The sequence below is a fragment of the Vipera berus genome (assembly GCF_964194415.1).
Source record: "Vipera berus genome assembly, chromosome: 3".
NCBI lineage: Eukaryota > Metazoa > Chordata > Lepidosauria > Squamata > Viperidae > Vipera > Vipera berus.
In genome coordinates, this window is record NC_138204.1 from 85,797,552 (window position 1) to 85,869,640 (window position 72,089).

A 72,089-nucleotide genomic window follows, 5' to 3' on the forward strand; every position below is an offset into this window, starting at 1 on the left:
TCCCTATAACGTATATGAAGTGCAATAAAATTACCTTTCCCTTAAAGGTAAAGGTAAAGGTTCCCCCGCACATGCGTGCTAGTCGTTTCCGACTCTAGGGGTTGGTGCTCATCTCCATTTCAAAGCCGAAGAGCAAGCACTTGTCCGAGGACGTCTCCGTGATCATGTGGCCGGCATGACTAGACGCCAAAGGCGCACGGAACGCTGTTACCTTCCCACCGTAGTGGTCCCTATTTTTCTACTTGCATTTTTACGTGCTTTCGAACTGCTAGGTTGGCAGAAGCTGGGACGAGTAACAGGCGCTCACTCTGCTACACGGCACCCGGGATTCGACCCGCCAAACTGCCGACCTTCTGATCGACAAGCTCAGCGTCCTAACCCACTGAGCCACCGTGTCCCTTTCACCTTTCCCTTACTATATTGTAAAAAGAGCAACACAGAGAAACACATTCAGACAAAGAGGAGAGACAGAGAGAACACAAGATAAGAACCCACTATCACAACACAAGGACTATCAAATGAATACATTCTACGTGATCTTCATGTTATGAATAAAATATTTTGGGGTACACAAACTTGAGTTTCTAGAGCCACAGGAAGACCCCAAAAACTTTGGCACAGCCTGGAATGCCACAAAAGTGCTGCCAATTATAATTTATAATGAGCTAGTAAGGGCCAGAGATTAGATATACATGTTAATTTTAATTAAGTTAATTGTAATTTTAATTAGATTTACATTCAATCAAATTCCGTTTTTGTCCTATCACTATCTCTTTGTTCTGACCCCATAGATTTTTTTTCTGTGTCTCTCCAGAATACTACTCAAAAGTGAAGAATTGTTTTTAGGACCTTTCCTCATTATTGAGTAGCGCTGTTGTTTTCTGCCAATCCTTGAATTAGCGGGAAAGGACCATACAATAATAGAATATAAGAGATGGAAAAAATCTTGAAAATTATGTAATCATCTTCCTACCCAGGCAGGAATCCACTTCTTTATTATTCCCATCGATGGTCATATAGACTCTGTTTAAGCCTTCCTGAAGAGTCTGTACCTAATGATGTAATCTCTTTCATTGTTGAACTCCTCTAATTATTAAGAAATTCACCCAAAGAAATCTATTTCCTTTTAGTTTGAAACCTATGTCAAATTTCCTGGATCTTAGAATAGAATAGAGCTGGAAGGGACCTTGTAGGACTTCTAGTCCAGCTTCCTGCTCAAGCAGGAAAACCTATGCTATTTCAGACAAGTGATTGTCTACTCTAGTCTCTTCTTAAAAGCCTTCACTGATGGAGCACCCACGATTTCTGAAGGCAAGCTTTTCCACTGGTTAATTGTCTTCACTGTTAGGAAGTTTCTCCTTAATTCCAGGTTGCTTTGATTAGTTTCCAACCATTGTTTCTTGTCCTGCCGTCTGGTGCTTTCGAGAATAATTTGACCCCCTCTTCTTTGTGGCAGCCCCTCAAATACTGGAATACCTATTTCTTCTTTTCTTTAGACTAAAGGTAAAGGTAAAGGTTCCCCCGCACATGCATGCTAGTCGTTTCCGACTCTAGGGGCCAGTGCTCATCTCCGTTTCAAAGCCGAAGTGCCAGCGCTTGTCCGAGGACGTCTCTGTGGTCATGTGGCTGGCATGACTAGACACCAAAGGCGCACGGAACGCTGTTACCTTCCCACCTTAGTGGTCCCTATTTTTCTACTTGCATTTTTTACGTGCTTTCGAACTGCTAGGTTGGCAGAAGCTGGGACGAGTAACAGGCGCTCACTCTGTTACGCGGCACTCGGGATTCGACCCGCCAAACTGCCGACCTTCTGATCGACAAGCTCAGCCAAACCCAAGTCCTGCAGCCGTTCTTCATCTGTTTTAGTCTCCAGGCCTTTGATTATCTTAGTTGCTCTTCTCTTAACTTTTTCCAAAGTCTCAACATCTTTTTTGTAGTATGGTGACCAAAATTGGTTGCAGTATTCCAGGTGCGGTCTTACTAGGGTTTTATAAAACAGTATTAATACTTCACATGATCTGGATCAACAATAAATAAATCTAATCCATATTTTATTATTCCTCCCTACAGTCTTCTCATCTCCATGGTAAAAATACCCACTATGTCCAACCACTCCTCATAATATTTTTCCTCAGTCTTGGATGCCCTCCTTTGGACATGGTCATTCATCTTGCAAAAATATGATTGGTAACCATATTTTCTAACCCATCATACAAATCATTTATAAACAGAATGATTTATATGACTTTGAATGGATTTCTGCTATGTTCCACTTGATTTTTCCTGATGAACCTGTAGCTATTCATACACATTCGTTGGGCATAATTGTTCAGCCAGCTTCACATCCAATTAATTGTAACAAAACCTTACATTCTTCCATCTTGTCTACTAGGTTTCCTTGATTTGCACAACGGTACTGATCCCATTGCTAATCCTTATCCTGCATCAATCGCTTTGTTTTAAGTGAGCACAGTCCTTCCATGTTAAAGAAGACAAAGCCTAAGAGATTTTGTATACAGCTAGACTTTGTTTAAAGACTGTCCTACTTAGTGACCATTCAAAGTTATGATGGGGTTGAAAAAGGAACTTTATGATAGGTCCTCACATTGACGACTATTGTAGCATCTCCATGGTCACGTGATCACCATTTATGTGCTTCCGACAAGCAGAGTCAATGGAAAAGCTGGCAGTAAAATCACAAGTCACAGCCCTGTGATGTTGTGTCACGGTTATGTAATATTTTGCTTATTTGATTGTGTTGCTTTGTGATGGAGTTCCATGTCCTGATTGTGGTCATTAAGTGAGGACTGATACCTTGAAACTCTCATTGGATGGTGCCAGAGCAAAGGTAGAAATATGGTTTTAAACTCAATACCATTAAGGACAACTCAAGATTGTCTGACTCATGAATTTGGGAAGAGATAAAGGCACTTTCGTGGGAATATGGGAGGGTGGGGGAAGCAGTTAGGTAGAGGTGGGGAAGAGTTCTGCACTAATCTGTGTAGCTCTACACCAGTCCATATCTCAAGAACTTCCTTCTTTTGTTGGCATCTCCCTAGAAACTGCAGCATTGCTTAGTGCTTGAAAGACAATAACAGTACCCATTGGAGAGCCTTTTAAATGCTCTCCTCCCAAAGTGATATCCACATTTCTGTGAGCACAACTCAAAACCAGACTAAGGATCTCAATGTCTAAATAACCTAACTGCACAGAAACACCTAATTTTGGGTCTTTCCCTTTGACTGTTCTGTGTTCTGACGGCATGAGAATAGAATCCTCACAAAGTTCCATGCTACAGATACATGCATAATATGGGCTTAAAAAGTAAAGGTTCCCCCGCACATGCGTGCTAGTCGTTTCCAACTCTAGCGGCCAGTGCTCATCTCCGTTTCAAAGCAGAAGAGCCAGCACTTGTCCGAGAATGTCTCCGTGGTCATGTGGCCGGGGTGACTAGACGCCAAAGGCGCACGGAACAGTGTTACCTTCCCACCGTAGTGGTCCCTATTTTTCTACTTACATTTTTCCGTGGTTTTGAACTGCTAGGCTGGCAGAAGCTGGGACGAGTAACAGGCGCTCACTCTTTTACGCGGCACTTGGGATTTGACCCGCCAAACTGCCGACCTTCTGATCGACAAGGTCAGTGTCCTAACCCACTGAGCCACCGCGTCCCTAATATGGGCTTACAAGTATGCAATTCTTTTTAAAAAAACACACACACACCACTAAATCAAAAAGAACTTAGCCTCAACTCTGTGTGTCTCTCCAGTCTTCTCTGAACAGGATCCTCCAGATATAAATGGAAGCTGCAGCCCCAACATCTGGAGGACTAGATTGAGGCACACCGGGTTAAGCTATCAAAGTCTCCCTAATTTCTCCCTGCTGTGTGGAGAACGGTAAAATGAAAACTGATCTGGAAAAGGAGGAGGGGGGAAAAAAGCAAAGTACACTAAAAAAAAACTGCAAATGCAAATATGGAGTGAAACTCAATTTGTCATTTTCTGAAACCTAGCATATGTTGCTCAACAGATTGGAGAGTATTTATTGCACATATATTTTAATCAACCAGTGTGGATGATGACCCTTTTCATTAATCTTTTCTTCCCACTTTCTCTTTCTCTTCCTGGTATAAAGTACTTGGGATTTCCGCTTAATCTGATCATTTTACTTTTAACTTTTCAAAAAATGTGTCTTTGAGTTCAGTGTTTATAATGCACGGTGTGTTGCCTGCTATTTGTCTGAACGAGAGCTGGTCCCCAGCCCTTCAGATCTCATACTGATGGTAAAATAATCACAAAGAATTCTGGAAATCAGGCTTTCTAGCATTGTACAATTAAAATGTCTGCCAGAGCTGCAAGATTCTTACGCATTTTCATTTGGGCAAACTGCCCAATGCCTTATTAGTGTCATACGTTAACTGACCAGATAGCACAAAGATAGTTGTAAGAGATGCTTTCCATTGTGACATCCAGGGCTTTTTTTCTCACAGAACGCTCAGAACGGAGTTCTGGCACCTTTTTTGGATAGAACCTTGTAGGGTAGGCAAGGTGGGTTGTATGACATGTGTGAGTTCTGGCACCTTTTTCTTTTACAAAAAAAGCACTGGTGACATTAGACGGTCTGTGAAGGGGGAGAGAGGGAGAGGGAGCAGGAGAGGAGAGAGAGGAAGAGAGAAAGAGAGAGGGGGGGAGAGAGGGAGAGGAGAGAGAGAGAGAAAAGATCCCAGAGAGGGAGGGGAGAGAGAAAAGATCCTTCTCTGAAAGCCATTTATTTTATGCTTTTTTTAAAAAAGCTTTGCTATCTCTGGTGTATATTGATCCTACAGATGTTGTGGCTTGTAGTGTTGCATTTAGAATTTAGTTCTGCTTTAAGGATGGGATTCAACAGATGAAGCTGATCCGACAGGCTTCTGGGGGGTGGGTTTAGAAGGATGGGGGAGAGGCAGAGGCAGAGGAAAGCTTTCTCATACAAAGCAAAGCAGCTGGTTCCAGGAAGAAAGAACTATTATCATACATTAGCACAAGGTTCCCTTATGCCCAGCAGCTAAGATTAGCAAGAATGCAGCTGCCAGACCACCAGCAATGGGGAAAGGGGGTGGGAGGTGGGAGGAAGTCACCTTTTCATCTAGGCAAGAACCAGAGAAGCTGGGCTTCCATTTCAAAATTTACATATATTTTTTCCCCTAGTCTAATTAATGTAGAATAAACACCAGTTGGCCCCGCAAGCTAGGAAAGTTGGAGGTTGTAATATAACACATCTGGAGGGCATAAAGCCAGGAAAGACCGCATTTATGTTGGCTCTCCAGATATTACTGTCTGTATCTTCCCTTGGCTTCCCCCTCCCCCCCCCGTGTGGCCATTTGCCAGGAGTGATGGATGTTGTAGTCCAACAATGCCCCACCTCATTCATTGAACGAACAGAAAGTTCCAATCCAGAAAAAAAAGTACTTTTACCTTTGGGTAATACTGCTCAGTGAAATTACAGCCACTTTGTCATCTACAGTGCTTGTTTCCAGACATTGCTTCTCTTCCACTTTTGCTCTGCTTGCTGAAGGAAAGAATAGGAATAGTAGGAATACTTTCCCCCACAAGAGCAGTGGAGGTGTGGGTAGGAAAGAAGAAACAGCAGCATCTGGAAAGAAACAAGGTGCTAGTGTGCTATCTCCGTTCCAAACATTGAAAATCTCTATTACTTCTTCTTTTTCAGACCACAGAAAGGACCTACAAGATAAGCCTTTAAAGTGCAACTGTGTTAATTAACCCTTTTTGCAGAATTCAGCAAAAAAAACAACCCACCACAAACCAATCTTTTAATACTGATTACAGGCTATCCCACTGGGGCTTCAAAAATCCAGACAGCCAACAGATGGCAGTAAAGATGCTTGCATCTCCTGGTCTTCATCTCCTGGTCCCTGGATTTTTGCAGACCAGATATACCTTTATACCTTTCACGGCTACCAGCCTGGGAATGCTGAGAAAATTACAAGGCAATCGTGAACCAATCAGTGCTATCCAAATAATGCAAATTAGCGTAGAATGAGTGTGGTGCCTTTTCCCCTATTTGTTGGTTTTTTTTTTAAATTAAGTCACCTGTCTTCCTCATGGAGGGACTCTGGATGATGCACAGATAAAATGTCAAACCACAAAAGAAGTATAAGGTAAAGGTAAAGGTTCCCCCGCACATGTGTGCTAGTCGTTTCCGACTCTAGGGGCCGGTGCTCATCTCCGTTTCAAAGCCGAAGAGCCAGCGCTTGTCCAAGGACATCTCCGTGGTCATGTGGCCGGCATGACTAGACACCAAAGGCGCACGGAACGCTGTTACCTTCCCACCGTAGTGGTCCCTATTTTTCTACTTGCATTTTTACGTGCTTTCGAACTGCTAGGTTGGCAGAAGCTGGGACGAGTAACAGGCGCTCACTCTGTTACGCGGCACCCGGGATTCGACCCGCCAAACTGCCGACCTTCTGATCGACAAGCTCAGCATCCTAACCCACTGAGCCACCGTGTCAAACCACAAAAGAAGTATATAAAATGTAAAAGGCAAGAGTGAATTAAAAACCCATTTTTTAAAAAAAAAAAGTCGCTGTGAACATTAATTAAAAGGTGAGAGGAGGCTTTCAGGGCACTGACCAGTCCCATGGCTGCATGCTGCTATTCGAGCCCCCAAGCAAGGCTGCAAAATCATGTCCAAGAGAGTGGGGGCCTGCCTTACTTTGGAAGTTGGGGGTGGAGAGTGTTCCACAAGGCAGGGGCAAAGGCAGAAAAGATTCTGGACCCTTGGAAGGTTCTGGATTCCAATTGGAATTCTGATGAGATCTGCAACATATTTTTTCCCTTTCTTGATTGGGTGGCATAGGCTAATGTAAAACTTCCACACTGCATGAATTCCACCCCCCACCCCCACCCCTCACCCAGCAAATCCAAGGAGTTCCTCTAATGAAGGCTCTTCAAGCCACTATCTCTGACCTACTTTAAATTCCACTGAAATCATAAGGGAGGATGCTACATTTCAGCTTGGGTAGAAACTGAACTGGTGACCCTGGGCAGATGGTAAGGATTGGATGGAGTGTCAGCTTCTAGTAGGGATAGGAAAACACAAGATGAAAAAAAGTTAATTGGTGTAATGGCCATAATTGGATCAACTACAAGATAATTAGAGGATAAATGACTCTTTGTACACTAGCCATATTCTTTCAAGGATGAAAAAAAAAGAGAACAAAATGTTGTTTTTCTGTTTCATGGAAATTTATACAATTTATACCAACAAGCTTTTTACCTTTGCTGTCTGGATGGTACAGGAACACCTAGGAGGGTTGGTGTAGTAGAAGGAATGGCAGAATCGAGGGGAGGGAGTGAAAAGGGGGATCAGCCTAGAATCCCTACATAGCCACAAGCAAACTAAATCCAGACCCTGATCCCCCCTACTTGAGTGCCATTGACATTTATCTAGCTTTAACCAAGTGCTGACTGTTATTTGAGAAGGTTCAGCTTACTTGAACCTTCACATATGGACCTGGTCTTTTATGCTTGACAGATCGTCATGATTATGCATTGAAACCTCCACACATTTTTTTAGGCCTGTTGCCTGCATGGTAAATGTAAAAAACAGGCTGAGCTTCAGCCATGCAGTTCTGGCCCACATCTTTACTTAAAAAAAACCCTCCCTTTTTATTATTTTTTTAAAGGCCATCCCTGTCCAGGTTATATGCTATTGGTGAAACAGATGGGAAATAACCCTTGAACAGAACTTGACTGTCACTCAAGTTACAGTTGTGGTTCACGGTGAGGAGCAAAAGGAAAATTTGCTGCACAGTTTTAATGCTATCAGAAATGGGAGACCAATGGTTTATTAGGATGTACTGAATCTCATATGATTAAAGTCAATCCATTTTCAGTTATTATCTCTTTTTTCCCTTACAGGGCAAAATCTGCAAACGTCTCAAGGTCTGCAGGGTTTCTGCATAAAAAAGGGGGAAAACCTAGTTATCCCAGAGATTTTTCTAATCTTGTTCCAGAAGCCAAAACCTTGCTTCTGCTAGCTGAGGTTTAGCCTCTCTATTTTCTATCAGCATCCCAGTAATTCAAGTAATGAGCTTATTTATGAGTCATACACAAGAGCTTGCTTGGTTAACAATTCATTCTTCTTTCTCGTCTTTTTTTTCCAGTGCGACCTTCTCCAAATGGATTTATGACTGCAGTGCTGAAAAGAAGGGAAAGGTAACTTGTTTCTAAATGCTTCCATCAGTGACGTGGTGATGATGGTAACATGCGCATCCATCATCCAATTTTCACTAATTCTAAAACCTAAATTAGGAACTTCATGACTAAGATAAAGGGCTTTATCCAGGAACATCTATACTAGTATATCACTGTATGTCTCTTGATCTGTTAACCATGTTGGTTAAGGGTGATAAGTTTGAAGTCCAAAACAGTTAAAGTACCATGTCATCTTTTTTGGGTGGGTGGGAGCATTCAACTACATAGGCAAGAACATGCAGTTTTCTTGGCAAGATTTTTTTTGGAAGCGGTTTCCTATTGCTTCCTTCCTAGAGCTGAGAGACTAAACCCATATGGCAGGGGTCTTCAAACTTGGCATGCCTGGGGCATGCCTGGCTGAGGAATTCTGGGAGTTGAAGTCCACAAGCCATAAAAGGGCCTAGTTTGAAGACTTCAAGCCTAAAGTGAGACTAAAACTCATGGTTGCTGGGGCTTTTGGTCTGTCCCTTTAACTATTACACCAAAATCATTCTCTATCCTGCTACCTCTCCTTGTTCTAATCTAACGAGGTATTTGAGAAGCTATAAACTGAGAATCTTAGAGAAGATTCAAGATTCAGCAGAATACAGATGAGCCTTATCAAATCCCAGGGACATTTCCAGAAAAATCTCTTAATCAGGTGTTGGCAAGTGAATAGCAAATGGAACCATAAATCAGGAGCAAACTTCTGATGCTTGCCATCTGTGACAAAGAACTGGAGGATAAATTTGGGTGTTAGGAAATATTTCAGGGATATACTTACTGACTTTACCTATCTGTGAAGCCACGACGGAATGTAAGATTGTATGACTTTAGACTGCATGATTCCTCGCATTTGGTTTAGTATTAATATTAGGTGTTTAGCCATCTGGGCTTCTGAAGAGTTGTCTCATCGTTGCCAAATTCAAAAGAGCTTTCTGAGTTCCACACATAGATAGGAGCTGGGTAACACAACACCAGAGAGAACCATTTGTGTGACTATGCCTAAGCACAGCAGAGTCCCTTAGCTAAGGAAGTAAATGCATTCTATCTTGTATAATTTTGTTTCTCTTCCCATGGATTTCCTTTTTTTTAAAGGCTTTTGACCTACTCAGCTCAATAGAATGGGATGCCCTTAATTTAAGCAGGGGTGTCAAACTGGAAGCTGCGCCCACCCCATTGCCAGCAATGGCAAAACAATCCCGATATATCACACAATGTCATGTGATGTCGTGAATTTGACATGTCTGAGTTAGCGGAACAGTTATTTAAAAGCTGGCACATGATGCTTTGAATTGCACTAGAAAAATCCTACATACTCAAAATACCCAGAACCTTCATTGCCTTTAAGAATCATGGGAGAAGTAACAAAGCCTTAAGCATGCTCAAAAATATTAATTTCTAATACTGATTAATTGATTATCCATTTATTCATTCTGCAAATGTGAGGAATAGTTCAGGAATGACAGAAAGCTGGTCAATCAAGATAACAAACTTGTGACTTTCTTTCAGGAAAAATTTTTATCTCTGAAATGACTCAAATTGAATCCTTTACTCCAGTGCTTCTCCAATTTGGCAAGTTTAAGATGGGTGGACGTCAACTCCCAGAATTCCTCGAGCCAGCAAGCTGGTTAGGGGAATTCTGGGAGCTGAAGTCCACCCAACTTAAATTTGCCAAGCTGAAGAAACATTGCTTTACTGTCTCACTTTATTTGTTTTTCTTTGTGTGTTTGTTTTTCCAGCAGTGCAGAGATAGTCATCTTTTGAACTTTTCAACTGGAGTAGTTGTCCCAGCTCTAATTAAATGTGCATCGAAAGGTGGCTTGTGGGGCAGAAATTCAATTACCTTGGAGCCTGCTTTGTTAGGGAATGGCATTTTCCTCCCCACATTTCATATAGAAAGACCAGGATCTTTTAAATTCAATAACTGATGGCCGTGAAAAGTAGAACTGGCAACACACACGCATGTGCACACAAACATACACACACACACACACACAGAGACTGGAGCCCAAATTCAGACACCTTATTAAAAGTTTATAAAGTGTGCACAGAAGCAGAAAGTGCATGCACAAAGACACACAATACCCCTCTGTATCTTCCTTGTGAAACTTCCTGCTAATTAAGCCTCTATATTTGCCTAGGAAAAAAAAGGAAATTTATGCACCAGTTTAAAACAAGCTCAGAAATGTGCACTTGTAACTGATGCCCCTGTAAGAATAAGGACAACTGAATTGTGTAACTGATACATTTACCTTGTTATCCCGAGAATGGGCTCTGCCATATAGAATTTAATACTAGCTAGGACTGAACCAAATAAACGCAGCATTTCATGAATATTTTGATAGATTGGATGAGTAGGTGGGTGGTTTAAAGCATTCCATTGTGATGCCTGTGAAATGAGGGCTAATTCCTTTATATTACCATTTCATTCTATTGCCTTCCCTGAAATCCTCAAATTTTAGATATACAATAGAGCCAAGAGACCATGAGTTCTAATCACACCTTATGCAATAAAACCAGCTGGGTGACTTTGGTCCAGCCACTCTCCCTCAGCCCAACCCACCTCACAAGTTGTTGTGGTGGAGAAAATAAGAGCAGGAAGGAGTATTATCTATGTTAGCCACCTTGAGTTACTAGTAAAGGCAGGATTTTAAAAAAATCTAATACTGTAAATAAATAAATATATCTAAAATGTGATCTCTAGTTGGCCAGGATTGTCTACAGGACTAAAGAATGCTGTTTTTTTTTGTTTGCTTTTTATCTACTGTGCCTATGATGCCATTTTTCCTCCTCTTCACCATATTTCTGTCTCAGTAATGTGGACCATCCTGGCTTAGTGGAGATCAAAGACTGAATCCTGCTGCCTATCTCAAATGGAAGTGACAGGTTTGGGATAGCCATCCTAGCCACCTTTGAAATCTAAGCTGCACTGTGTGATAAAAAAAACATGTTCCCTAATACATTCACAATGTCAACTTTAAATATCTTGCAGAGTTTTCGTATGAAAGTCACTCCACAGCCTTTCCCAGTAACTGATAACTCAAGGGAAAATGTCTGTATATCTGTGCATGCAAGCACACACACAGAGAGAGAGTATTGGATGAATGATAAAAACCAGTAGCAGGTTTATGAATCACTATCTTGAGTAGGAGTTTGCTATTTCCATTGACCCTCCTAACCCCCTGCTGTACACTTTTTACAGATGGTTACTATTCTTGCCATGGCAAAGAGACTCACAGCGCAGGATGCTTCAGTTAGTTTATATTAGGAGGTCGTATTTTAAGTACTGTGTATATTTTTCCTCCTCTTTTCAACAATAGGTTAGCTCTAGCGTAAACATGCCTGGGCAATAGAGCCAAAGCAGACTGACTCCACAGGTGAAATCTATATTAGCAATTAGTTACAGGCAATCTGCTCAAGCATTTAATGCCAATATAAAGTTACAAAGGATTATGACAACCCCAATCAATCCTGTTTTGTAGAACAGCTAATGTATTGATAAAGAAAAGTTTGTTGGCTAAACAGGGAGCATTTTTTTCTATCAATGCTACTGAATTGTCGATAAAGCCTTGGTTTTTTTTTCTTCTTCTAAAGAGGCGTCTATTTCAATCCAATTAAATACCACATCTTGCCAATAAAAGGCACATAAGGATGTTATAGAGTTATAAAGATTTCACAGTGAAAACATATTTCATATCAGATGTGTGGAACATCTTCCTATTCTGAACAGAAGAAATACTTCAGGTTTCAAAATACTGAGATGTGGAGCCCTTGTCCAAGTCAATAAATTGTTCTCCCTCCCTTACTCAAGAGTCCTACATAGTTAATCAGATAGAAAATTGTATGTTGATGTCAAGGTGAACATCTGCAGAAGGTCCAAGTCTAAGCAAGAAGTTGAACTAAGTACCCTATAAGATCTCTTCAAGGGATAATTCAATGGTTTAAATCAAACCAAGGAAATTGCTCTCTGCTTTCCCTCCCCAAGCAATGGTGATCCATTTTCTCACCTACTCTAATACTCTAATACTCCTACATACTCTCACACATACCCTCACAGAAAACACAGCTTTGTTTTAAATCTCAGAGTTCACATTTTCCTGAAAATGCAGCTTTCTTCCTGGAAACCCACCTGCAGCAAAATTGCAGTCATATCTCCCAACAATCTTACCACTGGCTCATAATTTTCCACCAAATATTTCCATTTTGAGAAGGCATTTCTCAACTTATTCACATTCCCTGCCAATCTATAGTATTTGCTATGCATTGTCATTTGCATGTATTGGAATCAATGGGTGGTCTGTTTTCAAAGGGTTGCACCCTTTGGATTTGGGAGGTTTCAACTAAGAGCTTAGCTGTTTCGTGGCTACAGAAATATATTATTTATCTATGGATATATTGTAATTTCTTGATAGTAGATGTTGTTTGCTTTTTTTTTCCAGATAGAATTATGATGCCATAACATTTGATATTGTTACACTCAATATCAATCAGTCCGACAGCAGGCCTCATAGACAACTTTTCAGTCAATGTTACTGACATGCTGGAATATCTGAAATACGGGAACTGGGTGACGTGTCATTTGGATGGAAACAGCTGTTGAAAGAAATAAGGAATGAACAGAAGGGTTCATATTCCTCACTACAGGTTTTTTTGGAACAGGAATAAAGTGATATATTTGCTGTCCTTGAGAACTGTAAAAATAGATCTGGCTGTAGATGTTGCCATAGCTGGGTACCTTTCAAGAACTCGAGGTTTCAGAGGGCCAATCGTAATCCTCCAAACACTAATGCAGTGTCTCACAACCTTGGCCACTTTAAGACATTGGACTTCAACTCCCACAATTCCCCAGCCAGAATTCCCCTGAGGCTTCTATGGTCATGTGTGCAGATAGGGAACAATGTACTCTGAAAGTCTATAGCGACTTAAAGCGGTAACCTCATTAGATAGCCAAGTCATTCATTCACTTACCAGAATGTGGTAAGCCTGTATTTTGCCTGTATTTAGAGACCTTCCTGCTCATCCTATATGATGGGACCCTGACCTTTAAGACACATTGCCCCAGTCAAATGCCTGTTGCAATCTGGCTCATGAATAATTCATTATGAGAACTGTAGACTTTATGGATGTGCCAATGATCACTTTTAGCACTGATACTTCTATTGTCAAAGTACATCTATCACCGGGCTTCATCAAACCCAGTATCAAAACCATGAGTCCATCTTGTCTAAAACAGCCTGACTGATGAAGTTCTACTGAGTTCTCCAGCCTTATCGGCTCCCATGCACGAAGCCTGGCAGATTGTTTTTCAGATTAAGTCACATTAAAATGTCCAGAGGTATCAAGACTTGAGCCCATAATAAGTCTTGAATGTGGCAGCTAAGAGGCTTAAAGCTAAATGCTGCTATTGATCTCTAGTTGAGCAAAGGCAATCCGTATTAGCTAAGGAAGGTTTCTTAACCAATAGCCTAGAAAAAGACTACAGATATTTCCTGAAACCTACTACTACAACTTCCAGGTCATTTAAGGGACTTAGCTACCTGGAGATGATTTCTTGCTGCTCTGGCTTTCTTTTTTGCCAATGTTGTCTCCCATCCTATGTGCCGTGTTCTGGATGCCTAAGTCTATTAAGAATCCCATAACCATCTGGGCAGATCTGCTTGGCATCCTTCTGAGGGAATGGCACAAGTTAGGTCAAGAACACCCATTCATTCTTGTGGCTAGGAAGTGCATACAACACCACAGTGTATGGCTGAATGAGAAGTGACTTGGTGTGTATGTATCAAATGCAGGAAAATTGGAAACCTGGTGCCTATGTTGCTGCGATGCTCTCATGCAAATTGCTATAATCCCAGAACCCATTCCCTCGCCGAACTCTTCGAGAAGCAACTATGCAAATAGTTCAGCCAAGCAGTAATCAGAAATGTGGCTCCCCTGTTCACACATCCATTGAGAATAGCATTGTATACACTTCCACAAAGCATAACAGGTCTGAAAACTGTGAGACAGATTTGTTCCCCACATCAGCTCATCTAAGTCTTAAATAATTGACCAATTTCTTACCAGATGCGTGCTACACAGCTAATTTGTAGAGCTTAAAATGACTGAACAGACCAAGAATCCAGATGTTAAGAGGCTGCAGCCAGGCATTTCATCCCTAAAAAAAATGCTACTGATGTCCATAGCTGCAACTGTGGGGTAATAATATCCTTGCAAAGTTGGCATTTTTTTTTCATACTGTAAGTTTTAGAATCTGGCCATTCTAATTACATTCAAAGCTGCGTGCATATTCGAAAGCACACAGATGCAATAAAAGTATGTGGATTTGCCCAAGCGTATTTTTACAATGCTGGAGATAGAGTGTCTTTATGAAGGAATTTTACATCTCCTCCCCCCACCCCCCACCCCACATATAATACATGGAAGGGTCCTAAGAAAATGACACTCTGGCATGCCTTGGTATTTCTCCACTTAGTGGAGAGGAGCCAAATTGCACATTCAGGGATCTATCTTATAATACAATCCTCTTGGGACTACACCATTTCAGAGTCACGTGGTTGAATGCTCTTCCCACTCATAAAAGATCTCTGCTACAGAAAACAGAGATTGGAGCCTCAAGGAGGACTTAAAGGCAATTTCCCTTTTAAGGACATAGTCACTGAATATATTCCTCTTTTTTCTCCACAGCAACTTTCCAGGTAGACATCTGGTAACTTTCATTTCTCCTTGTTTAAAAGTGGCAGGAGATGATAAACCCTGTAAGACAAACTAACTTTAGATGACCTCTTAACACAACCACCACTTTTGCCAGTTTTCATTCCAATAATAATAATAATAATAATAATAATAATAATAATAATAATAATAATAATAATAATAATAATAATAATAATAATAATAATAATAATAATAATAATAATAATTTTATTTGTATACCGCCCTTCTCCCGAAGGACTCAGGGCAGTGAACAGGGCAAACATATAAAAATACAAAAATACAAATATTAAAAGAGATTAAACAAGGTGCCCAGAAACTAACAACAATAGGTTAAAATACATTAAAACAATATTAAAATCCAAACCCATCACCCATCTGGCCAGGCCAGCTTGTTCGAACAAGTAGGTCTTCAGATCGCGTTGGAAGGAGCGAAGGTCGGGCGCCATCTGGAGCTCAACCGGCAAACGGTTCCACAAATCCGGCGCGCTCACAGAGAAGGACCTCCCCTTGGGGGCCACCAGACGACATTCTCTGACCGGTGGCACCCTGAGGAGGCCCTCTCTGTGGGAGCGCACAGGGCGGAGGGAAGTTGATGCCGGCAGCAGGTGATCCCTAAGGTACGCCGGACCCATGCCATGTAGGGCTTTAAAGACCATTACCAGCACCTTGAATCTCACCCGGAAGACAACTGGGAGCCAATGCAGCTCACGGAGCAGAGGTGTGCCTAATGACCATTTGAAGTTACAATGGTGCTGAAAAAAGTGACTCACAACCAGTTCTTGCCCTTAACAACAGTCACAACATCCCCACAGGTGCCTGATCAAAATTTGGGCATGTAAGCTGGCATGCATTTATGATTCCTAGAGTCATGCTGCTTGCCATTTGTGACCTTCCCTTTTGGCTTCGGGATAAGCCAAGTCAGTGGAGGAAGCTGGTTTTGTTTACCATTTGCATGATGACTCACTTAACAACTGCAGCAATTCACTTAGAACCCATGGCCAAAAATGTGAAATTGGGTGTGACTCGCTCAACAGTGGCCTTGTGTAGCAATGAAAATTCTGGTACCAGTTGTGGCGTACGTTGAGGACTACCTGTACTTACAATTCAATACACACTAAAGAACCAAAATAGGGAACAGAATAGACATAGCTAGCTTCACAATGATCCAGAGATGTATTCTTTGAGAACCGTGAAGTCCATGTGAAGTTTCCAAATGAGAACTGTTTTCCGTTTCAAAACAAACAGTCCACTTTAAACCCTCGGCCCTATCAAAGCTGCCTTAGAGACAGAATGGAGCCATGATCTAGCAGCTGTGGGGCAGAATTTAAGGCCAAAGAATATGACCCCAAATACCCAGAATCAGAACTGATGATGCTTCAGTGCATCTCTGAGGAGAGTTTAATTCCAGTTCCCAAGATATTCTGGAAAAGGAAGCAATCACATCCACTTGGAATAGTAGATTCATGACTTGCCATCCAGATGCTGTGCAGTTCTTAATCGTTTAATTCTGGGCCATATTATAAACAATACGAGGCAGATCTCATTCTGAATAAATAAAAATTCCAAGGTGACTCTTGCTACAGCCGAATTGCTGGCCGGGGCTGTTAAACAAAAGATACAACTTGTGTATTAATTAGGAAAGCGTGAATTATGTTTCTCAATACATTATTAGCAATGTATCATTGTTGAATATTTTATGGTTATTGCTAACTAGGCTTGTGTAATATTTATATTTTGCAGTGTTTTACATTTGGGACTTTTGACTCTAATGAACTTAGTAACAGATAAATCTTTTAACTATCCACTACTGTAATGGATTAAGCAACAGCTCATTGCAGATCAATTTTGCAGTCAAGGATTATGGGATTTCCAGTATGGATTTAAAGTGTTTGATAGCCTATTCAGACTCCGTAGGATCTGACAATTTTGTCAAAACAATTAAATGAGTGAGATGCCAGAGGCTCCACCCCTTTCATTTATGCATGAGTGTTACTATGCGTGTTTAAAGGGAGCAGAACCTATAGTATGACATTCAGTTTATCATTCCCTTTACTCTCTTTGCAATTTATTTATTTATTTATTTATTTATTTATTTATTTTTTATTAATTTTATTTGTATACCGCCCTTCTCCCGAAGGACTCAGGGCGGTGAACAGGGCAATACATGTTAAAAGACAAGATACAAAAATTAAAAGAGATTACAACAAAATGCCCACAACTCTTACAATAGGTTCAAACACATTAAAAGTAATAAAAAAAATTGCCTTTTGGGGAAATAAGAAGAATTGTGCTAAATCAGGCCAAAGGTCTATCTAGTCTGGGTCTAACAGATGTCCTTGGGATGTTTATAAGCAGGAAGTGATTACTTAAAGGTAGTCAAGGATGTTGTCAAAAAGGGCAAGATCTCCACCATAGTAGTATGACTGAAGCTCTACCTAAAGTTTATCCATGTATGACATCCATTAAAAAAATGTGGAGCCCCAATTCTGTGCCTTTATAGGAATATTGTCTGTATACATACTAGTCATCCCAGCAAATGAGAGAAATGGGCTGAAAATAACAAGCTGAAATTTAAGAAAGAAATGCAAAGTTCTTCACTTAAGAATCAGTAATCAGATACATAGATGATACTAAGTGGGTGATACCTGGTTTTATAATAGTGCTTGTCAATCTGGGAATGGTAATTACAAGTCAGCAGTGTGTTATCATTACAGAAACAGAAAGTTCAGTGTTAGGCTGACTCAACAGAAGCATTGTTTCCTGATGGGGTTCACCACCCTTTAAGAAGGGTTCAGTCAAACAGAAACAGTGAGGTGGCTAAAAATTAAATTCTAGAAGAAAGAAGAAAGCAGCCTATGAAGAAAGGATTGAAGAAAGAAGAAAGCAGCCTATGGAATAGAATAGAATAGAATAGAATAGAATAGAATAGAATAGAATAGAATAGAATAGAATAGAATAGGATAGGATAGGATAGGATAGGATAGGATAGGATAGGATAGGATAGGATAGGATAGGATAGGATAGGATAGGATAGGATAGGATAGGATAGGATAGGAATAGGATAGGATAAGAATAGAATAGAATAGAATAGAATAGAATAGAATAGAATAGAATAGAATAGAATAGAATAGAATAGAATAGAATAGAATAGAATAGAATAGAATAGAATAGAATAGAATAGAATAGAATAGAATAGAATATACACTAGACTAGGAATAGAACAGAACAGAACAGAATATGGATAAGGCAGCACTCTATAAATACTTGAAAGTTAGTCACCCAGAAGGAAAAGATAGCATCTCTGAACAGTATATTAAGTAATGGATTCTGGTGACAGGAAGGTAGATCCAATTGAATATTAGGGGGAAAATTAAATAAACAATGGAATCAATCACCTATGGAGTTGGTAATCTTCCCTTATCATCCCTTCCTTGGATGTTAGCTAGCTGTTAGTCAGGGGTAGTTGATTCTTGCACTGAGAGTGCAGTTGGACCTGGTTTGAATGGTCTCTTCCAACTCTACAATTCTATAATGCCCAGATTTACCCATAATAAGTCTACATAATCTCCTTTTAAAGCTGTCCAATGTGGCAGCTGTCACTATATCTTTTCCTAGCAAATTCATAATTTAGCTATTTGCTGCTGCTTTTTTAAATTAATGTAATCCATACTGTACATGACTGATCTGAAAGTTCTAGTTTTTAATGAAGGAAGAAAAAGAAATCTTCCTTAGTTATTTTTTTTCCATACAATACCTAATCTTACCCAGCTGCAACATAACTTCCCCTCATCAGTTTCTGAAGCTGTGGAATCACTAAATTTCTTCCACAAGTTTCTTTCACAAGAAGTTGCTCTAGCCTAGCCTCTTCAGAATATTCTTTGCTCTGCATATTTATTTATTTTTATTTTATTTTAATTCCATTTATATCCCGCCCTTCTCCGAAGACTCAGGGCGGCTTACAAGCTTAGCAGTAGCCTTCATTCTATGTATATGCCTGCTTATTAGGGCTTTCACACACACACCAAGCGGCATTATTACAAAGTCAGCTTAATTGCCCCCAACAATCTGGGTCCTCATTTTACCTACCTCGGAAGGATGGAAGGCTGAGTCAACCTTGAGCCTGGTGGGATGCGAACCTGCACTAATTGCAGGCAGCTGGTGTTACTTAAGGAGGCATTAGCCCACTGCTCCACCAAGGCTCTTTCAGCATCACTTCAGAAGTAACCAGAATTCCAACAGTGATGTCCTTATCAATTGGTATAAATGTTATTATATTGACACCTCTGTTTTCTTAAAGATCCCCAACATGACATTTGTCCTTTTGCTTTTATCTTTATTATCTGTAAAGTATTTGATATATATTAGCAGGAGACAATTTTGGAAAGTCAAAGTAAGACTAAGATCAATCTCTCTTTTGAAGGGGGACGCCTCCTTTCCTCACAAAACACTGCTTTATTCATCCATATGGCAAGGTAGTCATTATTTACAGACTGGTGAGACATGTTGACATTTGGGGAGGGTCAAAGGCTGGAGTGGGCAAAGTGATAATGCCAAATGTGTAGGTTCCTCCTCCCCCACTACCCAGATTTGATTAAAAATTCAGTTTTTCTTTTCCAGATTTATTTTTAAAAAATACTGTTAGACTCATTTTAGATTTCCCACTACAGTTTTTATGCAATTTCCATCTCAGGGTAGTAGAAAATAGTCTGGGGCATTAGACTTTTCAACCATTGCTTAATCACCAGCCTGTCCCACCATGAGGAAGCTAAAGGTAGCAAGGATTGGCTTCCATGTGTTGGCCATTTCACCTTCAGCTAGGTTTTAGCTTCATTTTAATCACACTGTTATCAATATCAGTCATCTCTGAGAGCATGAAAGAGTATGAGAGGAACTTTGCATTAATAGGGTTGTTCACCCAGTCAGCCAAATGTTTAGACTGGATTTGGCATTTTTATCTACCTATCGAGTGTTTCCCAAGGACCTGGGATAGGCAAACATTGTTTGAGGGAGTTAAAAGTATTGTCGCAAGATGCAAGCTATTCCAACTAAAGCTGCAATTGTCAATGCTCAAGTAGTACTCCAGTTGTTTTGGGATTGCACTCAAGGTGGTTTTATCTTTGCTTTCTTTTGCCACACTCATTCTATTTCTACTTCTATTTTCAGGTCTTTGTATTTTTGTGATTTTCCCAATTCATTATTTCCTATTCTGTTTTTTCCAGTTACTGTCATGTCCACTATCCACTTTTTTGGTCTATCTTACCAAAAATTGTTAAGTCTAAGGTTTCATATGGCACCTATTTGTCTGTTGGAATACTAAAGTCCCAGAGCACTTTAGCTTCTTCCTTTTCTATTACTTTGTCTATTTTGTGGTCCCACCAGTTCTTCCTTGCAGACAAATGGCATTTGTGTTCTAGCTTCAGAATATCTTCACTGTCCTTCAGATATTCTTTCAATTTTTTTCTTCTTCTTTAGCTATCCGGTGTACTTGCAACCTTCCATGTCCATCTATGCTCCACTGTAATTAGAGTCTGTCAACATAGCTGTGTAGATGTAGGATATGATTAATTGCATTATTTTGTAATCTTCCTATCCAGGGCTTTTAGTTTTGTTTGAATCCAGTCCACTGTTACAGCCATGTATCTAATGATTGGAATTGCTTGGGTGATAATTTCCTTAATTACATCTCCTCAACTGAGTTTGGACTTTAAGATATTCTTCACTTCTGTGATGTATTTTTCTTGACTTCAGTGTGCTTGTCAGCTTGAAGGATGCCCAGGTATTTGTAGTCACTGTTTTCAGCCAGACTCTTGATATTATTTCCATAGGACATTTTGATTCCTTCAGTTTTCACTAGTCTTGCATCATTGTCCAATATCCTCATTGGACTTCATTTGTAATAACAGAACATTATTTCTTTGTTTTTAAACTTCAGATATATGCGACAGGTTGACAAATTTTTCTAATAGTTTTGCAGCTGCTGAGTCGGTTTGCTTAGCCAATAGATCTGAGTCGTATGTAGCCCATTGTCACAAGATGTTCATAACACTTAGGGCAGTCCTTGTTGACCCAAGTGACAACCAAACTGGTATGGGTTTCTGTAAATTACATCTCACTACATTGTTTATGGAAGAGAGACTCTTTGTTTGACTCCTCTGATGAGGCCTGTCCAGTACGCTTGACCCTCTGGCATAGCTCTCATCTTCCTCAGAGCACACAAGCTCCACAACCATGTCAAAGTTATGACTTACTGCAGGATGAAGATGGTGCTGATAACATTGATGACAATTAGGGTACTTTCGTGTGAAAACTTGGCATAACTTTAGAATTAGCTCCAGCTCATTCTGATATTAGAATTCAGCTCTTTTGTTAAGAATAGTCAATCTTCGTTTGGTCTTGGTTACAGTTTATTTGTGATCCCAGAAAAACTGGTCTCCCCCCCCCTTCTAGCCTCTATCGTACAGGCAACTGTATTCCATTAATAAAAATGTTTGTTTTATTGTAATTACCGACTTCAGGGATTGAGCCACCATTATTCTCTCTCTTTTTTTTTCCTGGGCAAAAAAAAACAGGCTCCTCATCATGTTTAAAAAAATTCTGTGTACTCTTTAGAATTTAGACCTTAGAATTTATCTCTCTGTCTTTTCCCTTCAATCACTGAAGAGTTAAAATATTTGGACAAAACAGATGGTTCCAAATGGTTCCATCATGCTATCATTTCATCTTCATAATTGGAATTATAGCATAGCAGCTGGGAAACTTTCCCTAATATCAACAGCTCCTTTCTTTCTATATCACCACACACATGCAGAGTACATGCACTAAAAGAAGTGTTTTATGTTCAGACACTTTTATTTAAATTACAATTTTCAAACTGTGGGTAAATTTTTCTATTGGTTCATGGACAAAAAAAAATGATATTAACACTTTGGATCAATTCTTTGTGAATCAACCTTTTAAAGCATCTGATATTTTGTAAAAACAAGATTTTGGATTACTCAAATAGCTGAATGGCAGCATTTCTTTTGTTTTTTTTAAAAAAACCTTTTAACTTTACAATTTGGATCTGATGTATTAGCGGTGCCTGAAACCCCTAAATCGTCAATATCATTGAAAAACGGTTGGGAGATTCTGTGGACAATTGGAATGAAGACTTGGGCTAGGCCACAGGTCTGCAACCCGTGGCTCCGGAGCCACATGCGGCTCTTTCAGCCGTCTCCTGCGGCTCCCAGTCTTCTGCCATGTGCAGTCCAAAAAAAAAAAAAAAAGTGGGACTAAAAAAGTTCAACCAATCAATTCAAATATGCAGGGTAGGTGCATCTCTCGCCTTGGCTCCACTCTTCAGTCAAACCCTGTTCTGCACATGCGCGCATGTACGCGCATGCGCACACATTTTTTTGCAGCTCCCAGTTTTTTCTTTTGTGAGGGAACCGGTTCCGAGTGGCTCTTTCACTGTTTCAGGTTGCTGAACCCTGGGCTAGGCTGTTCTAACAAATCAATCAGTTGGAATTTTTAAGAATGTTAATGTTTTATGATGTTAAAATGTTGATAGGACATATGATGTATAGATGATGGGTAGTAAGAATGGAGTTTCAAGCATTTGCATGTTGGAAATACAGTACCGTACTGTATGTGGGGATAGAGTGGGGAACAACAATTCCTATCTTTTGCGATTATTGTACCATGGTACAGTTTGGCTTTATATGACAGTTAGTGTTATGCTAGGAAAAGAAATATGAGCTAATAAAGGTGTAACTCTGATATTAGACTACATTCCCACCCTTTGGAAAGTATAACTTTCGTTTTGTCGCATGTGGAAGGAAGACACATGCTCAGTTTCTGTGTAGGAATTGTCTTCTATCACTATCTTGGAAAGTCCAAATCAATATTGCATAGTATGATTAAGTTTAAGTATTTATTTTTTAAGAACTACATTTTTTTGTTTTTCATATATTTATTCCAGCATGTATTTTCCCTCCATCTTCATTGGTTTTTGTGCTTTTTTTTTAATAATTCCCCTTTCCCCTTTTTTCCTAATTTTGTTCAAGGAATAAGTAATTCTTCTTCTTTCTTTTTTTTTTTAGGAAAGAGTTTTACAAATTTTTTTTTACAATACATATCCCCAAAACCCACATGCCCCCACCCCCCTTCCCCCCAACTTCCCAGAGCTGAATACAGGGTCAGATATAATAATCATATTCTAACTAAAATTATCCATTATAAAATTAACCAAATTCATAATGTGCTTTAACTCCCTTTTAACATTGATACATTCAAATGATTAAAAACATAATAATAATAACTTAAACAAAAATATAATCAATACTAATACTAAAATTAATAACAATCTAAAATCTACTCATAAGCTAAATGGAACTTTTTAGTCCCATATTTGTTTTGAATATAATTTATCCATCTCCTCCAAACTGAAATATATCTTTCTTGCGAGTGATCCTTCAAATAAGCAGAAATTTTAGACATTTCTGCAAGATTTGATACCTTATGTACCCATTCTTCTATAGTAGGCAAACTATCCTTCTTCCAATATTGTCCCACCAGTAACCGTGCTGCTGTTATCAAGTTCAACATCAAATTGATTTCTGTAGTATCACAATCTACAACAATACCCAATAAAAACAATTGTGGAGAGAACTTTATCTTTCTCTTAAAAATCTTTTGAATGTTCCACCAAATTTTAATCCAAAAAGCTTTTATATTTCTACAAGTCCACCACATATGAAAATAAGTAGCATCTAAACTACCACATCTCCAGCATTTAGACTGTAAGTTAGGATACATGTTAGACAACATTTTGGGATCCAAATGCCATCTATAAAACATTTTATAAAAAATTTCTCTTAAATTTTGAGCCTGAGTAAATTTAACATTTCTGACCCAGATTACCTCCCAAGTATCTAACGGAATTGGTTCTTGTATGTTTTGTGCCCACTTTATCATACAATCTTTAACTAATTCCGTTTCCGAGTCCAATTCAATTAAAACATTATATATCCTCTTTATATGTGCACGATTTAAATCTCTAATTTGTTTTACTAAGTTTTCATCTGTAATTGTAATGCCAACATTCTGATCCAGCTTCCACCTAGCTTTCAATTGGGTGTATTGGAACCAAGAGTAACTTATGTTTTCTTGTTTTAACTCATCTAATGATTTAAGTTGCCAATTATTCCCTTCCAATCTAAGTAATTCCTTATAGGAAAACATATCCAAACTCACTCCCATAGATACACCTTCTATTGCGTGTCCGGGAATTCCCCAAATCGGTATTTTATAATTTAACTTATAATAATACTTTTCCCAGACATGCAGCAAGGCACTTCTAAGAATATGAGATTTAAAAGCCCTATCTACCTTTTTATCATAAAGCAAATATGCATGCCATCCATAAACCAAATCCCAACCCTCAAGGTGAAGTATTCTTTTATTAGTTAAGTTAAGCCAATCGCTAACCCATGTCATGACCACCGCATCATAATACAATTTCAAGTTAGGCGCCTTGAGTAAGTAATTCTTCTTAAAATGTACTAAAAACAAATATACATATGAAATTTCTTTATCTTTATCAGGAATTTGGTGGTGGCTGCTTTGGTTGTGAGCTAACTACTGAGCATCAATCACAGCCTATTATTGATCAATTAAAGCATGAAAACTGATTGGCTTATTGTTCCCTTTGTTTCAAGATCAAAAGGAGGAAAAATGACCAGTCAACAAGTTCAGATGGATGGAGAGAAAATGGAAACCCAGAAGGTGCGGAAATGCCCAAGGAATTCATGTTACACTTGCTCAAAAACCAAACCTAAACATTATACCATTCATCTCATTCTCCCTATGGAAATCCACTATTGCACTAGGCACTAAATTCAGCCAGCAAGACCTAAACTATATATTGTAGGATATATGTCTAATATGAATAATAAGTATTCAGGTTTTTTCAGAATTGAAATAAAATCATGCAAAGACTTGAGTGAATTATGCAAACATATGTATATCAATGCTACTATTTCTTGGTGCTCCAGTATTTTTACATTTAAAAAACCCTTCTTTAGAATTTTGCAGTATTGTATTGTCTCTATTAAAGTATTTCCCGGGCAGGTACACACACACACACACACACACACACACACACACACACACACACACCAGCATTCTTGGAGAAGGACATTCCTGCCTCTTATGCATAAAACATGTATGCATATTCATCTAAAACATTTGGAAAAAAATGTACCAGTTATAATTAGCATGTTTTGTGCATCTATTTTCTTTGCTATTAAATAACAAATGTGTAGTAACCATAGCAACAGAAACCATCACATGGTACTGGTGCTATTTTGGGGATAACATAAGTACCTTTCTTAAAGAAGCATTCACACCTCTGAGCTATGAATTTTAATAATTTTTAAGAAGAATATATGGTGCGAACAGTTTTATTCTTTTTGCATCTTGGTAATTTACTTACCTGGAAGTAAATGCCCTTGATTTTAGTAGCACTTACTTCTGAGTAGACATATATAATATGCTGTGTTATGAAAACTGCATTCAGGGATGCTGTTATGTATTTCCCCTTCTTGTCCATCAACGCCTTCTACCTTCTTGCTTTTAATTTATTTTTAAGGAGATTGAGAGAGGAGAGAGGATACAAAAGAAGAAAGTGAAAAATACTTTTGAGAAACACAAAAATGTTTGTGTGTGCATGTGTGTGTGTGTGTGTGTGTGCATGTGTGTGTGCGTGTGCATGTCTTTAAATCATGCTTTGTAGCAATGCAATTACCAGTTGGTTGCATGGATACAGGCAGAGGCAGAAATTCTTGGGCCATATTAAAAGGGCAAAATTAACTGACAGGCTTTACATAATTAAATAGTTTGCTGTACGCCATTTGCATAATCTGCATATCTCTTTAAAATAGTAGGATGGAGAAGTTCTGCAAGAAAACAGGAACAATCAACTCAATGGTGAACAACGTGGCTCAACATTTCAATACCAAGAGCTGGAAGTTTTAATAGGTATATAATCAGAGTTTGAGGCAAAGGAGAAGGAGAAAGTGAAGAAGACCTATCTACACATCATTTAAAGGGTCCTAACTATTTAGAAAGTTGTTCAGCCTAGATGGAATTCCAAACGTGAATAGAAACCATGCATTTCCTTTGCTCATAGATGTACAGGACTTGGAGCTGTGGAGGTGCAATGGTTAGAATGCAGTGTTGCAGGATAACTCTGCCCACAGCCAGGAGTTTGATTCTGATGAGGCTCAAGGTTGACTCAGCCTTCCATCCTTCCAAGGTCAGTAAAATGAGGACCCAGATTGTTGGGGGCAATATTCTGGTATTTGTAAACCACTCAGAGAGTGCTGTAAAGCACTATAGAGTGATATGTAAGACTAAGTGCTATTGCTGTTGGAATGCACCAAAGAACACTGTGGAAGGGGGGGAATTAAACCAGAGCTACAGTAACATTCAAATTCTCCTCAACTTTGCATCATATCTTTTGAATCAACAGAACTCAGATACTGATCTCTCTGCAAAATAGGTAAGTTAACAATAAAAGTAACAGCAATCCAAACAGTGTTTTTAAAACAATAATCATACATATGGTACTCTATTTCTAGAAGACAATATCTGGTCTACAAAATGAGTTGAATATTTGTTGAGCAGTCTTGGTTGAATGAAATGGCCCTCCTTGACTAAATCATCTTCAGTGCCACCATTGTGTATATCACCAATGTCAAACTTCTATTGAATGAATAATACACATCGATTTTTTGTAAAAATAAATTTTCTAAGTGATGGTAGCTTCTAATTAACTGCTTCTGACATTTGCTTAGATTCATCAAAAGTGATCTCTAGAAAATCTTTTATTTCTGTGCTGTCCTTCAGAAAAAGTGTTAGGCTAGCTTATAAATAGTAAGAAAAGTAAATATATTTCTGATAACAAATATGAAAAAAGATAAAATAGCAGAAAGCAATAATTAAAGAACTTTATAGTTCACATTATTGACTGGGTTGTTCTCGTAATGCTATGAACAATCAGATTTGGCTACATTATGTTATTAATGACAGCAAATATATTTAATTGAGGTTGATGGCAACACAATGCAGTCAAAATGACTTAATTGTATAATGGGATAACTGGAAGCTGACTAAGTTCATCTAAGATAAGACCAAGAGAGTCCACAATTAATGGACTCTTTTTGCAAAAAGTACTGAAAAATCCTCAGAATGGAACTGTAATTGTGAATAATTCCAGTTCAACTTTTTAATATAAATGTTAATAATTTGAGTTGATGCAGATAGCTCAACTATCCAAATTAAGTCCAGGATTTCCTTCATTTCTGAAGATCTTACTGGTTTATTGAATACAGGACATGATATAGGCGAAGGAAAACTAACTCTAAAATGTCAAGATATCTAATTCTAAAATGTCAAGATATCTAACCAAAGCATAAAACAATGAAATTCCCAGCCAACCATCCCAGGTCAGAATGGGATAACTTGCCACAGACAATTCGCTGCAGACACGTTGCCACGGCCAACTTATCATGGCCAACTCATCACTGGACATCTCACCATGGCCAACTTGCCATGGGAAAACTCTCTGTGGGACAATTTAACAATTCTATTTACCGGTAATTATTTAAAATAAATAAATAAAAATATTTTAATTTTTGCCGTTCACTTTTCATTCTGTCACTCCTTTTGCAGCCTTTCTTTAATGATTCTATTCCACCATTTCTTTGATATTAGTGTAACTCTTGTCCTGCAGTGAGTTTTCCTGTGGTGAGTGGACCGTGGCGAGTTGTCCCACAGTGAGCTGGCTGTGGCAAGTTGGCTGTGGTGAGTTGGCCATGGTGAGTTGGCCATGGCAAGTTGGCCATGGTGATTTGGCTGTGGTGAGTTGGCCATGGCAGGTTGGCTGCGGCAAATTGTCATAGACCCCCTCCCAGATGTCTCATGTTCATGTAAAAACCTTCTCGATGTTTTGAGAACCTTCTGCTATCTTAGTCCCCATGGTACGAATGTCCTTGAAAAGCCCTACATGGCTTAGGCCCGGGATACTTGCAGGACCATCTGCTGCCGGGAATGACTTCCCATCGCCCAGTGCGCTCACACAGAGAGGGCCTCCTCAGGGTACCGTCGGCTAGACAATGTCGGCTGGCGACCTCCAGGGGGAGGGCCTTCTCTCTGGGAGCGCCAGCCCTATGGAACCAGCTCCCCCCTGAGCTTCGAATGGCCCCAGATCTCCGGTCCTTTCGCCGCGGCCTCAAAACACTCCTTTTCCATCAGGCTGACCTGGACTGACGGGGATTTTAATTATGTTTTTAATTTTTAACTTTAATTTTTAACTTATTTTAATTTTAATTTTAATTTATTCTACAGGGGCCATTAATTTAATTTTCTTTTAACTTCTGTATTATTGTATTTTATTGTTGTTAGCTGCCCTGAGTCCTTCGGGAGATAGGGCGGCATATAAGTCCCAATAATAAATAAATAAACATCTGCAGAACCAGAGAGCTTTTGGTTCTCTCTAACTAACCCATCTCTCCCCCCCAACCTTACTCTAATGACAAGATGAAAACAATAAGGCTGCCAAATTTTCACTCTTGACATGATTCCTAAGATGCTACTCTTATAACACAAGGATTCTGCCCTCTTATTGCAATATTTCCCTTTCTGGTTTAAGATCAAATTAAAGAATTAATTAGTTGTGATAATTAAATTTATAGTCTTCCTTTGTGTAATTCATGTTATTTAAGGCCTATTTTACAGTACATATTTTGTTAATGCTTCAGAATCAGCCTATATTTTGGGTCCAACTCAATTTACATTGTTTTATATTTATCCACCTTATGTCTCAAAGTTTGTTTTGTCAACCATCTAAGTTGCTTTAGTTTCTGAACACCATAGAGATACAATTAAGAAATATTGCTATCATTTGGTCTGAACTGGATCCTTTTAACTGAGAACTTCTTTATAACCTATTTCTGGGCATGATTACTTTGAACTGTGCCAAATCGATCCACAGATACTCCAAATTTTCTAGGGAATTCAATTACCCAACTTGGAAAAGGCAACAGATTGCTGTAATAGTAGAGAGTGTTTCTATCCATTGTATGGAAATTGAATACAGCTCAGCATTGTTAATTCCAGGTTTACTGCTAATTCCAGTAACTGAAGCAGTGTTTCATTCATTAAAGCTGCAAGAAGTAAAATTTGATTTTATTGCAAAACGGTATGTTTTACTGTAAACAGTGTGTTTCAAAAACCCAAGGCCAAAGCCAGGCAATCTGTGTTCAGAGAACAAAAGCGACACAAAATGTACTGGCCAAGACTGATGATACACTGCTCAATCCTTCAAGTCTAGTCAATATTGACTGAGAAAGGAAAGATCACAATGTACTTCATGTGGTCATGTAGAGAGTTCTAAACTATACCAGTGTTTTTAAACCACTGCTACTTGAAAAAGTGTGGACTTCGACTCCCAGAATTCCCCAGTCAGCATGGCTGACTGGGGAATTCTGGGAGTTGAAGTCCACACTTCTTCAAATAACCAAGGTTGAGAAGCACTGCTCTATACTGTGCTCTGATCTCATGCATGTTTATTGTTCTCCAGAGCCAACTAAATTCATACATTTAACTAAATCAATTGGTTTAGGAGAAGCAGCCCTCCCAGCTTAGTTATGAACTATCTTGTCTGTTCCCTCCTAGAGGTAGGACTTTCTGAAAATTTCAACCAATTCTGTCAAATGGGAAAAGCAAGTTGATTCAATTCTCCCCTCAAACTGAATTGAAGAGAGGGAGTTCTGAACCAGCCCTGTGTGCAACTCTGATGATCTTCCAGATGCTTCAAAAATCTCCCAAAGTCTTCTGAGATCTTCAAACTGGTGTTTGAACTGAAAATTGTGCTCTAGGCACCCCCTGAATCGTAGCAATTTTAGGCTCACAAGAACAGTCCCTGGGGTTCTTCCGAAGATGGTGGCATGTTTTGTTTTGTTTTTTAAACTGCTCCTATCTCTGGTTTATTTTCAGATACAAGAGACAAATTTCACATTATTAACCAGGAAACTGTGAATTCAAGTCCTGCCTTAGCCATGAAAGCCAACTGGTTGAGTTTGGGCCAGTCACTCTCTCTCAGCACAGCTCATCTCATAGGATGGTTGCTGGTGGAAAATAGGAGCAGGAAGATGTGTTGGGTACATTCACCACCGTGAATGAATTGTAAATATAATGAAGGCAGGATACAACTAAATGTAGTGGTGTACTCTGCTACTTCTAGCTCGTCTCCAGATATATATATATAAATTCTTTCTTTGGTGAGTTTATTAAACATAACCCGGCTCTTTTTCAGGTTTGTTTTTAGGCCAAATGGTTCTCCTGCTTTGTGCAGCTCTTGTAGGTGTTGACCAATGGATCTCAAAGGAAGGTGATACAATAAAATAAACTGATCGGCGTGTTAAATGTGGTTTGCAGGCATCTGGCAAGCTAAGCATAATTTTCAAGAACAATAACCTTCCCCCATGCCTAAAAAGAAAAGCTTTCGATCAGTGTGTGCTACCTGCTGTAACATATGCCAGTGAAACATGGGCACTAACCTCACAATCGATACAAAAGCTACGAGTGGCGCAAAGAGCCATGGAAAGATACACGCTCAGCATTATAAGACAAGATAGAAAGACCTGCGCATGGATTAGAGAACAAACCAAAGTATACAATATCATCAAGAGAGTAAAAGAGCTGAAGTGGAAATGGGCTGGTCACAGACGACACCAAGCTGGCAGGAATAGCCAACATTCCAGAAGACAGGCTTAAGATACAGGAGGATCTGGACAGACTTGAACACTGGGCGCTATCTAACAAAATGTAATTCAGTGGTGAAAAAAATAAGGTTCTACATTTAGGCAAGAAAAACCAAATGCACAGCTATAGTATAGGTGGTACCTTGCTCAATAGTAGTAACTGTGAAAGGATCTTGGAGTCCTAGCGGACAATCACTTAAATATGAGCCAGCAGTGTGCTGCAGCTGCCAAAAAAGCCAACACAGTGCTAGGCTGCATTAACAGAGGGATAGAATCAAGATCACGTGAAGTACTAATACCTCTTTACAATGCGTTGATAAGGCCACACTTGGAATACTGCATCCAGTTTGGGTCACCACGATGTAAAAAAGATGTTGAGACTCTAGAAAGGGTACAGATAAGAGCAACAAAGATGATTAGGGGACTAGAGGCTAAAACATATAAGGAACCGTTGCTGGAATTGGGTATGTCTAGTTTAATGAAGAGAAGGGTGAGGGGTGACATGATAGCAGTGTTCCAATATCTCAGGGGCTGCCACAAAGAAGAGGGAGTCAAGCTATTCTCCAAAGCACCCAAAGGTAGGACAAGAAGCAATGGATGGAAACTAACCAAAGAGAAAATCAACCTAGAACTAAGGAGAAGCTTCCTGACAGAACAATAAGTGGAACAACCTGCCTCCAGAAGCTGTGAATGCTCCAACACTGGAAGTTTTTAAGAAGAGACTGGACGACCATTTGTCTGAAATGGTATAGGGTTTCCTGCCTGAGCAGGGGGTTGGACTAGATGACCTCCAAGCAGTGGCGTAGCGTGGGGGGTGCAGGGGGGCCCGGCCGCACCAGGCGCAACATCTGGGGGGGGCGCGCTCGCACTCGCAGCTCTCTGCCCCTGCCTGGCTCACTCACTCTCTCTCACTGCAGTGCTGGCTGTGCGAATCCGATCCAAGCCGCCGGGTCGCCGCCCACTGTGGAGGGGGTGTGTGCCAGGCGTGCGGTTAGGGGGCGCAAATTACTTGCCTTGCCCCGGGTGCTGACAACCCACACTACGCCACTGCCTATTATTATTCCAATAATAAAGTTGGAAAGGTACCTTCCAACTTTATTATTATTATAGCAAGAAGAACTGATGGCAGGTGGACCAAGGCAGTCATAGAATGGATCCCACTTGATAACAAGCATCCATGAAAGAGACCTAAAGTTGGATCAATGGCATCAGCAAGCATAGCTGGCCCAATTGTCAAAAGAAAGCTCAGGTCCATATTGGTTGGTTGGAAAGATGCAGTAGAAGTCTTCATCCTGCAGTGGATAGACAATGGCTAAAATGAGGGTGGTGGTGGTGATGATGATGACGACAGCTAAATAAAATTAACTATTGTAGTTAATAGTACATTAAGACAACCTGCTTAAGTATGGAGCCTCACTCATTTATAAGGTTGCAATAGTTGCTACCCAAGCTTTTTGATTTCTTGCCTGACCAAGAGACTAGGGCCAAAAACTCACCAAAAGAAATTCACTTCACACCTGGAAGGTCTCAGAAACAAACTGGTCATTTGCAATCTAACTAAAATACAGAAAGCAATTTTCTTCCTATTATTGCTATTGATGCTGCTTGACTACTGAAAGTAAACAGAAGATCGAAGGAAACACCCCTTGTAGATGGAGATCATGAGGTTTGAAGTCCAGAATACCTGGAGGACATCTAATTAGGAAAGGGTAGCAAAGATCTGGGGTGCTGGGCAAAACTATCCTGCTTCTTTGGAATAAAAGTGCAAGAAGGAAAGAGAATTACATCTCTGTTTTCCCTAAATGCAAATTTTTGAGAGAAGAAAAAAAAAGCCAACGGGGGTGGTAAAGGTCCAAATTCTAAGCCCAGTTATTATTTTTTACTGCAATGCCAGCAGCTAATTGGCATCTAGAATTTTGCAGTTCCTACAGAGATGCTTTATGACTTCCCATGGAAACTTCCCTGCCCACCCAGCTATACCACAGTAGAAATTCATCTATTCTTTCCCATCTACAATAAGCTTGTGACAAGGAGAAGGAGGAGGCAGCATTTCATATTCATGTAATTTAGCTGGCAGTGCTTTGCAATACATTGAAATGATTTGAGATTGTATGTGTATAAACCTTCTGAGAAGTGTGGCGAGAAAGAAATCTCCCTGCTTCCCAGTTCTGCAGCAGATGAAAATATTTAATGGGATATAGTTGTCTCTTTATGTTTAATCCTTACAAATGCATTCTCATCACTGATTTGGAGAAAATAGAAGATATAAATCACGCCTGGAGATGCATGTATCAGACTAAGGAGTATTGCCATTTGGGGCTGCCGTTTTGTTGTGGGTAGATATAAATTAATAATAAAAAAAACTTCCCAAAGTAACTATTCCTTAATGATTTTTGCATTATTCAAAAGTGCTTTTTTTCAGCCCCAATTGCAAATAATAGATAATGTTTTCTTATGAGCCACAGGCTGGCTCTTATCAAAAGTACATGCAATGTATTTATGTTAGCTGCAATAATTTAAGAATCCTGCTGAATCAAACCAACAGAGCTCAATTGGATCTCTTACCCACAGAGGTTTCTGGAAAACTCACAAGCAGAATATTTAAGCACTGCCCTTCTTCTCTCCTTGATATTTTCAAGGAGCTTGCTTCTTCGAATCACTCTAGTTTTGATCCTAGATGTGACTTATAGTCACCATAACCACCACTTTGTTCTCCAGAAATGATTTAATTATCATTTGAACCCTAATTTGATCACTATCACCACATTCTGACGGGTGGGGACATCCATAGGGGAGAATCAAAAACATTTCTTCGTTTTTTGTATATTGTAAATGTTTTTTTTTTGTCTTTGTCGGTGTATGGTGTGTTTTTAACACGAAATGTAAATAAAGATTTATTTAAAAAACAAAACACCAAGGTGGTGGCTATGACTGCCCAATTAAAATTTCCATTTGACACTTTTTGATTTGGTTCTTCAGATGCTGCTACCGAGCAAGTAAATTTTGGAGGTTCCCCAATCTCTCATTGGTGTCCATGGCTGGACCTAGTCTTAGAACTGCTCGCATTTGAAGAAAAGGTCTCTTTAAGCTCTCCCTCCCATACACCCCACACCTAATTATAGAAACTTCTTTGCATCTCTTCCTTTTTCACATTAAATGAGCAAAGTGTCACCCTCGCTTCCCTTGAGTTCAGCCAGGAGATGTGCACACCCCACACATTTTTCTTACTCTCTTCTGCAGCACTCCTAGCTCGCTGCAAACTTTTAAAAAATAATATATCTCTTCTTTCCTTCTACACCTCCCACTATCAACGTTTACACTGTCAATTCTTCGGGGCAAAGGATTTTTGTTGTGAGGGATGTCACGTCTGTGAGTCATCATGTCTGATATTAGTCTTGGAGCCGCAGGAAAAATTAGATCCTACACTTGGCAGCTATTTTTCCCCTTCATCTGTCTCACAGTTTTCCCACAGGCAACTACAGAAATGAAACACATGTTTCATCTGAATCTTCCCATCATCTGGGTGTGAAGTAATGTATAATTATGGCAAAATATCTCACTTTAATGTAAATTGGTCAAAGCAGTGATTATGCCTTTTTTTTTTGGACAGGTACAATACCACCGTCAATCCTAATTTCCATACAAATGGATGAATAATGTTTGGAAATATTTGGGAGACCACCCAGCTTCCAATATGGATGAAAAGCAATTATAAAAGGCATTGTAAAAACTGAGATTTTCACAATGGGAACAAATGGAGCTTGTCACAATCATCGAAAATTAAAGCCATTAGGAGCTTTTATTTCCCCCCCAAAAAGAAAAAAAGGATGAAATCCATTTTCTAACTAGATCCATACAATACGCTTTTCTGCTAGTATAATCCATGGATGACAGAGGGAGACAGATATTTTGATGTAGAATAAAAAATAATCTAGGGTTACCTTTAAATTATCTTAGATGTTCTGGCGAGGAAAGAGTGTTGTGGAATTCAGTTTGCAGATACATCACACCATTTTCCAATCCAAAGGAAATGTTATTATTTTGAAATAGGTCTGATATCAAAGAGATGTTTGTGAATATGGGAAGAAATATTGATTCTGGCCTCACTCCCCTGTATAATAGCAAAGCTTTGGGTGTCTATTTCAAAGATTTGGGATTGCAGGGGCAATCTTCATCATAAATATTTCCCCAATGGTCATATTTGAAAGGAAAAAGGGTTTGTTCTGGTTTTTTTCCCCTCCTGCCAGGAAAATTTCTGAGTCATATCAGTTGAAGAACTAAGTTCGTTTTACTAGATTCTATCACAGCTTGCTTCCAGCTGGTGCTCTCTAAGCATCTTGAGAACAGTTGCGTCGGTGGGGGGGAGGAGGAGGCGGGTTTGTTGATCAAAAAAGGCAAGATGTCGAACTGTCATGATGTAATCCTACAGGCATCAACATTGCACGTGCACATATGAAGAACATGGTGGCTTAGCAGTTGAGAGGCTGGGCTTGTCGACCAAAAGTTTGGTAATACAAGGCCCAAAGTACCGTGTGATGGGGTGAACTCCAGTTCTTGCCCCACCTCCTGCCAACCAAGCAATTTGAAAGCCTGCCAAAAAAAAAAGTAGATAAATAGCTCTCACTTCAGTGGGAAGGTAACAGCATTCCACGTACTTCGGTGAATGGTCATGCCGGCTTCCGACAACGCTGGCTTCCCTTGGCTAAGAAGCAGAGATAAGCACTGCCTCCTAAACTCAGACACAACTGGACAGGGAAAACCTTTACCTTTTTTATATGAAGGTCAAGGCTTACATCGTGAGTGCACCATTTTGCCTTTTTTTTTACCCTTCTCTCCATGGCTGCTCACTGTTCGCAGTAGAGCTTCCATCATTCCCTGTCAGCATGGCTTTTTCCTCTGGAGCTAAGACAGTATTTTTTTTTCTCCTTTAGGCCAAGCTAATTTTGCATCAACCATTTTTGTTGGTTCTCAAATTTCTGAGATTGTTCTTTTCTTCTTCTTCTTTTTCTCCTCCTTTGTACCAGAAAAGTAAAGTGACTTTCTAGAAATTGGTGGCATCAAATATTCACACTTGATTTTTTTTCCCCCTCGCATAGTAGTCCCTCACTTACACTATGGTAGTTTTGGAACAGCTGGGATATTTTGAAGGAAATAGCTACACCTGACTGCAATGCAGCCTGTGCTGATCTTGGGGGGGTGGGGCGGGGGTGGGTGGGCTGGAGCAGGGAAAAGCAAAAAATGTGTGTTACTGGCAAGGCTGAGGATGCATTCCACTCCAAGATACTGTTGAGAAACAGACCCAGAGTAATCCTCTTCCACTCAAAGAAATGGTTCCCCTCCTTTTTATCTGTCCACAAATGGATAAGAAGTCCCTTGCACATCCTACTAACAGGTAGTCCTCCACTTACAACAGTTCATTTAGTGACTGTTCAAAGTTACAACGGCATTGAAAAAAGTGAGTTGTGACCATTTTTCTCACTTGACCATTGCAGCATCCCCACGTTCACACGATCAAAATCCAGACGCTTGGCAAGTGGCTCGTATTTATGACCGTTGCTGTGTCCCGGGGTCATGTTATCCCCTTTTGTGATCTTCTGACAAGCAGAGTCAGTGGGGAAGCCAGACTCACTTAACCGCTGTGTTACTAATTTAGTAAATGCAATGATTCACTTAACAACTCTGGCGAGAAAAGTCGTAAAGTGGGGCAAACTCACTTAACAAATGTTTCGCTTGGCAATATAAATTTTGGGCTTAATTGTGGTCGTAACTCAAGGACTACCGGTATGAGGGAACTACAGGACAGAGAGGAAAATTTGCCTCTACACGACTAGAGCCTTGGTGGAGCAGTGCGCTAATGCCTCCTTAAGTAACACCAGCTGCCTGCAATTAGTGCAGGTTCGAGTCCCACCAGGCTCAAGGTTGACTCAGCCTTCCATCCTTCCGAGGTAGGTAAAATGAGGACCCAGATTGTTGGGGGCAATTAAGCTGACTTTGTAATAATGCTGCTTGGGGGCCCCCCTGAAAGCCCTAATAAGCAGGCATATACATAGAATGAAGGCTATTGCTAAGCACATTTAATTTGTGCTTAGATTGTAAGCAGCCCTGAGTCTTCGGAGAAGGGCAGGATATAAATGGGATTAAAATAAAAATAAATAAAATAAAATATCAATATTTGCAGCTACAACATTTGGTACTTTATGGATCAAATCTGTAATATGAAACAAAGGACGATCATTATTGTTTGTCTAGCACCACCGCATGGGCACTAGCAGCCCCATTATGCATGCAGGGGATGCTAGCACCGCTGCCAGCATCATGCGGGTGCCAGCGGCCTGTTTGCACATGTGCGCAGGAACCAGCGGGCACACCATGGGTGCACGTGGCCCACTTGCGCATGCATGCACGGGCTGCGATTGTGCACATTTCCCTGCTGCTCCCTTTCATTCCGGGCCACCAAGCCAGCAAGGTTGGAGAACTCTGGTCTAGTGATTAAGGTACCGGCTAGAAACCGGGAGACGGTGAGTTCTAGCCCTGCCTTAGGCATGAAATCCAGATGGATGACCTCGGGCCAGTCACCATCTCTCAGCCCAGCTCACTTTTACAGGATTGTTGTGGGGAAACTATGAAGGAGTACTAGGCATGTTGGGCACCCTGAGTTGTTTATAAAAATAATAAAGGCAGGATATAAGTAAATAAAATAATAAATGAATGAATAATTTTGGACACAGGTAATCCAGTCAAGTATGATCGAGATTGGAGTTTGAGAGTATGTGAGACCCTGATTTAGAGATAAGCAAAATTTTATTAGAAAAGATGCATTCAAAACAAAATCAAATGGTCATTGTTGGTTGGGATGGGTTTCTAGGAGACAAAGGTAATAGGCAAGGATGCAGACCTGTTTTAAGAGGTGCTCAGGTATTATGGCCTTTTAATCCTAAAACTGTTTGGTTAGATATTAATGGACAATGAAACTATTTAGATTGGAGCTGACTCGTATTTCTTTCATGTTTATTTAGATGGGAAGAGATACCATTTGGAACGACATTAAGTGCACAGATTTTGAAGAAAATTGTCTTACTTTTACTAGCAGCAAACTTTCAAATTACAGCAGAATGAAAGAAATACACCATTCTCTTATTACCCAAAGATAAAATGATAAAGCCAAGGAAATATTAACCATGGATAACATCTCTTGTCTGTTAAAATTATAGCTAATCCCAAACATAAGGATAATTTTACAGAAAAATGGTTCTAAATGTAATTGACTCAGATAATAGAAAGCATAAAGACACTCAGATTTTCTGCAGTAGTATTTTACTGATCGCAAGATTGTGCGTGTACACATGAGCATGCACCCCAATGATTTCTTCTGTACTACATGTAGCAAAGTAAACTTTTGTTTTGCTTTGTTACTGTTCCTATTTATTCAGATTTCTTTTCCTGACTGTATAAGCTATCGGTCTAAAGTATTTCCACATTAAAAGAGGATACTTTTTTAAAAAAAAAGTTACAATAAAAATTCTATTTTTGTTGGCCAAGCTTCAGTCCTTAACAATTCTACTATATGTGCTTGGACTTTCTCTTTTTAACTTTCTAAACTTCATTTAGCTGTTTTATGACATATTGTTCCTTGTTTTTCATCTTTTCCAGTCTTGGCTGTAGGTAAGCTAGTTCTTGACATACAATCATAATAGAGCCTGTTGACCATGCTCACGTGTCGTAACAGTTATAAACCAGGTCGGTCATGTGACTGACCCAATTTTACAACCTTTTTTGCGGTGGTAAATGATTGGCCCGGCTGTTAAGCAAGACCATGTTTTGCTATGGTGCTATTTTGCTGAAAACTGGAAGTAACTTCTGCTTGTTACCAAAACTATTGTAAAACATGGTCATGGGATTGTGGGATGCTGCAAATGGTCATAATGTGGTCATATTGCCAAGTGTCCAAAATGCGGTCATGTGATCAGGGAGGGTGATATTGGAACTTCAGAACTGGGCCATGATTCCGTTTCTCCAGGTAGGGTGTAATTTCAAATGGTTGCTAAGCAAACAGTCATAAGTCAAGGACTACCTGTTTTGTGTGAAGGTGCAAGGAAGACAGGACGTTGCCAAAAGATAGGTTATGTAGCAACCTGAATGATAAGAAAAAACAAATGCCAGCTAAGATGGTTTTTAGAATGGGTCCCATAAAGAGATAATTACTTCTTTTAATAAATTAAGTACTCCTGATTCCTTTTCATGGTGACTTACCACAGTAAGAGAATTTTTCACCGTTAGTTCCAAGCCAACTTATCAAATTGAATTGTCAGTCTCTTCCCCTAAAACTCCCAAAAGACTCTTTTTTGTATTCTATATAATACCTTCAGAACATAGAATGTACCATAACAGAACACAAAATGAGAATTTGGGCTGGGGAACGCCAGCTGGAAATTCTGGAAGTCGGAGTCTTAAAGTTGCCAACTTTGAGAAAGACTGATAAACATTCTCCTTCAAATATTCTTGATGTTCTTGTCTGACAAGATCTCATCAGATTACCAAGGCTAGTTGTGGCTGCAGATAGTATTAATTTTTGATGTTGAATTTTATTTAATTTGTACTGTGCCTTGTTTATGGGTCCCTGAAAAATGAAACCACTAAATGATTAAATTTGTCCCATTTGAAAGCAAGCTGGTACTCGTAACCAATTCTTTTGTAAGTTAAAGTTAGCAGAACTAGGTTTCCTGGAACTATTTATCCTGTACATCAGGGATTCCCAACCCCCAGTCTGTGGACCAGTACCAGGCTGCAGCATGATAGCAACCGTTCTGCACAAACAAACAAAGCTCCATCTGTGTGATGCAGGCAGCACACAAAACTACGCATTTTCTGGTCCACGGAAAAACCACTTTCCACGGAACTGGTCCTTGGTGCCCAAAAGGTTGAGGGGGGGCTCTGCTGCACATGCTTTAAACCTGTGGAATGGGGAGAAAAGGGAAGGGTAAAATGCAATACATTTATTTCACCTTTTGAAAGCTAAATTTCACATGTCAATTTGCGATTGCAGATAGTTAGTCCTTGGCTTACGACCACAATTGAGCCTAAACTTTCTGTTGCTAAGCGAGACATTTGTTAAGTGAGTTTTGCCCTGTATTATGAGCTTTCTTGCCACTGTTAAGTGAATCACTGCAGTTGTTAAATTAGTAACACGGTTGTTAAGTGAATCTGGATTCCCCATTGACTTGGCTTGACAACTAAGTTACTAACTTAACAACTGCAGTGATTCACTTAACAATCAAGGGCAAGAACAATCACAAAATGGAGCAAAACTTGCTTAACAAATGCCTCACTTAGCAGTAGAAATTTTGGGCTCAATTGTGGTCATAAGTTGAGGACTACCTGTAATCACCCTATATGGAATAGCATTGGGATACATCAGGAATTCCCTTCCTGGATGAGAATCTGCTTTTCGGGTCCTGTAAGGGTATATGGGAATGACCCTGACAAACAGGAGCAAGAATCACAGACTAGACAACCATCACACAAAAGGTATCTCAGCCCACAGAAGGAGAGAAGATATGTGAAGCATCTCACAAGGGACCTTTCCTAGTATTTATTTATTAAATTTATAAGCCACCCATCCAGTGGTGGGATTCAAATATGTGAACAACTGGTTCTCTGTGTGGATGCTGCTTCCAGAAGCCCATTCTGGGCCTGGGCAACAAAAAATTAGCTACTGGGTCTGCCGATCTGGTGTGAACCGGCTGAATCCCACCACTGCACCCATCTCACTAGCAGTTCTGGGCAGCTTTCAATTCCATACTTTATATTGTAGCAATAGCAATAGCACCTAAACTGGGTCATGTAATCACCATTTGTGACCTTCCCAGCTGGTTTATGACAACCAAAGTCAATGAGAGAAGCCAGATTCACTTAACGACCTCATGTTTCACTCAACACCTGCAACTGTGACAAAAAAAACCCTTAAAATTGGGCACGACTCTAACAACAGCCTTGCTTAGCAATGGAAATTTTGTTCCCAATAGCAATAGCAAATCACACTTAGACTTATATACCGCTTCCCAGTGCTTTATAGCCCTCTCTAAGTGATTTATGGAGTCAGCCTATTGCTCCCCTACTCCAACAATCTGGGTCCTCATTTCACTGACCTCGGAAGGATGGAAGGCTGAGTCAACCTTGAGCCTGGTCAGGATCGAACTGCCAAACTGCTGTCAGTCGGCAGACAGCAGAGGTAGCCTGCAGTACTACATTCTAACCACTGCGCCACCTGGCCTCTAATTTTAATTATAAAATAATTAAAAGGTTACGAGCATTAAAACATCGGTCATTGAAAGCATTACATTACAATGAACTAGTGGATAAAAGAACCAGTGCATAGACTTGGTGCAGATGGGATCTTCTCCTAACCAAGTAGCCAGCACTGAGACACCCCTATTGGGACACCAAACCAGATGGCAGAGCCAGGTTTTCAAAGTCCTTTCAGAAGGTCGAGAGGACGGGGTGGTGGTGGTGGGAGGATAGATCTTACTTTGAGGAAATGAAATTAAAATTAAATTGTCTGGAAACTAAAAAATAAAGGAGGGGGGGAATGCTTTAAAACTTGCAAGATTCTGTTACCTTACAATAAAGGCACCATGAGTATTCGTGGTTTGTGCTTCTTGCCCGGACCACCGTGAAGGGCTGACAGTTCCAGACATCCACAGAAGCCCTGCAGAGAGTTGTGGCAAATGGGAGATTAATGGGGGGGGGCTGAGGGTAATTCTTCTTAGTAGTAATTGCCTGTGCTATATCAGAGGGATAACTGGTCTTCCCTAATTTGCATTTGACAAAAGCTTCAGGTCTATGGAGATTCTCAGTTATCCAGGTCAGTTACCCAGGTCCCAAACATGCTTTTTCAGGAGGCAACTGGACTTTCTTGTTTTTCTTTGAAGACATTTTGCTTCTCATCCAAAAGCTTCTTCAGTACTGACTAGATCAGGGGTGTCAAACTGCTGGCCCGCGGGCCGGATGCGTCATGGCGAAACCGCACCCACCCCATTGCTGGCAATGGCAAAAAAGTCGCAATACATCGCAACACGTGATGTTGCGAGTTTGACACCCCTGGACTAGATGGTAGGGAATGGAAGGATTTATATTCCTTGCAGACAGCTGGTCATTTGCATTCTTTTTAGAGAGTCGTTGAAGCCATTTGAAGGTTTACTTGTGTCCTCAGGGTCACCTGAGTAGTGCTAATGTGTGTGGACCCAAGAAGGTAAACCTCCAAATGGCTTCTATTAATCTCTGTACCATTCAACTTGTATGTTTGATTAGCTTGTATACACCTTAAATCTATCCATTCTATATCCCGTGGAATTTGAATATCATTATCTCCCAATATAACTGAATTTAAGTTAGGTTGTGTTTCTGCTGCTTAAATTTCAATTTCTCCTATAATTGGGTATGTGGGCTAAAGAGTCTGTTGATGTCAGACCTTTACATATTTTTAACCAATCCTCCACTATTACTATGTCACAAATTTCTTCACAGGGACAGACTGTCCACAATCACAACAGTGATAAGAACATTCAGTGACACCATTGCAATCACAGAACCAACACATTATGTAGAAGTTTGTAGAATGTGGAGGTCCACAGCTTCTTCTGGAGTCCTTGGATGGATTAACATAGGCCACCACTCACATTGAAAAAGCCAGAAAGCTGCTACTCGTGCAATGAGAAAAATCACAAACAAACCCAGGCTATTATTTCTTCACCCCACAATGACCACATCAGGTTTCGGAATTTTTATTCACAGGGGGTCTTCTCCAGGAATTATTTTCCACTCTTTTGGCTCCACCCTTTCTTTTCTTTCGAAATGCTGTTTCAGTTGTTAGGAGGACTTGGTAGGGACCACCCCAGGCTGAAGTAAGTTTTTCTTCACACCAGCTTTTTATCGGGACCCAATCACCAGGCTGAAACTTGTGGACAGCAAACTCCAATGGAGGCGTCTGGGCTAACAATCCTTGCTTGCTGAGAAAAGACAAAGCAGAAAACAGCCCCAGTATCTAATTCTTTATAAACATGTCATTAGTTTCATATTGTGGAATTTCCCACTTGAGGTAATTTAAAATCAACTTGAATGCATTGACATAGCCTCACCACTAAATATTACAGAGCATTTTATGTATTTGTTTACATATCATACTTATCATATAACCAACCATATATTGACCATAGAAAAGTATCGACCATCCCTCCCTTCAGTGGCTGCTTCTGTGTCCTAGTTATTGCTTTATTCAACAATGCTAACCATCAAGACTTCCCCAAATGTCAATTTTAGACAAAAAGACCACTGGCTGCCTTTTCCCCCCACTTCTGGGTAAAAAAAACCCTTTCCCCTAGCCATTCCTTTGTCCGTATTTACAAACAAATTGCTTAGTAAAGAGCCAACAAAGGAATGCTCACCAAATTCTGCTTGAGTTTGTTTGCACACAAATCTTTACTTAAAACAACATAGCTCATTTATAATCCCAAAATTTTTCTCAACTCCTTCATTTTAAACAAGGGTTGAATTACAATTCCTTCAATTCTCTTCAGGTAACTATTATTATAATTACAAGGAGCTGTTCACAAGCCAATGAGCTCCTTTGGTTTCTTTTTTTAATCTCTTTCTTTCTTTGTAAATAAGGCCTTTTTATTAATTATTATTATTAGACACAACACAGACAGAAACACATACACTACCTCCACACTCCTCTAAAAAAAATGGACTACTGTATATATTGCCTGGGATCCAACAGGCATATAAACTTCTTTTATTAACCTATATGTTTAGTGCTTGACATAGCCAATTTTTAAAACTTCCATATTTTGATCAAAATGCACTAGTGCTTTTAATAGAATTTCTTGGCCACTCAAAATAACAATATTGAGTCATGGTACATTTACTCTTATCCCAGGTGTATTTTCCAGATGACTCCGTCCCATCCTGCTAACATTTAAAACAGCAATACTTTATCATAATACTTTTACTTTTACCTCAAGTATATAGTTTATTCTGCCAACCTTGCCCTCAAATGAAGTAATTAAAACTACTTAACTATGGCCACTGAGTTCCCTCATCTATTTGTTTTTGTCCTCAAATAAAATAACAGTATTGAATCAACAGGTCTTTATCTAAATCTTTTACCATTCTACTATAAGGAGGATGATTCCATCCAGGATCTTTCCCAGGAGACTGTGAGGAGGGATGAAAACATTCTCTCCCTTTCCCTCATCTTTAGTTCCTTTTCCCTGACCTTGGGAGTCCCCTCTTTGATCCTTTTGTGGCCTCTTGGAAGATCTCTTACCCATCAGTGGTTACCATCTGGTTCTCTTATACTTAGCAACCTAGTGAGACCACCTCACTTCCTCCTTTTCACTCAGGAGTTCACTCTCACTTCTCCTTACCAGCCCTTATGGCTCTCGGGGCGTCTCAGTCACCCTCTCACAGGTCTCAGATTCACACCAGCCTACCCACCCAGCTGCCCAGGTAACTGTGAAAATGCCCTGATTTTCTTACCTGGGTCTGTGCACAGAGTTTCCCGGCAGTTGGTACTTGACCCACCTCCTTGCCTTGCCAGTCCTTCAGACCCTCGGGACATTCACACCTAGTGTATGTATGTCTTGCCAGTCTTCCAGGACCCTCGGGGCATCCCAAATTTTTTTTACTTGACTTCCTTTGTTCCTGGAATCCACTATTTAGCGTCCGGTTCTTCATGGGTACTGTGGTCATCTTTCAGGAAACCGTCAAAATAGACGTGGCACCTGTCCCCTTAGGGGTGGCCACTCCCGGTGATCCAGGGACCATTTGGATATCCCGGACGAGCCCCCAAGTTGTTTGGAATGTGGCTCAAGATCCAAAACAAACAAACTTACTTGGAATTCCAGCAACAAAGTTTTATTTCAAAAGAAGCATTTGCAAAGGCTTGGTGGACTGAAACACACACAGGAGTTCAGTCACACCTGACAGAGCTGTTTGACACATTTTTATATCCTATCCCCGATGCAGATTCCCCCTCCCCTATCGCACGCAACGCCCCTTCCCTAATCATCCAATAAACTTTCCGGACCACCTAAAACCACTGCCCTTCCCATGTTCCAGGAAGCCCCTTTGTCCATATCCTATCTTTCACCATCTAATTTTCTGTTACCACAGTCCGTCTCCTATAGTTGTTTCGATATTTCCTCTTACAGTTTGTAACTTCTGCTTTTCACATTTGTACCTGTCAATACTTAGATAAAATATTATTTCTGATCTTCAGTTGACTTCTGCTCCAACCTTTAGACTCATTAGAAATTTCTGAATAATACTTTTATTCCTTTCAAAAAGAACCATAAAATCATTTTTTGGGGGGGTGTTACCTGCTGCTTGGTTCTTAGGCCTTGTTGCACGCTTGGGGTAGTTTACAAATACTGTCAATAAATAAATATATATCAGGCTGGAATATTATTGTTCTAGAACAGGGGTTCCCAACCTCCGGTCCGTGAACCTGCATCGGACCACGGCATGTCAGAAATTGGGCCGCACAAACAAGCAAAGCCCCATCCAGAAGGTGCAGACAGTCTGTGGAAAAACCTCTCTCCACGGAACTGGTCCCTGGTGCCCAAAAGGTTGGGGACCTCTGTTCTAGAAGACTGAATCCATTGCTAATTCCCTTTGTATTCAGTGAACATTTGGAATTCCAAATGACATGAATTGATTATTTTAATACAGCGAAGTCATGTTTCACATTTGGATATCTTAAATGTCTATAATCCTTTGCTTATTTTGTATAATTTGACTAATTCAAGTGGGTGTATATATTCATATACATATGCCTGTATACAAACACACACACACACACGTGTGTGTGTGTGTGTGTGTGTGTGTGTGTGTGTATAAATGAAGAAACAATCATCAGCCGTGTATGAAAACATGCAATAGGCAAGGAAATAGAAAATGTTTAAATCAAAAATAGACTTTGGGGAAGAACAGTCATTTTAATTTGTAGCTATTCCACCAAGCAATGCTAAAGGAAGATGTTGCCATAAACTGCAGAAGAAGGTCATAATTATGTTTCTTTCATTGGTGCCAATCCTTTGTAATAATTACTTCTAAATATCTAAATCCACCTGGACTATTATTAAGTACCACAGATTTTCAAAGTCTCTTTTGTAACTCTTTATCAATGTTGATTAACATAACAGACAATTTATAAAAATTGACTTCTAGTCCTGCTAATTTACAAAACGCATTCAATTCAAGCTTCCCCAATGTTTTGTTGAAAGAAACTAGGAAAATAAATAAATAAATAAATAAATAAATAAATAAATATCGAAGACAAATTTTTGAAGGTTAAAATCTCACTTACAGGAAATGTTTAAGAATGACATCCATTTCCAAAGGTAAAGACACAGACAACGAAAAGGAAAGGGGGAAGGAAGGAAGGAAGGAAGTGTAAGGTGAATTATAAATGTCAAATTATTGGGATGCATGTAAAAAAGCATCTCGCTAGTCAAAAAGTAGACCCAGCATTTCCCTGTATCACTGCTTAAATTGCTCTGTGGACTCCTGTCTCTCATTGTCACATTCCTATTATAACAGTGATGGTGAACCTTTTAGAGACTGAGTGCCCAGACCGCAACGCAAAACCCACTTATTTATCGCTAAGTGCCAGGGCTGCATCAGCATTACCACAGTCCGTCTCCTATAGTTGTTTCGATATTTCCTCTTACAGTTTGTAACTTCTGCTTTTCACATTTGTACCTGTCAATACTTAGATAAAATATTATTTCTGATCTTCAGTTGACTTCTGCTCCAACCTTTAGACTCATTAGAAATTTCTGAATAATACTTTTATTCCTTTCAAAAAGAACCATAAAATCATTTTTTGGGGGGGTGTTACCTGCTGCTTGGTTCTTAGGCCTTGTTGCACGCTTGGGGTAGTTTACAAATACTGTCAATAAATAAATATATATCAGGCTGGAATATTATTGTTCTAGAACAGGGGTTCCCAACCTCCGGTCCGTGAACCTGCATCGGACCACGGCATGTCAGAAATTGGGCCGCACAAACAAGCAAAGCCCCATCCAGAAGGTGCAGACAGTCTGTGGAAAAACCTCTCTCCACGGAACTGGTCCCTGGTGCCCAAAAGGTTGGGGACCTCTGTTCTAGAAGACTGAATCCATTGCTAATTCCCTTTGTATTCAGTGAACATTTGGAATTCCAAATGACATGAATTGATTATTTTAATACAGCGAAGTCATGTTTCACATTTGGATATCTTAAATGTCTATAATCCTTTGCTTATTTTGTATAATTTGACTAATTCAAGTGGGTGTATATATTCATATACATATGCCTGTATACAAACACACACACACACACGTGTGTGTGTGTGTGTGTGTGTGTGTGTGTGTGTATAAATGAAGAAACAATCATCAGCCGTGTATGAAAACATGCAATAGGCAAGGAAATAGAAAATGTTTAAATCAAAAATAGACTTTGGGGAAGAACAGTCATTTTAATTTGTAGCTATTCCACCAAGCAATGCTAAAGGAAGATGTTGCCATAAACTGCAGAAGAAGGTCATAATTATGTTTCTTTCATTGGTGCCAATCCTTTGTAATAATTACTTCTAAATATCTAAATCCACCTGGACTATTATTAAGTACCACAGATTTTCAAAGTCTCTTTTGTAACTCTTTATCAATGTTGATTAACATAACAGACAATTTATAAAAATTGACTTCTAGTCCTGCTAATTTACAAAACGCATTCAATTCAAGCTTCCCCAATGTTTTGTTGAAAGAAACTAGGAAAATAAATAAATAAATAAATAAATAAATAAATAAATAAATATCGAAGACAAATTTTTGAAGGTTAAAATCTCACTTACAGGAAATGTTTAAGAATGACATCCATTTCCAAAGGTAAAGACACAGACAGCGAAAAGGAAAGGGGGAAGGAAGGAAGGAAGGAAGTGTAAGGTGAATTATAAATGTCAAATTATTGGGATGCATGTAAAAAAGCATCTCGCTAGTCAAAAAGTAGACCCAGCATTTCCCTGTATCACTGCTTAAATTGCTCTGTGGACTCCTGTCTCTCATTGTCACATTCCTATTATAACAGTGATGGTGAACCTTTTAGAGACTGAGTGCCCAGACCGCAACGCAAAACCCACTTATTTATCGCTAAGTGCCAGGGCTGCATCAGCATTGTGGTGCCCTTAGGGGGGGGAGGGAGGCGCCTCTGAGTGCCACCTCTGGCACACAAAACCACTGGGCGCAAAAACGGCTGCTGCGGCCCTGCAGGATACAGATACACTGCACAACAACAGGGCAGGGCTAATGAGTATCATGCAGGCACTAGCCCCACCCCATTTGCAGCACATGCGTGCTTGTGGCCCCGTGCATGCATGCACGCATGTAAAATGCTTCCCCCTCCCTTTTCTTCCCATTCACCAATCGACAATTGTTGGTGACCTCTGCTCTACCACTTCTACTTGAGCTTGCTAGATGGCCGTTTTGCCTCCTTTGTGCTGGGTGGGGCTACTGCTCCGGGTGCTGGTGGCCTGATGGACCTGCTGCTGCTGGTGGTGGCACACGTGCCAACAGAGAGGGCTCTGAGTGCTGCCTCTGGCACGCGTGCTGTAGGCTCGCCACCACTGTACTATAAGATAATGAGACATATCTCAGTTAAATGTCCAGAATGGTGTGCATGCTCTCCCCCATTGCCCTACCTCTCTTTCTCTGCTTTTGAGAACACACCAATCTATTTCCATATTTTGCTGAAGGCTGTGGAACAGTAGCCACACAGTGAGAATTCACTTAGCCCAACCCAGTTCTGGAACATTGTCCCCAACATCCTATCTCTTAGGCTTTTATCACAAAGGAGGCAGATTTTAAAGAGGTTCAAGCCATAGCTGCATTTGGTTTGTTTGGTGGGACGTCTTCATTCTGAGAGCTCAAAGTAGCATGGTTAGAAAGAGGGTCTAATTTCATCCCCACAGGAACAATCCTGGGAAATACGTTGATTTGCTTGATAGATTCGGTTGGGCTTACAGACTCAAAGCAGCTACCGTAATATCAGTTAAAAGATACACAGTACAGGAAATCCTCCACTTATGATGGGTTGCTTACAACCAGGATTTGAAGTACTGAAGGTCATTCTCCCCCCAGTCACATAATCACATTTTGGGTGCATTTATTGCTATTAATTGCTATTTGCAATGTCCCATGGTCACGTGACCCATAATTTACAACTTTTTTTTTTTGCTGGAAACCGGCATTTACTTTTGGCTTCTGGCACAAATGCCATGGAAGACAGTGACTATAGCATTAGCTTTAAGACCACTGTGTTCACTTAACAACTGGCACAAACAATGGGTTGTAAAGTCAGGTGCAGGCACATGGTGATCTACTTAATGACTAACATCATTTGCAACCATAATTTTGGGCCCAATTATGGTCTTAAATCAAAGACTACCTGTATAACATAAAACCATCAACGTCTACTATACAGCCCAAAATATAAAACCATAAAACCTTCAAGTATAAATAAAGTAACAATAAATAACATAGTTAAAACAATCAATAACCAAGGGTAAAATTAGCCATAACACTCTAATGCATTTATCTGATTCATGCAGTTGTCTCTACGGTCAAATCTATGTAGTTACTAAGAGTCACTAGCATCTTGATAGAGTCAATCAATGCATCTATTAGCCTGATGGAGATTTGAACCTGAATATTCCCAGCCCAGACCCCACATCTCAACCACTACACCGTGTTACCCACATACAAAAATACAAGCTTTCGGGGGGGGGGGACATGCTGTCCAGAAATGGCAATATTCCAAAATGTGAACTTTTCCTGGTTTTTTGAAATAGGAGATGACTTAAGATACCCATGTTGCCCCTTCCATAATCCTTTCTCACTGCAACCATCCAAGTCAGAGGATCCATTCCAAATATCAACCTTGCCTACATTAGAAATGCAGCACTTGACTCCTATATATATGAGGTGTAATTTAAATATACAAGAAAACTACACAACCCGTGACGTGCTGCCTCATCATTTCAGACATATTTTCCTACCTGTTTACTCAATGCCTTCAGCAATGACAGTGCCTCCAAACTACAGGTGATCCTCAACTTACAACAGTCCATTTAGTGACTGTCCGAAGTTACAATAGCACTGGAAAATTGGCTTAGTACCCTATAACCATTGCAGCGTCCCCATGGTCATGTGATCAAAATTCAGACACTTGGCAACTGACTCAAATTTATGATGGTTGCAGTGTCCCGGGATCATGTGATCACTTGTTGCGAACTTCTGATAAGCAAAGTCAACGGGGGAAGCCAGAATCACTTAACAAACATGTTATTAACTTAATAACTGCAGTGATTCACTTAACAGCTGTGGTAAGAAAGGTCCTAAAATCAGACAAAATTCACTTAACAGCAACTGTTTCACTTAGCAATGGATGTTTGGGGCTCAACCGTGGTCGTAAGTCAAGGGCTACATGTACTGCCTTCACTGGAAAAGTTCTTAAAAATTCTGGAGGACATTTAGGGATGTGGCGGTCTTGTAAGCACCCCATGGTGACATGCACACAGTACTGTCAAACATTACTGCAGGAAATGTTTTACGACATTTTGTATTACGTCGTAAACTGTTTTATGATAATGTTTATGTCATAAAACGTTTTATAAAATTTGTCCAATTTCAGTTCCACAGGAGTCAAGGGCTCCAGATTTTGGACGCCTTCTGGAAGTTAGCCCCTTTGAGGTATCTTGGCTCAAAACGTTTTTTGCACCACTTTGCCCAGTTAAAGCTTATAGGAATCAGAATTTTAGTATTGTATAAATTTGCAAATGTTTTCTAACTCTATCTGGACTATCTAAAAGTCTTTTTTTTTCTTCAGCAACACAGCCATGTTCTGTACTCTCTACTTTGCCACCCAAGGGGCAGTATGGTCAGTGTGATGTAGTGGTCAATGGAGTGCTGAACTTAAGTGTGGGAAAGCCACATTCCCCAATAGACCTTCAATCCTGAAGAATTACAGGTAGTCTTCAGCTTATGATCACTCATCCCAAGTCACAACACCACTGAACAAGGGGGATTTATGAGCGGTTCTCAAAGTAGTGGCCATTGTCGTTTGGCCAGAGTTATGTGAAGGCCGTTTGCAACCTTCCCTGAGGGCTTCCCACAAGCAAAGTCAATGGGGAAGCTGACAGGAGGTTCCAACTTGCCCCTGTTCCTGCTTTTTCTTCCATGTTTTCCATAGCACTTGCCCATGCCACGTGCCTGCCCCCCACTTAGATATCACCTGCTGGCCTGCTTTCCTTCCCATGTTATGATCGTGTGAGGTCCTCACTTAACAACCAGGGTGGTGCTGGGGTTATAACAACAACCAGGACTGCCAGGATTGCCAATGGTAAGTGATGATGTGGTCATGTGATGTCACGCTTTACGACCCCATTGCTTACTGATGAAAATTCCGGTTCCAGTTGCCACCATCACCCAAGGACCACCTGTGCTGGTTGGCTTTGGGCCAGATACTCTCTCACACTCCAACCCTAAGTAATGATGATCAAATCAAGTCTGATCACTTCTACAAACTTTGCTCTCTATATACTTAATGAGATGATACTACAGTCAACAGCTGCAGTTTAAGCAGATTCTAATGCTATAAATTAACCAAGTGCCCCTTTAAACACCGAGGGCGCTATTGCTGAGTATACCGGCAAGTTACCTACCTTGGACAAGGGAACCAATCTATGTTGAAGTGTATTATAGGTAATTCAATGGGTTTTTTTCCCTCTACACAAATAAGGAAGTCCTTGCAGTAGCGCCGGAACCAACACAGCTTTCTCAGAAAGGTAAGAGTGGCATTCAGAGCTGTTCAATGAAAGGGGTAGAACTGCGCTTGAGTCTTACAAAGAGCCCAAATCAGTGAGTTCTAAGCCAAGAAGAGGCACTCAAATCAAATTGGAGAGGGCAGGCGGCATCATCTAACCAAGACATGTCTGTGGAACAATTCCAAATGCCATAGGGATCCACTCCTGCCAGTTGGCCCAAATTCCAGGATTTAGCTCGTTATGGGTTAGCTCTTACGACAGAGATCTTCACTGCATCCTAGGGCTCTCATTCCCAACAATCACCTATTTAGTAGAAGAGATGTCACAGGGCCCCCCCATTTAGATTCTGAGAAGCTTTGGAAAAAAACACCTTTCCATTAATTGCACTGTCGTCTGCTTTTTCCCTACAGATTGCAGGACAATCACTCTTATTCTCTGAACATGCCTCAAAAGCTACAGCTTTTGCTCAGTGCGCGTCATCAGTCCTAGGATCCAACCCAGAGATAATTAGCACAAATGTGTGGAGCCTTCTGCCCTTACTTTAGCCCTGCTCATCACCAGCATATTCACTCCAATGCATTAGCCATGCAGAAGAACAGTCTTTGGTTCAAAAGAAAAAAAGATTGCTTTAAGCTTAAGGGCTCACATGGCCTTTCCGGCCTACGTAGAACAGGAATAAAACAAACAGACAAAGATTCTCAGCTCTTCTACAAATGGCAGTTCTGCTTCTATTTTAAGCCCATCTCTGATATTCAATATTTAGGACTCTTTAGAGGCCCTGGTAAGCTTCTTTGAAGCCCATACTCTTGACCACCCGTTTTTCTAATTTGCTTCCTTTCATCATATGTGGTAATGCATACCATTGCTCAGGCAAATACTGAGGCAAATATTGAAATATTGATCAAATAAGGAATTGCCCCACATGTCCAGAGGAGAACAAAGGTAGAAAACAAAGATTGCTATTTTTATTTTATCATACACTTTAGGCATTTAAACTAGAATCTTCATAGGCCGGGTGCTGTCATTTCTTTGATGTGGTGATGTGTGAGACTTAAAGCGGTGGTTTTTAATGTTTTAATTATGACTTGGTTGTTTTATTTGTGCTTTATTATTAACCCCCCCCCCTGGAATGCTATTTTTGGGCGGGAAGGCAGGTATAAATGGAAGGAGAGAAAGAAGAAAAACACATTTATTTTTAAAATGGGAGGCAGGCATCAGGTAAAATAAGCTGAAGGGAAAAAGGCGCTGAAGCGCTGTTCAGAGCAGAAATATGAACACCCACTTAGGTGGGCGGAGACAGCGAGCTTGAGGTGTCTCTGTGTCTGTTAATCAAGTCATTCTGCTGGGGATAGGTAAAGGCAGCTTGAAGACATAACAGTATAACAGAGTTGGAAGGGACCTTGGAGGTCATCTAGTCCAACCCCCTGCTCAGGCAGGAAACCCTACCTATACCATTTCTGACAAATGGCTGTCCAATCTCTTCTTAAAAACCTCCAGTGTTGGAGCATTCACAACTTCTGGAGGCAAGTTGCTCCACTGATTAAATTGTTCTGTCAGAAAATTTTTCCTTAGTTCTAGGTTGCTTCTCTCCTTGATTAGTTTCCATCAGTTGCTTCTTGTCCTGCCTTCAGGTGCTTTGGAGAATAGCTTGACTCCCTCTTCTTTGTGGCAGCCCCTGAGATATTGGAACACTGCTATCATGTCACCCCTCACCCTTCTCTTCATTAAACTAGACATACACAACTCCTGCAATTGTTCTTTATATGTTTTAGCCTCCACCCCTCATGTGGACTTCAATTCCCAGAATCTTCCCACCAGCATGACTCAAGCCAGCAAACATATTTAATATTCTTTCCTCTTCCTATTTTCCCCCCACAACAACTCTGTGAGGTAGGTTGGGGCTGAGAAAGAGTGACTGGCCCAAGGTCAGCCAGGTGGTTTTCATGACTAAAGCAGAATTATAACTCACAGTCTCCTGGCTTCTAGCCTGGTGCCTTCATCCCTAGACCAAACTGACTCTTTGCCATTGTTATGTACAGATGATGAGTGTTTAGTCACACAGCAGCAGCAGACTTGGTCAGCTGTGTTGTGCAAACATTACCCATATGATGTAAACACAAATGCAAATATGTGAAAGAGCTTGTGAATGGGGAGGGATGCGTGGGGTGATATACAAATTAGTTCCAGCTCCGAACAGGACCTTCCTTTCTTCCCACCTGCATAGGCATCTGTTTCTAACCGTGGTAATGTCAAAATAACAACATGTGTTGTGAAGTCACAACAGAAGTTCTTCCTTTCATATCTGCCTCCTGTCTGCTGGACCTAGACACAGCGTTCCCTATATCCTCTCAACTGTTCTGAATAGTTAACTTTTTGGGGAGATTTTAGCATTGAAGGATGGGTGGGGGGGGAAATCTAGTTTTCATAGATGGAGGATCTATGATCAGCTTTTGTGACCTGCTGAAAAGCAAATTCGATGAGGTTCACTTAACAACAGTGTTACTAACTTAACAACAGCAATGATGTTTATTGTCGATCTGCTCTAGCCTTTGAAAAATTCAGGATATTGATCAGGCATTCTAACATTCAATATGATTTATCTCTTCCCTCTGCTGCTGAATGTTTTAAGGGTGTTCAAAGTGTTTCAAGAGTGTGCAAAATGGTTTCTAAACATTGTTTGTTCGGATCCTTCCTATAACCCAGGAAGGGAGTTCAGACTGAGAGATGGTTGCTTCCTTAAAACTGTGACAGCAAACTTGTAACTCTCCAGATGTTGATTAATTACCGGTAGTCCTCGACTTATGGCCACAATTCAGCCCAAAATTTATGTTGCTAAGTAAAACATTTGTGAAGTGAGTTTTGCCCCATTTTACGACCTTTCTTGTCCCAGTTGTTAACGGAATCATTCTTTTGTTTAATTCTTTTTTAGTTTTTGTATTCCTGTACTTTTATATGTTTGCCCTGTTCACCGCCCTGAGTCCTTCGGGAGAAGGGCGGTATACAAATAAAATTATTATTATTATTATTATTCCTGTTGTTAAATTAGTAACACAGTTGCTAAGTGAAGCTGGCTTCCCCCATTGAATTTGCTTGTCAGAAGGTCGCAAAAGGGGATCACATGACCTCGGGAGACAGTGCAACCATCATAAATATGAACCAGTTGTCAAGCATCTGGATTTTGATCACATGATCACGAGGATGCTGCAGTGGTCATAAGTGCCAAAAAATGGTCATAAGTCACTTTTTTCACTTGTGTTGTAACTTAAAATGGTCACTAAATGAACTGTTGTAAGTTGAAGACTACCTGTACAGTTCCAAATATTGTTCCAGAGTGAACAAGGCAGAAGTGGACTTCTAGAGTTTATTTCAGTAGCACCTGAAGGACCAGAGTTTCTTCCGAACTGGATTAAGTCCATCAGAACTTGTCATGTCATAGCAGTGTAGTGTAACCCCCTCAGAAGCCGCCAAAGCCCTGGCCCTCCTAGCCCCCCCCTTCAATTATGCTCAGCAGCCAATCTCTCAAGGCGTTGATAGAATGTCCTTTTTAGCGGGAACTCACATGGAGTGAAGGGGTGGCAGGTTCTCGTCGTCAATGGGGTTTACAGGAACAAAGACGACCAATCCCTAGCCAGTTTGTGACAGTGTTTATCAACCCCCTGGCAGTCGTGACAATAATAGTCAATGGCTTGTAGCAGCCACTTGTAAAAAAGGGGGGTGGGAGGCCCTCTGGCTCCAGGCAGCAACAAAAAGCTCGAGCGAAGATAGTCAGCGCTCCGCAGCAACCGCTTGCCCCACAAGGGAAGTTCCCCACAATGTCTACAGCGTGCACAGGTGATAATGATCAAAGTTTGGATGGCCGCTGGTCTCCAAAGCAGTAGCGACCAGCCTCTCCTTCTGTTCTGTCGGCACTTGTAGTCCCAGGTCTCTCTATGCCAAATCCTCCCCACTTCCTTTCTAGTTAAAACCTAAATTTAAAACCCCAGCAAGCTTTCCCTCTTCTCACTATCACTCTTCCCTTTGCTCAGGATATCCCCCTGCGAAAGAAAGCAATAAAACTCTGCTTTCTCTCTCTCTCTCTCTCTTTCTCTCTCCTCCCTTCTATTTCAGAGGAAAAGAATCACATAAAACCCCAAACTCCTCTTCAGCTTCACCTGGTCTCTCCCCGACAACAACAACCACCCCACCCCCGTTTCTCCTTCCCCGTTTCTTTCCTTTCACCTGATCCATGCCCGCTGTGCCCAAACCGGCAGCAGCTGTCCCAGCTTCCCACTTCCCTCTCTCTGGCCAGGCTCCCGCAAGGCCTTTCAGCCAGCCCCACTACACACTCCCTCCACGTAAGATGTTTCTATGGTCCCCCAAAGAATAGCGAATTTTCCGCTAAGCATCTATATTATCCAGGAGCGAATCAGCCTTCATTTTGCAGTAGGCATCACTCTCCCTATGCTAATCATTCTCTCGTATGTTAATCTCTTCACTGGATGTATCACCTGGACTGACGACGGGTTTTTAAAATGTTTTAATTTTTAATTGTTTAGTTAATTTATTTTGGGGCTGTTTATTTAATTTCTCTTAACTTTTGTATTGTTGTTTTTATTGTTGTTAGCCGCCCTGAGTCCTTCGGGAGATAGGGTGGCATATAAGTCCCAAAAATAAATAAATAAATAAATAAATAAATAAATAAATAAATAAATAAATAAATAAATAAATAAATCACCTGCCTTGGCCTCTGTACTTTAGGCTCGGCAATATCGTGGGTGCCATCCTCTTGTAAATCTCCACCCCTAGAGGCACCCAGGACTGATGGCTCCTCCTCTAATTCTGGTAATCATGGGATGTGTGAAGTGACCAGATCCATCTCTAACAACTCCTCTAACTCTGTGATCTCCGGGGTCAACAACCCCTCCTGTCCCAACAGTCCCCCAGACTGATTTACTACCTCAAGTCCTTGAAGGGTCTTCTCCCATTCACAAACTTTAAGTATGGGTTCAGAAATATTGGGTCCAGACTGTTCTGATTCCATCTCAATACCCACAGTGGGGGTGTGTGATCCCAGTATCCCCTGATGACCACAACCAACCTATACAACTCTCTTCTTCTTCAGAGTCTTTGGTTTCCCTTCCTGGAGACAGATCAGATTTCACCCTAGTTCCTAACCTTCTTCCTACTGTGTGGGGCTCAGTTGCAATGGCTGGCTAGGTGACTCGTATTGCCTCATTCAAGGGCAATAAATGGTTTCGATGCCACACTTTCAAAGGCCCTGAACTTCCCTCTGGTCATATCCGATACACTGGTAATCCCGGCAGCTTCTCATTAACAACATACAACTGGGAGTCCCACCGATCTGCCAGTTTGTGCTTCCCAGAGGGACCCAAATTCCTTAATAGCACCCGATCACCAGGCTGCAAATCCTGAACTCTCACTTTCAAATCATAATTCCTCTTATTCCGCCGTTCTAGAACCCCTGCAACCACTGAGGCCTTTTTGTAAGCCCCCTTCAGATTCTTCCTTAATATATCTACATAATTACAATGTGACCTAACTGAGGTCTCATCCATCGAGGTGCCAAAGATTATGTCTACAGGCAGGCGGGCTTCCCTACTAAACATCAACTGATACGGGGAATACTCAGTGGCATCATTCCTTGTGCTATTATACGCATGCATGATGGTAGAAATATGTTGCGTCCAATGTTGTTTCTGTTCTTCAGTGAGTGTCTCCAACATATCCAAAAGAGTACGATTAAATCTCTCAGGCTGCGGATCTCCTTGTGGATGATAAAGGGTGGTACATGACTTCCGAATGCCCAGTAAGCCCAATAGTTGCTTAACAAGCCTACTTTCAAAGTCTCTCCCTTGGTTGGAGTGTATGCACTGAGGTAGCCCATAATGTACAAAGAACTTCTCCACCAGTACTTTGGCTACTGTAAAAGCGCACTGATCATTTGTCAGGAAAGCCTAGGCATAATGGGTAAAATGATCAGTCACAACCAATACATTTCCTCGCCCACTTACATACAGTTCCAGGCAAAGAAAGTCAATGCAAACCAAATCCAAGGGCCCATAAGTTTGCAAATGGCCCATCGGTGCAGTCCTTGAAGGGAGGGTTTTCTTCTGAACGCAACGCAGACAGGATCTACAATAATCCCCAACTTCTGTCTTCATACAGGGCCAATAGAATCAATCCATTACTAATTTAAAAGTCTTTTCTGGCCCCAGATCCCACTCCTTTACAACACTCGGGCTCTCTCGACAAATCAGTAAGGAAGCACCTTTCTCTTTCTTCTGGCCTAATCCTTTGGTCAAGGGTGTACTCCATACAGTCAGAAAGTTCACCCTTGCTCTAATATCTTCTGTCAGTTGCAGATTTTCAACCTGAAAGCACTCCGGAATACTCTTCTTCCATTCCAGCAGTACATAAAAATGGGGGGAATCCCAATCCACCCTTGTATCTATCACGTACACCCTCTGATCCAGAACAAGGATCCTTAATATCTGTAAAATTCGCTCTTCTGACCAAGCATCGCCTGGAACATCAATTACTATGGATGTCCTTACTTCACTATTCTGCTCTTCGCACCACCTAATAACCATGTTAGGATCCATTTTGTTCACCTGGCTCATATCTCTATGTGAGACCAACTGTCCCTTGCTAAAAGAGGATGGGCCAGGCAGTGTATTCCAGACGAGCTCCCACGTGTAGCATAACCCCCTCAGAGGCCACCAAAGCCCAGGCCCTCCTAGCCCCCCCTTCAGTTATGCTCAGTAGCCGCACTCTCAAGGCATTGATAGAATGTCCTTTTTAGTGGGAACTCAAGGGAGTGAACCCCGTCATCAAAGGGGTTTACAGGAACAAAGATGACCAACCCCTAGCCATGGCAGTCAGTGTGTGACAGTGTTTATCAACCCCCTGGCAGTCATGACAATAATAGTCAATAGCTTACAGCAGCCACTTGTAAAAATGCGGGGGGGGGGGAGGCCCTCCGGCTCCAGGCAGCAATGAAAAGCAAGAGCGAAGATAGTCAGTGCTCTGCAGCAACATCTCGCCCCGCGAGGGCAGTTCCCCACAATGTCTACAGTGTGCACAGGTGATAATGATCAAAGTTCGGATGGCCTCTGGTCTCCAAAGCAGTAGCGACTAGCCTCTCCTTCTGTTCTGTCAGCACTTGTAATCCCAGGTCTCTCTATGCCAAATCCTCCCCCCTTCCTTTCTAGTTAAAACCTAAATTTAAAACCCCAGCAAGCTTCCCACTTCCCTCTCTCCAGCCAGGCTCCCACAAAGCCTTTCAGCCAGCCCCGCTACACCAGGTTACTGCAAGAAATTACAAGCACATGTCATCATACCAGGTTACAAACAAGCACAAACCTCATATCCTATGCCATTCATATCATAGCCATTCTATTTTCCCATACAAAAAGAAGGTGGAAATACCACGATGACACTCAAGCCATATTTTTTAAAAATATATATATTATTTGTACTTAATGCAAAAGCTTAGACAACCACAGGGAGTGAGATACAGCTACTCATTTACACCCAGGCAGACCTCTCAGTTTCATAAAAATCACTCATTTTTATTTAACTCATTTCAGATTTGGATTTTTTTATTCCTTGCCCATCCCACCGTATCCCATCCATGCAAACCACCTAGCTGATTTTTCAGGAAGAGAAAGAGGCTGTTCTACTTAAGCTAATTAGCCTGGTTCCAGTTCAATATGGGAGCATATTATGAGCGGCTTCTTGAGTTTTTGTTTCGTTTTTGCAAACTGGAGCCCGCTTATTACTAAAGCCTTTGAAACAGTGTGTCCCCTTTGAGTCTTCTGTAAGGCATATCACACGCAAGGGCTCGCATGAATCTTTCTGGATCCTTCAAAGAAATGCATGATCAATATCCTGAATTTTTCAAAGGCTTGAGCAGATCAACAATGAAGAGGTTGGAAAGATAAGATAAAATGCTGGAGTGATGCTCAGAGAAAAGCAGAAAAGAATCAGAATGCAATTCTGCAAGTACGGCTCATCGACTACAATCCTTTCCCTCCAGTTCCAGATCATTGTTGATTGTTTAATAACATTCAAGAACTGTCACTCCCATCATCATATTAATGATACAGGGCCTGGAAAAAGAACAACCCCAAAGTCAGATTGCAGCCTCCTCAAGCTTATAATCAAATCTTGAGTGGGACAAAACAGGGTCAGCCCTATCATTAAACAGTCAAGCAACTGAGGCAACAGCAGGATTAATTCCCTTTGATTCCTTCTGCATACCCAACTCACTGTTTCCTTCAGTTAGAAGAGGAGGTGAGCCTGCAGTTTGTAAATTGGCCTGTTGCCCTCAGGCACCATGGCAGATGCTAATTCCTGAAGAATTGACTAGCAATTTCTGGGAAGGATGCTATCCTGTCCTTTATTTCAGGGTAAAGAAAAGATGGTGAAATATGCCTAAACTGACTCCCTGGAGTTAAGGAACGCAGCAGATGTGATCAGTGGTGGGATTCAAATATGTGAACAACCGGTTCTGTATGTGGATGCCGCTTCCTGAAGTTCATTCTGGGCCTGGGCAACAAAAAATTAGCTACTGGTTCTGCCCAAGTCATGCGAACTGGCTGAATCCCACCACTGGATGTGATATATCAGCAATAACACTTAGACTTATGTACCTCTTCACAGTGCTTTACAGCACTCTCTACGTAGTTTAGAGTCGGCCTATAACCCCCAACAATTTGGGTCCTCATTTTACCTACATCAGAAGGATGGAATGTTGTGTCAAACTTGAGCCAGTCAGGATCGAATTCCAGGCTTTGGGCAGAGTCAACTTGCAATAATGCATTCTAACCATTGTACCACCCAGGCTCCTACAGGATTGGGATGACTATAGGTCACCCAGTTTGTGTTTGCATGTATGTACATGTGTAAGGTAAAGGTAAAGTTTCCCCCGCACATGCGTGCTAATCGTTTCCGACTCTAGGGGCTGGTGCTCATCTCCGTTTCAAAGCCGAAGAGCGCTTGTCCGAGGACGTCTCTGTGGTCATGTGGCCGGCATGACTAGATGCCAAAGGCGCACGGAACGCTGTTACCTTCCCACCGTAGTGGTCCCTATTTTTCTACTTGCATTTTTACATGCTTTCGAACTGCTAGGTTGGCAGAAGCTGGGACGAGTAACAGGCGCTCACTCTGTTACATGGCACTCAGGATTCGACCCGCCAAACTGCTGACCTTCTGATCAACAAGCTCAGCGTCCTAACCCACTGAGCCACCGTGTCCCTATGTACATGTGTGCCTATGTGCAAATGTGTATGAGAGACGGGTAGAGTAGAATAACTTTCCTGGTGCAAATATAAATCACTCTTAAGTATATCGCAGTAAATATAAATATGCCAACGTAAGGAAAAATATATAGGTTTTTTGTGGTCTGAGAATGACATTCGGAAACAATTTAAATTTGAGATGGTATAGGTCAGGGGTAGGCAACCTCGGCACTTTTATGACTCATGGACTTCAACTCCCAGAATTCCTGAGTCAGCTATGCTGACTCAGGAATTCTGGGAGTTGAAGTCCATGAGTCATAAAAAAGCGGAGGTTGCCTACCCCTGGTATAGGTTCTCCTGCTTGAGCAGGGGGGCTGGACTAGAACACCTCCAGGGTCCTATTCTATTCTATTCTATTCTGTTCTGTTCTGTTCTGTTCTGTTCTGTTCTGTTCTGTTCTGTTCTATTCTATTCTATTCTATTCTCAATTCAACAGACAGAATAACTAGCCCAAAGTCACCCAACTGCTTTGGGCCCAAAATAGGATTAGACATCACGGTATTCTGATTTCTAGCCTGATAACCATGTGGGGTTCGCTGTCTAGTTTTGAATAAACAACCACTAGCCAGACTTCCAAGAGAAAACAATGGTAATTTATTTGTAACACTTTGCAAAGAGGGTGTATCACATACACGCAGGTACAGTGGACACACCTTAAATTATTAATATTCTTTCTTTATATTCCCTGTTGCCCTTGCAAAAGTACCTCCCACCTTTTCCTCATTGGCTTAGTACTCAGGCCGTCACAGCCTATCCAAAGAGCCTAAAGTGAATACATTATCTCTGTCCCTGATTACATCTCCCATTACTCAAATTCTATCCCCCCTCCACACTTATTTACAAATTACCTTTTATGGCTATAGTTCCTAGGGGTTGTCTCTAGAATAACTATCATAGCAAATTCTGGTTAAAAGCCGGTTTTTAGCATAGCAGAGGCTAGCATGGCTTCTGCAGTTTCTGTAAAAAAAACAATAGGCCCTTTTCCCCACAAACAATACCAAACTGGCTGCGTCAGAAGGGTTACACATCTGTTAAGTTTAGTTCTGATGCCAGTGACACTTTCAGCAATAGTATCTATCTATCTATCTATCTATCTATCTATCTATCTATCTATCTATCTATCTATCTATCTATCTATCTATCTATCTAATCATTTATTTTATTATTGATTTATTACAAATAACTCAAGGTGACGAACCTATCCAACATACCTTGCTCCTCACATTTTGCCCACAACAACAACCCTGTCAGGTGGGTTGAGCTGAGAGAAAGTGACCGGCCCAAAAACACACAGTTGGCTTTTTTGTGGCTCAGGTGGGACTCGAACTCGTGCTCTCCCATATCTGGGCTAAATGTGAGACAACTCTACCTTCCCCAGGCATTTTTCAATGACTACTTCAAAAATAAATACTGTGTGTTTGAAATCAAAGATAGAAGCCATGTAGCGTATCCGTTTGCCGGAGAAAAACAACATGTGTCTTACTCCCAAGATATTTCACCTCAAATGCTCATCTGCTCTAACATGGGCAATAAGGAGGGATGGTGGGAATTGTAATCCAGCATCTGGGAGAACATGCAAGCCTTCCCCTTCGCTGCCCACAGTGCTGTTCTGTCAACATCTGTCTCGTCATGGGTAAATATTTACACGTCTGTTGAAAAATTCCACGTATGGGCAGTTTTGAAAGGCAGAAAAGGAATTCACAGAAAAGGAATACACACTTTATATAGAAATATACATAAAAACTAAAATTCTGCGATAATAACGACAACAATAACAACGTGGCCTGGAATGTAGTGAGCCCGGGAAATATTTTATTATGGAAAATGAGAAAAGGGCAGAAAATGCAACATCCGGTCTACTCCAAGATCCCGCTCAGGATCGCCTACCGATTCCCCCATCCCAAGGGCTACGATTCTCCCGCCTCCCGAATCAAACCTACGCGTCTGTTAAGCCGGACCTACTTTCAGAAGCTGCAGACGTCGGTGGATGCCGGATCCCAGTTTCTCCACTTAACTCTTTGGACCCGTTTTGGGGAAGACGCGGCTGCGCCGCGCCTTTGCCACGGTCTGACCAGCAGGGGGCTCCTTCGCCCTGTCGAACGAAGTTCCGCGTGGGCGCCAGGCCTGGCGGGCGGGAGCGCCGCTGGGATTGGAAACGAGATGTGGGAAGTCAAATGGAAGTGTTCGCCTCCCCGCGCGAGGGAAAGCAGGGAGGGCGCCGCTCCCCCGCGAGTTTTCCGCCAGTAGAAGCTTTGCTCCGCTTCTCGAGGGGTTCAGCTGCCCCAGCTCGTTGCTATGATCCCGCTCAGCCCCCCCCCCCACTTCCAGGGGTTAGCTACTGGGCGGGTCGCCCTCCCCAACGACGAGCTGGGTGTTAAGTTAATCGCAGCGCGGCTCGGGAGAAACAGGATGGAAAGTTGCTACTTGACCACGCACCGAATATATACATGTGAATAAGCCGGTTTCTGTTGACATTGGGAGGAAAAAAAGGAAAGGGAAGCACCCAGGCAAGTGGAAAGGCGGTATATTCCATCGCGCCCATCAAAGCGCCGTTCCCCAAGAGTTTCGGCTGCTGAGTCACTTCGACTTATAACCGCACACAAGTGATTTATTAAGTGAAATTATGTTCTTTAGGTACTATCTAGCCTTTTGTAGTACCTGGACTTTGCCAACCTCTTTATGCAAGACCTAGTCTTCACGTGGTACTTACTGCAGGAAAACTGCAGGGCGCAAAGTTGGGAAAGGCTGTGTAGGGTTACAAGAGTAACGTTCAGCAACCACAAAAACACTTGCAAAAAGTGTGACACATATATAAAAGTGGAACTAAAAAATCCGGACTCTCCCAGATTCACCGCGGAGTGGATGCGAGGATTTGGCTCCAGCCACGTACTGTTAACACGCTTCACCAGCTGTGCACGCTTGAACCAAATCTAAGCTGGGTTAACTTTACGAGGGGTTTAGCATTTCGGGGACAAACCCGGAAGACGGAAGAACAATCGGGTTAAGCGTGCGGGGCACAGGCAGCCGTAGTCTGCGCCCGCGGGTCTTTTCACACGTCACCCCTTACACGGGGAGAATTTTGCTCGCCGCTGACCGGCCTGGGAAGGCAGAGCTCGTGTAGTCCGAAACTGGCAGGGAAGAAATGACGAGGCGTGGGTTGATTGACCTTCTCTCCGCTTAGTGTGTGTGTGGGGGGGGGAGTATCCGAAGGCAGAGGCAACCACTGGAAAGCAAGACAAAGGCTTAAAACCATCTGCCGAACCTTAAAATGCAAAGAGGGGGACCCTGAAAACAAGGGACGCTCTTCGTTGCCAGACGGCGAATGCACACTCACACACACCCTGTGTGTGTTGATGTGTGTCTGCATGCGTGTGTGTTCAGGAGAAAAAGAGGGGAATTTTCTCTCCCCACCACGCCCGACAGTGTCGCCTCTCCTTTGCAGACTCGCTTCCCTTTCCTTCCCCTCAGCCTCAGCTCCGCCCGCCATGCGGCTATGGAGGCTCCGGTCTGGCCTCCCGCGTCTGGCCTCTCGCTGGTCCGAGAGTCTCCGGCCAATGAGATGCCGTCGACGCCCATCTCTTACTAAGAGATTGGCCTCTCTACGGAAGGGCCTTTCTTTTGGGGACCAGGAGCTGCGCCCAGAGTAGCGGGCTGGGCTTTGGATCTGGATTTGGCTTCCTACACGTCCTTCCACACGCTTACAATTTCGGCCTTTATTCAGATTTGTTTGTTTGTTTTTGTTTTGTTAAAAAGAGGACTTGCTTATACTCAGTTTCAAGGTGAAACCTGGTCAGGGCAGCTGAATGAATATTGAAATTAAAAGGATGTTCCTGAGGACCCAAAGAGTTCTGGCTTGGGTTTGTGTTTTTTTTCCTTCTTCTTGTGAGAATGCTGTAGTCACAAAATAGTCAGATTTCACATGTAGCTCAGGAGGGCCTAGAAGGCAGACAAGCTTGAGATGGGTACTTATCCACCTAACAATTTGTAAAAAAACACAGTCCTTCCAATTAAGGAAGAACATTAGCCTGTCTATCAGCAGATGGCAGCACCCGTGCTGACATGATTATTTCTAGATGGGAGACCAGAAGAAAACTCCAGAGACTAGGCTGGATGGAGAATATTTTTTAAAAAAAAATCTGGGAAAAAACCCCAGTAAACCACTTTTACCTAGCTCCAAAATAATATAAAATAGCTTTGAAAACCTACATGGTCATCAGATGGAACTCGCTCTATTTCATCATGCCAGGGTAATTAACATCATCAGAAGAGCATAAATCATTGCTAATCTTGCATATCTTGCTCTCGTAGTCTGGTTAATCCTCTGTTTCCCAGCTGATGTAAGTATCAATTTATAGATATTTCAACGTTCTTTTGAAAGGCAGGATGCAGTTTAGATTGCTGCCCTTTCAACATTTGAAAAAAAGGGGGGAAAAACCCTGCTAGGATTACTCCCAGCAAAACTTTACTTAAATTTACATTAGATGCATATATGCATAGTTGTTTTCTCAGACAGGCATCCAACTTCTTGGAACCTATGGGTATCGTTAAAGGGAAGGTGCCAAGTTCATGGCAAATCTTCAACTGTGAATTTTCTTTGGCAGGAAGAACTAATTAAGCCACCCAATGCAATACCAGGGGGTTGTTGCTTTTCTAAAGCACTCTAAAAGCACTAGTGCAAGATCAGGTGACATTACAGATTTCACTATTCTAGCAATTTCACTATTCTGTTTGGCAATTGAGTTCTGAGACACTCATGCAGCAGAAAACCCTCAGATTTTATGGCTTTTTATAGGGTGTGAATGTGCTGCCTGTTCCGTTTGGCTTCCTTTTTTTCCTTTCTCAAAAGAAATAATTGATTCCTGAACTATATAACCAAAATATGTAATTCCACAGTGAAGAAAAAGCTTCCTATGAACATTCCTCTTGCTTTATCCCCTTTAATGTTTTTAAACAGGACAAATCAAATACGCTTCAATTACCTTTATGCTAGTGATTAATAATTAGTCTGTCTTGGTATCTACTAACAGGTCATTTTGCTTATTATTGATTAACTCTTCCCTTGTGCTGTATGAAGTGTGCCCAACTATCACTGCAGGAATCATACTGATAGAGAATCAAACTTTACTATCTTCCTTACAGAAATATAAAAGAATCCTGACCAAGAAGCAATAAACAATTTGGAGGGTGGGTGGGTGTTCTTTTGCTTTCTAACTCTCCATTGCATTGATATGTCTCTACAGCTTATCACTTCCAGCTTAAAGGTTCAACTTTATAAACATGCACATATATCTTGATATATCTTTTTCCCTGGGATAATGTATCTAGAAAAAAAATGCCATTCCTGTTCCCTGTAATTACTAACAAGGCTGGGATCTCCACCTCCTGCACAGAGTAATTCTAAAAAGCCTGGCAGTTGTCTGAAAGAAAATGAAAGCAATATAGACAGTGTGTGAGAGAGACTTACCGTGCATTAAAATTAATAAACCATTGTAAGCAATATTTCCTGTGCAACTCAAAATAAGAAATGAGCCCCTTTCCTGGGTGATCAACAGATTTTTCTTCCTCTGGGACTGGCAAATAATCCCCCTTAACTTAAATTTGAATTAGCTCTGTGTTAATTTCCCATCTTGTGGCTAGGAAAAGAAACTCATGGCTTGTGTGAGGGATGGGCAAGCTAACCATTGTTCTCCATACTGATCTCCAGGAAAGGAGTACTCTGCAAAGATTGCCTCAGCCTTGTGCAGAATACTGTTAACACACAACTTCCTGACTAATGCAAATGAAAGAAGGAATCTAACTTTAAAACAGGAGGAAATGGAGATGTTCCTGAAGACACCAAAGAACTCTACATGCCAGAGAAAGAACATCTTACTAAACAAATGTTTGGAAATCCCTGTGCTTATCATCCTCCAATAACATTTGCAAAGTTATCTTTTGCCTGTAAACCTTGCCACCAGTCTCTTTGCCATACCTTTTGCAGCAGCCTTGCCTGGGAGGACTCAAGGCTGACCTGCAGAGGGCAATCGTTGGACACGAATGATAACAAATGTAGCTGGGGAGATTAGGCTCAGACACATGGTTCAGACCCCGGACTGCTGCGTAGGTAGGCAGCAGTGCTTAATTAATGGATATTGAAACAAAAGATTGGGGTGGGAGGGATGTTTGCCGTTAGGCTTCATTTTCAATGGCTAATCTGATTCATAACTGTAAGGTTTTTCTAAAAAGATTAACCTAAACTTTCAGGAGACACATCCAGTTAACTCTAAAATTATCCTAAACACTTCATTGTTTACGGGAACATTTAAACTTCATGCATTGGATTCCCAAACACCCCCCCCACACACACACACACTTTAATTCTCTGCAAATCAAATAGGGCTGAGTGAAAAAAAATGACAAGAATTTTAACTACTTCAGCTATTGACAAGAGAATCATGTAGACTTTATATAAGGAGGGTACACTCCCCCCTCCCTCCCCAACAAAGTGAAAAGAAAAGAACATCACGGACCATGTTCCACTTTTTGGTTATAAATTTGCAGTTCACTTTCTGTCTGGCTATTGTCTGTTTTTCGCTGGGTTCATCTTTACCTTTCAGCACCATCGTGGTGGACAGCGACTGGCTTATTTGCATGCCGCTCTCTGCTTCCCTGTGTTTTTCTCTGCGAAGAAATGCGTTCACACGAAAATATGTTTGTGCCGTGTGTTTATGAAAAGACTCTTGGATGAATGCATGACTAGGTTGTGGAAACACAACCCACACCCCATTTATAACGTGTTTATTGGAGAGAAGGAAAAACAACAACAGCAGACTGCTTATTCCGCCTCACTTTTTTCCTGCATCTTTTATACATTTAGACATCCACCCAGGACGGACCGAAAGCCGGAAGCAAAGTCGAGTGCCTGTTTGTGTCTGTTTGTGTGTGTATGCGCGTGGGTGTGTATGGGTGTTGTTGGCAGCTGGAGTAAATGCAGTCTTAAAACACATGCACATATGCCGGCGCGTGCACACACACACACAGAGACAGACAGACAGACACACGGACACACGGTTCTTCACCTCCCTCTTATGCCTCTGTCTCAATAAGATGATGGAAAACTCACATTTAATGAATCTTTGTCCAGATTTCAATGAGCAGAAATGTCCTTTTCAAAAACCATTCCCCTGGGTGTTGGGGGGGGGGGAATGGGAAAAAAACTCTAAAAGTCTGTTGGCATAAAACTGACTTTCCATTGATACCAGTGATATTAATAGCACTGCGTTGCCGAAGACATCATCTGCATATACTTTGTTCACATAGGAGATAGCACAGAGATCTTTTTGTAAAGAAAAAAAAGATATGAATCCAAGGGACCTTATTTTTTTTAAAAAAAGACAATCTGAAACAATCTGATTTACAGAGAACACACTGGACCTGTATGGTATATGAGTGTGTGTATGCAAGAGAAAGAGGGAGATTATATCTATAGAGAGTGTGTCAAAAATATTTCACACTCACGCGTACACACACACACACACACACACATATCCTGTTAAACGGTCCTGCTTGCACATGTTTGTTATCAGAGGGGGAGGCAGAGAACAGCGAGCCATTTTTCTTGGCTTGTTTTTGGGACTGCACGCTTATATGGCACCACCCGGCAGTGGCCCTTTCCTATTGGGAAGTGCCTTGTGAAGACTGCACGTCAAATCTCCCTCAATTAATCCACCATTAGCACATTTGGGATCTAGTGCTTGATGGCTTAACAGCAGCAGTTTGAGAAACTATGTGCTGGCCATTCCCAATTAAGCACAGCTCAGAATGAACTCGGCAAGACCAACCTTTCCTGAGCTGTCAGTGACTCCCGTTTTTCCTTATTTTAACATTTGTATGTAGTGGCAGGCGACAGATGGTGTAGATCAGATCGATTTGATTGCATTAGACGATCCCCCCTTTTCTCTCTCTCTCTCTCTCCCCCTCTCTCTCCCCCCTCTTCTATCTCTCTCCCTTCTCCCTCCCACCCCCACCATCACTTCTTTTCTGGAAACCCGCAGCATCTGAAAGGCGATCACCGGGGACTTGGAGAGCACCAGCATCCGCCGAGGTGGGAAAGCAGCAGAGCACACAAAGCCAGCCAAGAGGCGCTGAGGTCTCTTTCCCAGGGCTTGTTAACACTATAATCCGGCGCCAGGAGGGAAGAGAAAAGAAAATCAGCTTTCCACTGCCCAGAGCCTACTTCCCTAGGTCATCAGATGCCTCCCTGGGTTTTATACACAGTTGGAGTTCAGCTTAAAACCGGGACTTAAAGGGTAAGCGCCTCAATAGAGGTGGATTTTCTGGGAGCTGCATGGGGAGGAAGTGGTGAGGAGTGACCCGGCTCCTGAAAAGGAGGCAGCACTTTAAGCAAGATAAATATTCTTTTGATTAACCACCTCCATGCACTTCCATCCTATCCTGTGTGCTCCAGAGTTCCTATAAGTCCGTAGTATTGGTGTCTTCTATTCCTAGTCTTTCTGTTTTGAGTGACAACCCTATATGCAGTGCTCAAGCTTCATTCTTCGTTGCTGACAATGGTTTACGCTTTTTCCCTCCTAACCCATGCCGCCCCAAATCGGCACAGAGACGCATTTGACATTTTAAGTGGAAGCTTTCCTTTCCCATTTCGATGACAATCAGGAGCTTTCGAAGGGCTCAATCCCTCCAGTTATTACGGTAGGAGGGAGGAAGATTCTAATCAACATGGCTTTCGATGAACAAAGGTAGTTAATGCTGAAGCTGAGCGTCGCTCCGGGCACCACAAAGCTGCAAAAGGTAGAGACGGAGCAACAAAAGCGCCGGAGACGGGTTCGTTCTTACCGTGGGTTGGCGTGGTGTGATATGTGCGTGAGTGTGTCTGGGGTGAGAGTTGAGGGGTGGGGTGGGGTGGAGAAGGAGCCGACAGTTTAAGCAGGTTTGAATTGAATATGCGCCCAGAGGCAAGCAGTCTGATAGGATAGCGCGTTCTCGTAAGTCATCCTGCCCTGCTGAAGGAGCTACCGCGCTTGTTGGCTTTAGCAGAGCGCTCGCTAGTGCGGCAGGGAAAGGGAGTCTCCAAGGACGGCGCTGTCCATTCGCCCCGGTGCTGAACTGTGCGCGACCATTTTGGTAGGCGCTCTCGGGCAGGAGAGCCATCCGCCTGGTCATCGCTGCATTGAAACGAAAAAGCCAGGCACGACTGGGTAAGCAAGTTTGGAATAGGCACTTTACGAGCACTGGTGTGGATAGCAAGAGCTGTTTTGGAAACCAGGGGAAGAACTCGCAAAGTTCCTCTGTAGTCTAGAACCTGGGCTGCTGGGAGAGTCTCTGTGTGTATTTTCTTTAGCACCAGGAAAACAATAATACTATTAGGAAAAGTTTGGGTGTTTCCACTTAGCCTTTAGTTCCCTCTCCACTTTTCTTCTTTCTTTCTTTCTTTCTTTCTTTCTTTCTTTCTTTCCCCCTCTCCCCCCCCCCCAAGATGGGGTGGGTTGATTTCCAAATTTGGGGTAGGGAGAAAACACTTGAGTTATGTTCACAAATTACAAAAGCGTGGACCTCTCTCAGGCTGTGAGAGGAAGAGGGCAGGTTGCTTCTATCCTTTTCCCACCTCGGTTTAAGCTGTCTGGTCAACGTGTCAACCTCCCGTTTTAGGAAGCGGAGAAAAAAAAAGCGAATCTGCATAAACCGGTGAGGTTTTTCTTACAGCTGATATTTTTGTAAGTCAGGCACCAGACTTCTTTCTATGGCTGGAAAAGAGGACGAGCAATGTGGCTGGAAATTGTCAAGGGGAAATGTGGAAGTTATTTTCTGTGACATGTGAGTGGTTTTCCATTTGGGGGAGTGTGTTTTAGAGATCGTCTGGGCACTGGAGGTGTACATTTCAACAGCACCTCTTCTGGTTTGGCTCCTTGTAATGAACTGATATTAAGGCAGAAGCGGGTACAAACGGTAAAGAATCTGGATGGAATTAATGTTAACATGTTGTGTGGATGTTCCTTGCAATCTGGTCTACAAGCTTCAGTGTTGCCAAGCTGGTTGGTTAGGAAGAGGCGTTGCAATGACTCTTGCTTAAGGGATGAGGGCAGGACCCACACCCAGTTTCTTAGTGCTTCCTTGTATTTGTCGCCCACTAAGGAATAGATACAGTCCAAAGTTAGGACTCTGTGGGATTGTTTTTTTGGGTTTTTTTTTGCTCCTTTAGGGAGAATGAAACAATGCATTCTTATTGGGGCACTGACCACAATGGGCTTTACAAACAAAGACATTTCTACTATGGCCACCACTTCGGGGCTTCATTGTGGAGGATGCAAACCATTTTGACAATGAAGGCACTGCAAGGAAATAAAACTTTTTTTTACAAAAAAAGAAATCTGGGTGGATCCTTTAGAATATAGAGAATTGGTGGGAGTGAGAGAGAGAGAGAGAAAGAGATTTGGGTGGGGTGGACTGCTTGGTTAAGCATGCTCTTTGAAGACGTTGGCCAGATGGGAAGGCATGGGGAGCACACATCTTGGATGTGCTACCACTCGTTTGACGGGCGATTTCAAAAGCACTCTCTTACGGAGATACCAAGAGCTCTTAGGGGCACGTGGGGAAAAAAGGAAAAAAAGGAAAGGAAAAAAAAAGCATCCTTCATACACAGTCAGGCACGCTCCTCGCTCGGAGGGGCTGCTTTCCCGGGAGCGTAGCTTCTGCGAGCAAGGCCTGAAGCAGAGAAGCGCTGGTGCTATTCCTCCGGCGGCTCCGTGGGAGCTTTTCAGTAAGTGGCAACAGCTGAGAGTTATTTGTTTTCCTCTGAGCCGGGACCTCTCCATGCGACTCACTGAAATTCTCCCAGGCGTGCCCGGTTTCCTTAATCAGCTTTTCACTTCTCCGCTTTCTCCCCCAGCTCACCTAAGCAAACAAGCTGGGTTACATTTGTGTGCTTAACTGTGCCTCTCTTCTACAGAAACCGCGCTGGCTGCCGCTCACAGCCGCTCAATACAGCGTAGGGAGAATCTCCGAGAGGGAAGCGGATGGCGAGCAAAGCCGAGGGAAGAAGTCGGAAGTTGGCCAGGTACGTTGGAGAAGTGAATGGGTCTAACGCGGTTAGGAGGTATGCAGAGGGCTGCATGCGTGGCCGGTTTTTTTTTTTGTTTTGGTTTGATTTTGGTTTTTGTTTTTTGCATGCAGAGGC